Source organism: Scyliorhinus torazame, chromosome 21 (genome assembly GCF_047496885.1).
Source record: "Scyliorhinus torazame isolate Kashiwa2021f chromosome 21, sScyTor2.1, whole genome shotgun sequence".
Taxonomy (NCBI): domain Eukaryota; kingdom Metazoa; phylum Chordata; class Chondrichthyes; order Carcharhiniformes; family Scyliorhinidae; genus Scyliorhinus; species Scyliorhinus torazame.
Window position 1 is genome coordinate 104817413 of NC_092727.1, and position 72089 is coordinate 104889501.

Consider the following 72089-nt stretch of genomic DNA (forward strand, 5'->3'; position numbering starts at 1 on the left):
AGCTAGACACTAGAGGGAGCACCAGAGACATGACACACAGACATTCAACCAATAGGTCAGTAAGATAGGACACGACCAATGGGCATTCACGATACACACAGAGATGACACTACCACAGGAGGGCATTACACCAACCCATATAAAAATACACAGCACACATGATCTTCCTCTTTCCAGTGGAGACACTCAGTGAGTACAGACACAGGGTTGATTGAACATCACACCCACCACGTGGATTGTAGCAGACTGGTTCGTCAGTCTGAGTAGCTATAGCAGGATTAACAGGAGAGTTGAATCCAAGTAAGAGAATTGTTAATAGTTTAATAAACGTGTTAAAGCTATCTCCAAGTCTGAACCTTCCTTTGTCAGAGTGTACATCAAGGAAGCAGGTTATGCTACGTCGAGAGCATAACAAAACATGGTAACCAGGAGTGACTATTAGATCCATATAGTTACAACTCAGCAAACAGTGACAACCAGCAACAGCAGCCAGGAAAGATGATAGCATAACGTCGAGAGCATAACAAAACACGGAGAATCCCGCCCAATGTCTTTGTTCATCCTTTTCACACATTTGTGTTCCACTGCTAATAAGTAAAGACAGCAGTCTCTTCAATCTCTAACCTGCTGGCGTATAGAACGTGGTGGTGATTTGCTGAGGAACAGTTCCTCTGCTCATTTCTCCACACCTTGCAGTCTTGCGCTTTCCTCTTCGGATGCTCCTGAGAGCCTTGGAATTTCTCAACGTCAGGCAGCAATATGACCAAGAAAAAGAATAAATGAAGTGGTTCACTGTTGCCTTCCTCTTCATGAATGATCCCTAACCTATAAGCAGTCATTGTACCTTGGAGGTTTAAGAACTTCCTCCAACACCTGATAACCTGTTAGTTCTGCCGTTGGCCTTGGCCATGGTGAGCATGGGAGCCAATCCAGGGCCTGGGGTGACGCGCAAAATGGAAGAGAACAGCACTCCCTGTGGCCACAAATAACTCTGCCACTGTCATGGTGTATGAGGTACTGGCCAGAATTCTCCGGCCGTTGGGATTCTCTTTGCCCGCTGGCAGCGCACCCCGCCTGCGGGTTTCCCAGCGACGTGGGATGGTTTCAATAGGGGAATTCCATTGACAAGTGGCAGGAAGAGAGACATCCACCATCAGCGAATGGCAAGCTGCTGAGGGACAGGACAATCCAGGCCACTCTCCATCAATTGAAAGTGAGTTGTGTTGGAAAGTGTCAAACGTCTTAAGCCTGGTAAACAGGGGAAGATGGTGGCATAGTGGTAATGGAATTGGCCTAGTAATCCAAAGGCCCAGGTGAATTCTCTGGAGCCATCGGTTCAAATCACCGCACGGCAGCTGAAGAAATTTGAATTCAATTGATAAATCTGGAATTGAAAGCTAATCTCAGTCATGGTGACCATAAAACCGTCATTGGTTGTCTCGAAAATCCATCTAGTTCACAAATGCCCATTAGGGAAGGAAATTTGCCATCCTTACCTAGTCTGGCCTACACGTGACTCCAGACCCACAGAAATGTGATTGACTCTTATCCACGCCCTGAAATGGCCGAACGTGCCACCCAGTTCAAGGACAATTAGCGATGGGCAACAAATGCTGGCTTTGCCAGTGATGCCCATACCCCATGGACAAATTGAGAGAAAAAAACAGATTACTGGAACTGGAGTAACTTTTAGTCTGAGGTATGCACCTCTGTAACTCCGAGGTGTAGAGAAAAATCATGGGGGACAAGGGGTCATCTATGAACAGTTGCTATATTACGAACAGAGAGAAAAGGTGCCATGAATATCCTTAAACTGAGTCAGTAGGCTGTAATTGTAGGCTGTTCTATTTTTCTGTTCCATCTTATCATCAACAACAAGATCCTCTGTTATCATATACTGACCTGTCATATACTGACAGCTTGGGAGGAACTTTTGTCACGACCAGCCCCCGGTGAGGTTACCCAAAAGTTGTTGGTCCGGGTGAGACCCCTCGATTTGTCATCGTCCGCTGGGATGTCCTCAAACTGTTACACACCCGGGTGAGAAAGGGTGACTAACTTCATGCCTTTATTCAACCCACCCCCTGCTGGTAATAACAAGGTTTAACCTAACAAGGTTCCCTTTCCCCTGGGTATCTTTTCCAGACCCAAAAGTTTGAAGAGGAACCATTTTAATCAGGCTCTCTTCAGTTAAGATACAGTAAGTTTATTAAAGGGGAGGAGAAATGGTAAAACACAAGGATCTACATTCATACATATTAGAAGTAAAAATTGAGTCCAATAGCAAGTAAATATGAATAGAAAGATATACAGAATAGTCCTTGATTTGCGAGGAGTAGAGTTGAAGCATTGTGCCTGTTACAAATTGATTCTGGTATAGTTGACTTCAGCAGTTGAATAGCTGATTCTTAAGTTCAGGTTTTGTGGTTTGGTGAAGATATTTTGGTTTATTTTTCCAGCTGTGATCTTTTTTGCTGGCTGGTTGACTCCCACAGTCAGAGAGGGAGATTTTTTAAAGCAAAGTTTTCTTTCAGCAAAGGATGGTCATTCCCTTTTACCAGGGACAAAGAACAAAGAAAATTACAGCACAGGAACAGGCCCTTTGGCCCTCCAACCTGCGCTGATCCAGATCCTTTATCTAAGCCTGTCTGCTATTTTCCAAGGATCTACAACCCTCTGTTCCCTGCCCGTTCATATATCTGTCTAGATGCATCTTAAATGATGCTATCGTTCCTGCCTCTACCACCTCCGCTGGCAAAGCTTTCCAGGCACCCACCACCCTCTGCGTAAAAAACTTTCCACGCACATCTCCCTTAAACTTTCCCCCTCTCACCTTGAAATCGTGACCCCTTGTAATTGACATCCCCACTCTTGGAAAAAGCTTGTTGCTATCCACCCTGTCTATACCTCTCATAATTTTGTAGACCTCAATCAGGTCCCCCCTCAACCTCCATCTTTCCAACGAAAACAATCCTAATCTATTCAATCTTTCTTCATAACTAGCACCCTCCATACCAGGCAACATCCTGGTGAACCTCCTCTGCACCCTCTCTAAAGCATCCACATCCTTCTGGTAATGTGGCAACCAGAACTGCACGCAGTATTCCAAATGTGGCCTAACCAAAGTCCTATACAACTGTAACATAACCTGCCAACTCTTGTACTCAATACCCCGTCCGATGAAGGCAAGCATGCTGTATGCCTTCTTGACCACTCTATCGACCTGCATTGCCACCTTCAGGGTACAATGGACCTGAAGTCCCAGATCTCTCTATGCATCAATTTTCCCCATGACTCTTCCATTGACCGTATAGTCCTCTCTTGAATTAGATCTTCCAAAATGCATCACCTCGCATTTGCCTGGATTGAAGTCCATCTGCCATTTCTCTGCCCAACTCTCCAATCTATCTATATTTTGCTGTATTCTCTGACAGTCCTCCTCGCTATCTGCAATTCCACCAATCTTAGTATCATCTGCAAACTTGCTAATCAGACCACCTATACCTTCGTCCAGATCATTTATGTATATCACAAACAACAGTGGTCCGAGCACAGATCCCTGTGGAACACCACTAGTCACCTTTCTCCATTTTGAGACACTCCCTTCCACCACTACTCTCTGTCTCCTGTTGCCCAGCCATTTCTTTATCCATCTAGCTAGTACACCCTGAACCCCATACAACTTCACTTTTTCCATCAACCTGCCATGGGGAACTTTATCAAATGCCTTACTGAAGTCCATGTATATGACATCTACAGCCCTTCCCTCATCAATTAACTTTGTCACTTCCTCAAAGAATTCTATTAGGTTTGTAAGACATGACCTTCCCTGCACAAAACCATGCTGCCTATCACTGATAAGTGTATTCTCTTCCAAATGTGAATAGATCCTATCCCTCAGTATCTTCTCCAACCCTTTGCCTACCACTGACGTCAAGTTCACAGGTCTATAATTCCCTGGATTATCCCGGCTACCCTTCTTAAACAAAGGGACAACATTAGCAATTCTCCAGTCCACCGGGACCTCACCCGTGCTCAAGGATGCTGCAAAGATATCTGTCAAGGCCCCAACTATTTTGTCCCTCGCTTCCCTCAGTAACCTGGGATAGATCCCATCCGGACCTGGGGACTTGTCCACCTTAATGCCTTTGAGAATACACAAAACTTCCCCCTTCCTTATGCCGACTTGACCTAGAGTATTTAAACATCCATCCCTAGCCTCAACATCCGTCATGTCCCTCTCCTTGGTGAATACCGATGCAAAGTACTCATTAAGAATCTCACCCATTTCCTCTGACTCCACGCATAAATTCCCTCTTTTGTCTTTGAGTGGGCCAATCCTTTCTCTAGTTACCCTCTTGCTCCTTATATACGAATAAAAGGCTTTGGGATTTTCCTTAACCCCGTTCGCCAATGATATTTCATGACCCCTTTTAGCCCTCTTTATTGCGCGTTTGAGATTTGTCCTACTTTCCCGATATTCCTCCAAAGCTTCATCAGTTTTAAGTCGCCTAGATCTTACGTATGCTTCCTTTTTCATCTTAGCAAGTCTCACAATTCCACCCGTCATCCATGGTTCCCTAATCTTGCCATTTCTATCCCTCATTTTCACAGGGACATGTCTGTCCTGCACTCTAATCAACCTTTCCTTAAAAGACTCCCACATTTAAAATGTGGATTTACCCTTAAACAGCTGCTCCCAATCCACATTCCCTAGCTCCTGCCGAATTTTGTTATACTTGGCCTTTCCCCAATTTAGCACTCTTCCTTTAGGACCACTCTCGTCTTTGTCCATGAGTGTTCTAAAACTTACGGAATTGTGATCGCTATTCCCAAAGTAATCACCGACTGAAACTTCAACCACCTGGCCGGGATCATTCCCCAATACCAGGTCCAGTATGGCCCCTTCTCCAGTTGGACTGCTTACATACTGCTCTAAAAAACTCTGCTGGATGCTCCTTACAACTTGCATTTGGTTTTGTGTCACAAACCTTCAGTGTGGAAAACTTTCAGCTGCTCTTCCTCAAATGCCAGGACCAGGGCAGACACATGCAGGCAGCAGGCAGGCAGAGAGGACCTGTGCAGCTCTCTCTGCTAGCTTTATAACCCCCCTTATTTGTATATTCCAACTGGATCTGCAATCCATGAGTTGGTCCGGAGAGGCAGTTACACCCAGGGTCCTTTGGATGAGATGGCTATTATGTTCATTATGGAGAGCTTCCAGCCTTTATCGGTCATCTGCTCTCAGGAGTGATATTTCCACCCTGCTGGAGGGAGTCTTGGAATTAAATGACCCCATGGATTCGGGAACTCTACGACTGGATTTCCACTGCTGCGTTGGGACTTCCTTGGGTCTCCTGGAGATCAGGTTGACAGGAATGTCGCCAGTTTTAGTGGCTAGCTTGGGGATCATCATTAAATTCCACCTTTTGCCCAATTCACTTTCAGGCATTGGGAATTCTATTGGGCAGACTAAGAACTGGTGAAAAGTAACCAATGAAAACGGGTAAGCTGGGAGGTCTCTCAAAGCTGGGAAGCAAAGTGAAAATATTTTGATTGGCAATCAAATGTTGGAATAACATTGAATTCCTAAGTGCTCCATTACAGTCCGTTTTCAGATTCCTTTGACTTCCTCTTTACTTCTGCACAATTCTGGTGTTTGAAGGGGTTCCGAACTGAAAGTGACATTTTAAATGTTGTACAACACTATCAGCAAATTTGACACCAGCTCAGGAATGTATTTTGCATGTTTTCTGTCTTCTAGCTGCAAGGGAATATTTTATGGCAACTGTGGTCTTTTTCAGATTCACAGAGGCCGTTGAGAACATACTTCAATGTACCCATGCTAAGTAAATATACATTTATTGAAAAACCGTACTTAGGAAATAATAGTAGCAGTAACAGAGTGCTTGTTAACCAGGCACGCATTAAAATTGAAACAATTTAAAACTAGATTACAATCGGCGATGTCCAATACTGTGCTGTCAAATCGAGAAGGCAAACAGAGAAAACTCCATTCTGAAAGACAGTGAGGAAGCAGAGTAAAGTGTTATTAATAAGAATATGTATCATCTGGATTCACATAAGGCATCTGGGAATTTCTGTCCCGTCACCGCCATGAGCTGTAACCCAAATTCCCAGCGACTGGCTTCCCAAGTTCCCAAACTCTCTCCCACAAGACCCTTTTCCATGATTTACTAGGCTGCCAATGGGCTTTCCAATGGTGCCAACTGATAGTTTCTTGTTGCCTGAAATTCTGTATTCAGCTGGCAGCCAGCGTCTGCTTCCTAGCCATTTTGCTGACCAGAGGCGTATAAACAATGCTGGTTGGAGCAAGTTGGAGCATCCATCCCTCCTTACCTCAAGTATTCCTATCCCTGATAAAAATTGGAGTCACTGGTTGGAGTTTTCCGTCCGTCCGTGCCGGCAAGATTTTCTTAGCGGCGAGGAGTGCATTTAAGGAGAAATCCCGTTGACAACGGTGTCGGCAGTGGCAGGCCGCTCCTGCGGGTTGCGCGGAAAATCCCGCCCACTGGTTCTAAAGGTTTTTTAAAAATTAATTCATGGGATGTGGGCATCGCTGGCGAAGCCCATTCCCTAATTACCCATGAGAAATTGGTGATGAGCCACCTTCTTGAACCGCAGCAGTTCATGTGGTGTAGGTACACCCACAGTGCTGTGAGGAAGGGAATTCCAGGATTTTGACCCAGCGACAGTTGAGGAACGGCGATATAGTTGATTATAAAGTTGCCAATGTACGTTTGCCATCATTACTCCACAGAAGCCCAAAGCAACCTCAGGAGGTCAGACATGTTCAGAATAACGTCAAAATCCAGAAATTGCTAACAGTGAACCTCTGCTTCCCCATAAGGTCCACTGTAGCGATTCTGTTAGAATGCAAGCTCCCTTACACTTACGAATTGACGAGAACTTCCAGTCGAACACAATTTGTTTAGCTGTAAAAGCACTGGGAAAAATGTATGCTTTGTTCAAAGTGTTGTAACTGGTTTTTAAATGCATACTAGTTTCATAATTACTTCTAAACACCCTTACTGGCCCTGAAAATTTAATTTTGTATTTATGGAACCGTGTAAAAATAAATGTTTTAAAATTGCATATATTTTAAATTTCCTCGAAGCCTGTTAATCTTTACTTTACTGTAAAGCCTCAGACAAGCGACCACTTGGAAGCAATGTCTGTAGAAAAATCTGGTTTTATTCAGGTCACTATACATTCCTCCTACTCCCCAAAGGATCTCCTGCACGCGGCCCACACCTGGGCTGGGGTATTTATATCCCAGCAGTCCTTAGGAACAACGGGGTTAACCCCGCCCCCTCATCTGGGTCGATCGTATTCAGGTGAGGCCACAGGGATTCTGATGTTGCAGATCCTTGGGCCTCCTACAGGGTTATAACATTTACCTTTTATCTTAAAACAGCTAAATTCACTGTCTGAAATTGTAAATTGAAAGTGAAGGGTTTTACGTGCTTTTCATTTCTGGTTTGCTTTGTGTGAACCCTTCAATTCGATTGGTTGCCTACCTGCTCCCTGACACCACTGCTACTGCCTGCCAAGACACCCCCCTCCCCCCCCCCAGATTTTGGAGCCAGACTTCAACTACTGTTGGGAAAGACAAAAACGTTGCCTCAGGGATCACTAGGTCTTTGTGAGCAGCTTCCTTCAAGGTATGTATGATGCGGACTGCAAAATCCAGGTAAATTGCTGCCTTACATGAAAGGAGTGCTTTGGGACTTGGACAATGGTGCAGGAGGTAATAGGTGAAAGGTCACTGCATTGCAGAGAAAGGGCAGCTGGAAGCTGATCGATGGGAGAATGAAGTAGTGTTACGGCTAGAAAGATCCCGCCAGAAAGCAGAGCGGGATAGGGTGAGACGTGCTTGGTGATGAATTAATGTTGCAGTTGACAGGACATGATCTGTTGAATGCTAGGGTCAACGGAGTGGATCCTTTAAAACAGAGATGAGAAGGAATTTCTTCAGCCAGAGGGTGGTGAATCTGTGGAACTCTTTGCCGCAGAAGGCTGTGGAGGCCAAATCACTGAATGTTTTTAAGTCAGAGATAGATAGGTTCTTAATTAATAAGGGGATCAGGGTTATGGGGAGAAAGCAGGAGAATGGGGATGAGAAAAATATCAGCCATGATTGAATGGAGGAATAGACTTGATGGGCCAAGTGGCCTAATTCTGCTCCTATGTCTTATGGTCTTATGATTTAAGTTAATGTAGCTTTCCTGAAGAAATGCTGAGGCAGCAAATCTGAACCTTTGTCTACCCAATCACACTACTGCAAACTTCGCAGAGTCGCTCCATTTACACAATTATTGACCACCAGACATTGAAGGTATTTGTCTGTCAGCTTGGCATGCGACAATACTTCGATAACCAGTGCCTAGTATAACATTCAGTCAAACTAGAGACGCCCAGCGACTTTGCTCCACAGTCAGGTCGAATCCTAACCTGGAGATTAACTCGGCCACCTCTTAGCGATATGGCAGAGCAAATAGTGTCTTTAAGGCAGAGATAGATAGGTTCTTGATTAATAAGGGGATCAGGGGTTATGGGGAGAAGGCAGGAGAATGGGGATGAGAAAATTATCAGCCATGATTGAATGGTAGACAAGATGGGCCGAGTGGCCTAATTCTGCTCCTATGTCTTGTGGCCCAAGGGAAACTTTGCCACAGTCATGAGTGGAAGGGGAGACGGTCAGGACATATCAGGCATGGGAAATGGAACCGGTCCAGTCAAAGGCCCTGTCAGCCAATGCTGGAGGAACCTCAAACTGAGGAAAGCAGAGGACATTTCAGAAGATCCGTTGCGGAAGGTAAAGTTGGCAGATCTCAGCAAAACGGAGAAATGGGGAAAATGATCTGGAATCTTTACTGTAAATTGGGTGGGAAAAATATACTTCAAGTAGCTATGGAAGTCGGTGGGCACTTAATCACTTTAAAAAAAATACCCAATGCTAAAGAGAGTGAGAATTAAGAGCCACTAGAAATGGACGGCATCAAAGTAATTAAGGAATTCAAGATGAACACATAAAGGTGAGGGATAAGTGAAAATTGGAAGCATGGTTGATGTCACACTCAAAATTACAATGAGAGCAGGAAGCAGCACCATATAGGGGCTGGTTTAGCACAGTGGGCTAAACAGCATGGCAACTGGGGGCTTTTCACAGTAACTTCATTGAAGCCTACTTGTGACAATAAGCGATTATTATTATATCTCCTGCATCAATTGTGCTGGATGTTAGAGAAATACCCCCAAGTAATAGTGGCTGTGTTCAAATAATCAAGACAATAATACATTGTCGAAGCCAGATATCTTCACACTGATCCTTTATCTCGGTAAAACTACACACTGCGGATGCCTGTGAGCAACTGGATATTAATTTTGATAAGGGATATAATGGAAAATTAAATGGTTCCAGTCGGCATTTAAAATGGATTGAGGTACCTTTCGGTGGGCATCTGTTTTCAGGTGCCTGGGACTTTAAGCTGTTGCAAGCTTCGAAATCCCTACAAAGGCAGATATTTGCCATCCCACCCCATCATTGGAGAGGATTCAGCCTGAAGGATTCATTGGTCAGAACATTGAATACAGGAGTTGGGACATCTTGTTGAAGTTGCACAAGACATTGGTACGGCCACATTTGGAATACTGTGTGCAGTTCTGGTCACCCTATTATAGAAAGGATATTATTAAACTGGAAAGAGTGCAGAAAAGATTTACTAGGATGTTGCCGGGACTTGATGGTTTGAGTTATAAGGAGAGGCTGGATAGACTGGGACTTTTTTCCTTGGAGCGTAGGAAGCTTAGGGGTGATCTTATAGAGGTCTATAAAATAATGAGGGGCATAGATAAGGTAGATAGTCAACATCTTTTCCCAAAGGTAGGGGAGTCTAAAACTAGAGGGCATAGGTTTAAAGTGAGAGGGGAGAGATTCAGAAGGGCCCAGAGGGGCAATTTCTTCACTCAGAGGGTAGTGAGTGTCTGGGATGGGCTGCCAGAGGTAGTAGTAGAGGCAGGTACAATTGTGTCTTTTAAAAAACATTTAGATAGTTACATGGGTAAGATGGGTATAGAGGGTTATGGGCCAAGTGTGGGCAACTGGGACTAGCTTAATGGTAAAAACTGGGCGGCATGGACTGGTTGGGCCGAAGGGCCTGTTTCTATGCTGTAAACTTCTATGATTCTAGGTAGCAGTGCCTCTGGGGGTCTGCCTACTCTGCTTAAATGAAGTTGAGCTTGGACTACTTGCCACGTCACTCGCTCAAGCAGAAATCCTACTCTGGCTCATTTCCACACATTGCAGGGGAATAAACAGTTCGCAGAGTTTCCCTTTTCAAGTGCTGTGGGAAAAGATTAAAATCGCATTTTAGCTGAAAGTATCTGCCGGTACACCTTGAAAACGCTGTCCTTTACAGGGCATCTCAGCGAAGCCCGTCATTCTAAACTCTGACTGCTCAACTTCAAATTCCTTCTGTTCAAACAAGCCATCCAACTCAGCTGTGCTGAGCTGAAAAGATAATGGGAGGTACAGCAGGCTCTTCAGGGAGCTGAAGACGCCAAGGCCTGGGGGCGGGGGAGGGGAAACAGCCACGACTTATCTACAATTCGCAGAAGAAATTCCCCTGAGCATCTCCTAGTTGCTTGCACGACTGACTGGCAGCCCCTTCTGGTACAGAGACGAAGCGAGTTGCTCTGTATTTTGCCGTGGAAGTAAGCAGGATCTGCTGCTGTCTCAGATCCTCAGGCGTTCCTGGCCGGCTTAGCTTTTTTAAAATAAAAAAACCGCTGTTGCTGAAGGATGCTGAAAACATTTGGACATTTTCTTGTGCCTTTTTTGTCAATCGTTATGCAGGATTTGTAGGAAATTAGAATAGAAATGTCCCACGTGGTTAAGGTGCACAGCAACTTTGCTCACACCTGTGGAATGCGACTGTCGATGAGAGTCGGGGTGGGGGGGGGTCATTTTAATTCCGACGGGGACATAAAACTCGCAGGCATTCGATTTGTTAATGTGACGGGCAGGGAAATTGGGTGGGGTGTACGACAGACCACTGAAGCTGAAAATCCCGTCGCCCAACCCCCAGCCCCACCCCCATTCCCCAGTCTTCTGGAAAGGCAAAGATAGAAGTTTGAAATATTTTTGTTTCTAAATGTTGCTGTGGTCAGTACGTCATCCAAGCAGGGGAAAAAAACTGCTTGGGAGGGATGTCTTTTATATTTATATAGTTCTAAAATGGTACGTTTAATCAGATTCAGTTTCCATGTGCCCTTACACAAGGTTTGATTCTGACATTCCCTTCGCAAAACAGTTTGTTAACTTCAGGCGTAGAGATGTACAAGAATTATTAACAGATTAATGTTCTGCAGCAAAAAGCCTGAAGTGCAGCCAGCTAAAATCAAGCACTTTCAGGCAGCAATGCTGCCCTGTGCACCAAGCAGTTAAATCTCCTTTGCTGTGGCAAAAAAACATCACCCTCTGCTCAGTGTCAGTAACAATCCAGACAAGCAAGCTGAAATCAGGAAACCAGGAACGTTCGGCTCGCGCACATCCATCTTCACATCTGAGGTGCAGTGAACTGACCTTAACCTTATATTTGTGTCTACATTCTCTTTCCTCAGGCTCACAGTGCCTACCATTACTCAACTGTAAGGGTAAACGGGCAACTTTTTTTTTTCCAGACCTTAGTCGATAGTAAATAGATAAGAAGGGTCCAGTTTGATTTGGTGTCTGGAAAAGACACGTCAACTCGCTATGATGGCCAGGCTGACGTGCAAAAAATTGCCTGTGAAATAATTAATTCAAAAAGAAAATGGTGTATTTAACCGATGATTAGCGTACATCGATGTACTTGACACTATGGTTGTCTCACATACCAGCTCAGATCCCACTAATTCCTGGCGTTTATGATCTTAATGTTGTTCTTTTTAGCAGACATGAGGGCAGCAGTCAATCCTTCATTAATCATCATTGGAGCTTAGCTGCAATTTTAACCAGAGGCTGCAAGGGGAAGCTGCTGTGGCCAGTCTGCAAGGCCGAGGAAGATTGGCGTTGATCTTAAGTTGTCCTGACATGCCTACCCCTAACCATAACCACCCCTCCCCACCCCTTCCTGCACCGCCCCTCTTTTAGAAGGAACACTGGCATTCCTGACACATCCCAGCCCCCGACCAGCTTACCTCATCACCAAGGAGGCAGTAATTTACTCTGAAATGCCATTTCAACTAAAAAAAATAGCTTGGGATGTCTGCAAAATGCCAAACATGACGGTATGATCTGCCAGCTATCAGTGGATTGCCCACAGAAAGGCAAGGTAAACAGGAATACTGCCCATGACCCCCAGTGGGACCTTGGAGCTCCCTAGTACTATCCTTTCTTCACCTGCCCAGTGCCATCATTTGCTATTCGGTGCCTTCCCCGCACTCATCACTGACCATATTTTGGGAACCGTTCCTTCAGATCTCAGGATTCTTTGGGCTTCCTTTATTCTTGCCACTGTCTCTGACGTCACTCCTGTCAGTTTTAGTTGATGAAACCCTGGGAATTAAAATTGGCCCAATGGCCCAGTGTCATGTGCGAATACCTTTAAGAAATGGGTGTTTATAAATGGGTGTGTATATAAATATCTTTAGTGAGAGTACCTTTAAGAAATGGGTGTTTACTACTGCAGTGATGTCAGAGAGTGGGTGGCGCTGGGCTGCCTGTCAGCTTTTTACTTTCATTTAAGACTGTTTGCTGCAGGGTGTGTTTTAATTTCGTTTTCAGAGCTGGATAGCTGCAGTCACAGCCAGAAGGTGTATTAGAGTCTCTCTCTGTAATCTAAAGACTGTAAATCGATCCTGGTGATTTAAAAGCAATAACAGTAGTGACTTTAACCTGATGTGCTGCTGGTAAAAGGTGTTTTCAGTATTATGGATGTTAAAAGGAAAGCTTAAAGGATTACTTAGTGTTGTATTCTTTGGGGGTTGTATTTGAATTAATGGTTGCTAAGATGTTCACTGTGTGTTTTAAAAAGGTTAATTTGAGCTCATAGAATAAGCATTGTTTTGCTTTAAAAAATACTTTTCCATTTCTGCTGTACCACACCTGTAGAGTGGGCCGTGTGCTCCCCATACCACAATCTATTAAAAGTTGTGGATCAGGTAAACTCCATGATACTCTTTGGGGTTCTCTATACCCTGGCCCATAACAAATTGGGGGCTCGAGGGGGATAAAAGTCTATCTATTGGATTGGCTTAGTGAACTTAAAGATAGTGAGGGGTGAGCATATTGTGGTTGCTTTTCAGGTGTGGTATTTTAGTTTAAGTAGGGAGTGTGTTGTGGACAATGGCTCTTTCAGAGGCTCTGAGGTTTTTGGGGGTGGAGGCGGTCACACGCAATACCTTACGGACAGAGACTAAAAGCTGACTGTTAGATGTGGCAAAAACATTGCAGTTAACATTACCTGACAAAATGCGAAAAGACGAGATAATTATGGTGGTGGCTAAGCATTTAAATTTGCCTGAGATGCAGTTTGACTTATTGGAAATGGCAAAAATTCAGTTACAAATTAAACAAATGGAACATGAGAAAGAATTAAAGCAGCTTGAATACGAAAGAGAGGAAAAAGAAAGAGAGCGGCAAAAGAAAAAGAAAGAGAGAGAGCGGAAAAAGAAAGAGAAAGAGATAGAGAGGAAAAGGAAAGCGAGAGAGAGGAAAAAGAAAAGGAGTGATAAGAAAGGAGAAAAGAAAGAATGGCCCTAGCAGAACAAAAAAAAGAGAAAGGGAGATACAGATCAGGGAAAAAGATAAAGAGAGAGAGTTTGAACTTCAGAAAATGGCCATGAAACATGACAGTCAGTTAAAATTGGCAGACGTAAAGGGAAATGTACAGTTTGAAGATAGTGATGAGGATAGTGAGAAAGAGCGTCAAAGTCAAAGGCTTGGTGGGAATCTATTTAAATATGTCCAAGCATTGCCAAGGTTTGACGAAAAGGAGGTAGAAGCCTTTTTCATTTCATTTGAGAAGGTAGCTAAACAAATGAAATGGCCACGGGAAATGTGGGTATGACTGATTCAAACAAAGCTGATAGGTAGGGCTAGTGAAGTATTTGCATCACTACCGGAGGAGGTATCTGGGACACATGAGGAGGTGAAAAAATCCATCTTAGGTGCATATGAACTAGTGCCTGAAGCCTACAGACAAAAGTTTAGAAATGTAAGGAAAGAATTTGGTCAAACATACATGGAGTTTGAAAGGATCAAACACAGTAATTTTGATAGGTGGATAAGGGCTTTGAAAATAAACCAAACGTATGAAGCTCTCAGAGAAAGTATACTTTTGGAGGAGTTTAAAAATTCAATTCCTGGTGTAGTGAGAACTCATGTGGAAGAGCAGAGGGTTAAAACTGCGAGGTTAGCAGTAGAAATGGCAGATGATTATGAATTAGTTCATAAATCAAAGCTTGGTTTCCGACATCAGTTTCAGCTTGCGAGGGATAGAAACTGGGGACATGAGAAATACTCAAGTGGTAAAGGTAAAGGTGATCTGATGGGAGATAATAAGGAGAGTGTACCTCAGATTAAAAAAGAAATCCAGGAGGGTGGAAAAGAAATGAAAAGTTTCAAATATTTTCACTGTAATAAACGAGGCCATGTAGAGTCACAGTGTTGGTGGTTGAAGAAAAGCACTGGGAAGGCTGATGTGGTAAAACAGGATAAGACAGTGGGGTTTGTTAAAGTGGTAAAGGAAAGCCCAAGTGAAGCGAAGGAGGTGCAAAAGATTGTACAGCCTGATCAAGAGGTGATTGATAAGAAGGTGCCAGATCTCTTTAAATAATTTACTTGTGTGGGTAAAGTTTACTCATGTGTATCAGGAGGAGCAGGTAAATAAGTCACAATTTTAAGAGATACGGGAGCTAGTCAATCTTTAATGGTATGCGATGAGGAATTATGTAGTTTGGGAAGAATGTTGCCAGAAAAGGTGGTAATATGTGTGTGGTAGTATGTAGTAGGGGTCATGTGGGACTGGAAGCCCTAATGTCATTGGCTGACAGATCCCGGGTCCTAGTTGGCCGTTGACCTCTAGCTCCGCCCTGAAGGCGGAGTATAAGAAGCCGGAGTCCTCCCCCGCAGGCCATTCTACTATCGAGCTGCGGGGGAACAGACACGCTTAATAAAGCCTCATCGACTTCACTCTATTTGTCTCACGGAGACTTTGTGCGCTACAATTTATTAAGTGTGTCTAAAAAGGACTATGGAGCTCAGGATCATCCCGGAATGCCTGAGGATCAGCCCCCACGCAGTGAACGCGGCAGCAGCCTTCAAGCACTGGCAGACTTGTTTTGAGGCCTACCTCAGAACGGCCACCGGCCGGGTCACAGAAGACCAAAAACTACAGGTCCTGCACTCGAGGTTAAGCACGGAGATTTTCTCCCTCATCGAAGACGCAGAGGATTTCCAGATGGCGTTCTCAGCACTGAAAAGTCTCTACGTCCGCCCAGTTAACCAAATCTACGCTCGCTACCAGCTCGCGACGAGACGGCAAAGTCCCGGAGAATCGATGGACGAATTCTACGCCGCGCTGCTGATTTTGGGACGAGCCTGCAGCTGCCCTTCGGTGAACGCAAATGAACACACGGACATGTTAATGCGCGATGCTTTTGTGGCAGGTATTAATTCCTCCCAAATCCGCCAAAGACTTCTAGAAAAAGAGTCGCTGGGACTCTCAGAGGCACGGGCCCTTGCAGCCTCTCTAGACGTGGCCGCGCGTAATACCCGCGCCTATGGCCCCGACCGCGCGGCAGCCCATTGGGCTCCGTACGTACCCGTCGCGACAAACCCACCCCCCCCCCCGGACACCCCACAGGCTTGCGCGGTCCAAACGCCAAGTCGCACCGGGGGCGCCCGCTGCTATTTCTGCGGCCAGGCGAAACACCCCCGGCAGCGCTGCCCGGCCCGCGCAGCAATCTGCAAGAGCTGCGGGAAAAAGGGCCATTTCGCGGTTGTGTGCCGGTCCCACGAGGTCGCCGCTGTCCCGGGAGAACAGGGAGCCCTGCAAGCCACTTACGCTCCCCAACACCCCCCAGCGCCCCATGTACGACTCGCAGGCGCAGCCGCTCTGGGTCCCGACCACCGCGGTCCCGGGAGAACAGGGAGCCCTGCACGCCGTTTACGCTCCCCAACCTCCCCCCCCCCGTCCCCACGGACGACCCGCCGGCGCTACCAATTTGGGTCCCGACCACCGCTGTCCCCAGAGATGAGGGAGCCCCGCGCGGTCCTAACGCTCCCCAACCCCCCCAGCGCCCCATGTGCGACCCGCAGACGCCGCCATTTTGGGTCCCGGCCACCACGAGGGGAGGAAGGGCGCCGCCATCTTGGACCACCCCAGACCTGTACGACGCGTGGGGGCGGCCATTTTGTCCATCCCCGCTGCCATCTTGTGACCCCCCAGCCATGTGCGATGTATGGGGGCAGCCATTTTGTTCATCCCCGACGCCATCTTGGACGGCAACAACGGACCCCAGGGTCGACGGCTCCACGGGGTTCGAGGAAGACGCTCCACTACTACAACCACGTCTCGCTTCAATTACGCTCGATCAAGCTCGGCCCCGGACACTCCAGACGACGACGACAACGGTGCTAATAAACGGGCACGAGACACCATGCCTAGTCGACTCCGGGAGCACGGAGAGCTTTATCCACCCCGACACGGTAAGACGCTGTTCCTTGACCACCTATCCCAGCGCACAAAAGATTTCCCTAGCTGCAGGATCCCACTCCGTGCAGATCCAAGTTTTCTGCATAGTTACCCTAACGGTGCAGGGGAGGGAGTTCAAAAACTACAAACTACACGTCCTTCCCCAACTCTGCGCCCCCACATTACTGGGATTAGATTTCCAGTGCAATCTACAGAGCCTTACGTTCAAATTCAGCGGCCCAATACCCCCACTCACTATCTGCGGCCTCGCAACCCTCAAGGTGCAACCCCCGTCCTTGTTTGCGAACCTCACCCCGGATTGCAAACCCGTCGCCACTAGGAGCAGACGGTACAGCGCCCAGGACCGGACCTTCATTCGGTCCGAAGTCCAGCGGCTACTAAAGGAAGGCATAATCCAGGCCAGCAATAGTCCCTGGAGAGCACAGGTGGTAGTAGTGAAGACAGGGGAGAAACAAAGGATGGTCATAGACTATAGCCAGACCATCAACAGGTACACACAACTAGACGCGTACTCTCTCCCCCGCATATCCGACATGGTCAATCGGATTGCCCAATATAAAGTCTTCTCCATCGTGGACCTCAAGTCCGCCTACCATCAGCTCCCCATCCGCCCAAGTGACAGCAAGTACACAGCCTTCAAGGCAGACGGGCGATTATACCATTTCCTAAGGGTCCCATTTGGCGTCACAAACGGGGTCTCGGTCTTCCAATGGGAGATGGACCGAATGGTTGATCAACATGGGTTGCGGGCCACGTTCCCGTATCTCGACAATGTAACCATCTGCGGCCACGACCAGCAGGACCACGACGCCAACCTCCAAAAATTCCTCCAGACCGCCAAAGCCTTGAACCTCACGTACAACGAGGACAAGTGCGTTTTTAGCACAAACCGGCTAGCCATTCTGGGCTACGTAGTGCGCAATGGGATAATAGGCCCTGACCCCGAACGTATGCGCGCCCTCATGGAATTTCCCCTCCCGCACTGCTCAAAAGCCCTGAAACGCTGCCTGGGTTTTTTTTCAAACTACGCCCAGTGGGTCCCCCAGTACGCAGACAAGGCCCGCCCCCTAATACAGACCACGACCTTCCCTCTGTCGACAGAGGCTTGCCAGGCCTTCAGCCGCATCAAAGCGGATATCGCAAAGGCCACGATGCGCGCCATCGACGAGTCCCTCCCCTTCCAGGTCGAGAGCGACGCCTCCGACGTAGCTCTAGCGGCCACCCTTAACCAAGCGGGCAGACCTGTGGCCTTTTTCTCCCGAACCCTCCACGCTTCAGAAATCCGCCACTCCTCAGTGGAAAAGGAAGCCCAAGCCATAGTGGAAGCTGTGCGACATTGGAGGCATTACCTGGCCGGCAGGAGATTCACTCTCCTCACCGACCAACGGTTGGTAGCCTTCATGTTCGCTAATGCACTGCGGGGCAAAATCAAAAACGACAAGATCTTAAGGTGGAGGATGGAGCTCTCCACCTTCAACTACGAGATCTTGTATCGTCCCGGGAAGCTGAACGAGCCGTCCGATGCCCTATCTCGCGGCACATGTGCCAACGCACAAATTAACCGCCTCCAAACCTTCCACGAGGACCTCTGCCACCCGGGGGTCACTCGGTTTTTCCACTTTATCAAGTCCCGCAACCTCCCATACTCTTTAGAGGAGGTCCGTACAGTCACAAGGGACTGCCACATCTGCGCGGAATGCAAACCGCATTTTTTCAGGCCGGATGGTGCGCACCTGATGAAGGCTTCCCGCCCCTTTGAACGCCTTAGTCTGGATTTCAAAGGGCCCCTCCCCTCCACCGACCGCAACACATACTTCCTTAATGTGGTGGACGAATACTCCCGCTTCCCATTCGCCATTCCCTGCTCTGGCATGACCGCGGCCACAGTCATTAAAGCCCTGAACACCATCTTCACACTGTTCGGTTGCCCCGCATACGTCCACAGCGACAGGGGGTCCTCTTTCATGAGTGACGAGCTGCGCCAGTTCCTGCTCAGCAAGGGCATAGCCTCAAGCAGGGCGACCAGCTACAACCCCCGGGGGAACGGGCAAGTAGAGAGGGAGAACGGCACGGTCTGGAAGACCGTCCTACTGGCCCTACGGTCCAGGGACCACCCAGTTTCACGGTGGCAGGAGGTCCTCCCGGACGCTCTCCACTCCATCTGGTCGCTATTATATACGAGCACTAATCAAACGCCTCATGAGCGTCTCCTTGTCTTCCCTAGGAGGTCCTCCTCTGGAACGTCGCTGCCGACCTGGCTGGCGGCCCCAGGACCCATCTTGCTCCGAAAGCATGTGCGGGCACACAAGGCGGACCCGTTGGTCGAAAGGGTTCACCTCCACGCGAACCCGCAGTACGCTTACGTGGAGTACCCCGACGGCCGACAGGACACGGTCTCCCTGCGGGATCTGGCGCCCGCCGGCAACACACACACCCCCCCGACACCATTCACCCAACCCCCTCCCCCTTCCTGCCACCGCCGCACCCCGCGACCGCCCCCTTCCCAGGAGGATCGGTTCCCCTCCCCTCAGGCCCGACCAAGAATAAAACCCAAACTGAAACCGTAAGGCTCCCGGAGACGTCAACACCGGTACAAGCACCACCACCACCACCGGGGCCGAAGCGATCGACACGGACGACCAGACCGCCCGACCGACTCGTGGCGTCGATCTAAATCAAAATATGGACTTTTCACAAGAACATTTTGCTTTTCTCCCGATACCTTCTGTAAATAGTTGAAACAGGACAAAATTGTACATACTGTATTTCCATATGAATGTTTTCCTCCCAGGACCAGCCCTGTAAACCCTTACCACCATGCGAAGCATCACCCCGCCGGGTTCATTTTTGACAAGGGGTGAATGTGGTAGTATGTATTAGGGGTCATGTGGGACTGGAAGCCCTAATGTCATTGGCTGACAGATCCCGGGTCCTGGTTGGCCGTTGACCTCTAGCTCCGCCCTGAAGGCGGAGTATAAGAAGCCGGAGTCCTCCCCCGCAGGCCATTCTACTATTGAGCTGCGGGGGAACAGACACGCTTAATAAAGCCTCATCGACTTCACTCTATTCGTCTCACGGAGTCTTTGTGCGCTACAATGTGGAATTCAGGGTGAGAGGAGTAGTGTTCAATTATATAAGGTAAGGTTGGAAAGTCCAGTGAAGAGTGGTGAAGTGGTAGTAGGAGTAATAGAGAAACTATCTTGTCCAGGAATACAGTTTATCTTGGGTAATGATATAGCTGGATCTCAGGTGGGAGTGATGCCTACTGTGGTTGATAAGCCAGTGCAAAATCAGACAACTGAAGTGTTGAAGGACGAATATCCTGGGATTTTTCCGGATTGTGTAGTAACAAGGTCGCAAAGTCACAGGTTAAGACAAGAGGAGAAATCAAAGAGTGAAGATGACGTTGAAGTGCAATTATCAGAAACGATTTTTGATCAGATGGTTGAAAAAGAACAAGAACAGGTGGAGGATGAGGCGGATATCTTTAGTTCAGGAAAATTGGCAGAGTTACAACAGAAAGATGTAGAAATAAACCAGATGTATCAGAAAGCATACACGGAAGAGGAATCTGCGTGTATACCAGAGTGTTATTATCGTAAAAGTGATGTCTTGATGAGAAAATGGAGACCTTTACATATGCAGGCGGATGAAAAGTGGGCAGAGGTTCATCAAGTAGTATTGCCGGTAGGGTATAGAATGGAGGTGTTGCGAGTTGCACATGAGGTACCAGTGGGAGGTCATTTGGGAATAAGGAAAACTCAAGCTAAAATCCAGAAACATTTCTATTGGTCTGGACTACATAAAGATGTAGTTAAATTTTGTCAATCATGTTACACATGTCAAGTGATAGGGAAATCTCAAGCAGTGATAAAACCAGCGCCCTTAATACCCATTCCAGCATTTGAGGAACCTTTTACAAAGGTCCTAATTGATTGCTTAGGACCACTTCCTAAAACAAAAAGTGGGAATCAATATCTTTTGACGATAATGGATGTGTCTACTAGGTTTCCAGTACGTAATATTGCAGCTCAAAAGATTGTGGCGGAATTACTCAAATTCTTTACTAGATATGGACTACCCACAGAAATCAATCGGATCAAGGATCAAATTTTACCTCAAGGTTATTCAAAGAAGTTATGGGTAGCTTAGGAATAAAACAATTTAAATCAATTGCGTACCATCCAGAATCGCAGGGATTGTTAGAAAGGTGGCATCAGACATTAAAGACAATGTTGAGGGCTTATTGTAAAGATTATCCAGAGGATTGGGATAAAGGAATTCCATTCGTACTGTTTACAATTAGGGATGCACTTAATGAATCAACCAAATTTAGTCCTTATGAACTAATTTTTGGTCATGAGGTAAGAGGACCACTTAAATTGATTAAGGAAAAATTGGTGGGTGAGAAATCGGCAATTACACTATTGGATTACGTGTCAAATTTTAGGGAACGATTAAATAGAGCAGGTGAATTGCTAGACAACATTTAAAAGTTTCACAAAATGTGATGAAACGGGTAGCGGACAAGAAATCCAAAGTTCGTAGTTTTGCCAGTGGAGATAAAGTTTCAGTATTGTTACCAGTGGTAGGTGAACCTTTAAAAGCAAGGTTTTGTGGACCTTATCAGATTGAAAGGAAAGGAAAAACACCAGATAGAAGGAAGACTCACCGAGTGTGGCATGTGAATATGCTTAAAAGGTACTTTGAAAGGGAAGGAGAGAAAAAGGACGAGGTTTTAATGATTCTAACTCAAATTGACAAACCAAATCCAGATGACTGTGAATTTGACATACCTCAAATTAAATTGGAAAACGAGGATGTTCTTAAAAATTGGGATAAATTGTTGAGTTACCTTCCAGAGGAAAAACAAACTGACCTGAAAGGGTTATTGATATCACATGGGCAAGTTTGTGGAGATAAATTGGGAAGTACTAAAATGGCTATACATGATGTAGATGTGGGAAATGCTGTTCCAATCAAACAACATCCATACAGATTTAACCTTTTAAAATTGGCACAGGTTAACAAAGAGATTGAGAATATGCTTAAAAATGGCATAATTGAAGTGGGTTGCAGCCAACAAAGCTCACCCATAGTGATGGTACCAAATCCAGACGGTACCCAATGGTTGTCTGTGGACTATAGAAAGGTTAATGCAGTTACAAGAATGGACTTTTATCCTATCCCACGTTTGGAGGATTGCATTGAGAAAGTGGGACAATCAGCTTTTATTTCCAAATTGGATTTACTTAAAGGATACTGGCAGGTACCTTTATCCGAAAGGATGAAGGAGATTTCAGCTTTTGTGACTCCAGATGGTATATACCAATTCAAAGTTATGCCATTTGGCATGAAAAACACCCCAGCCACATTTCAGCGGTTAACTAATAAAGTCATTTCAGGATTACCCAATTGTGCGGTATACATCGGCGATCTTATAAATTTCAGCCCGACATGGAAAGAACATTGAAAACATCTGATGGAGTTATTCGATCGACTTCAGGAGGCGGGTCTGGTGATAAACCTAGCCAAAAGCGAATTTGGGAAAGCCCAAGTCACTTTCCTTGGCCATACAATCGGACAAGGTCGAATGGTCACACGGGATGTGAAACCAACAGTTATTGAGGAGTTTTCAATACCCTCAAGACAAAGGGAAATAATTCGATTTCATGGCATGAGTGGATTTGATCGAACATTTGTGCAAAAGTTTTGTAGCGTGATTCCTCCACTGACGGACTTGCTGAAGAAACGTCAAAAATTTCAGCGTACTTTCAACAGGCATTTGACGGCCTGAAAGCTGTGATAACCAAAGCTCCTGTGTTGGAGAATTACAAGGGACTCTGTGATCAGATTGAACTAAAGTATCTGACTTTAAAGAGAAATGCCGAGGCGTAGAGAAATGGATGGATCGTGCAAGGACCTTCTTGTACAAAGAGACTGTCAATCAGTTGGAGGAAGAAGAACAAAAATGGACTATATTATTATACCTGTTTGCGTGTGTTGATTTTTGAAATGAAAAAGTATATTTACTGTGTGCATTTTTTAAAGGATAGTGAAAAGCTGAAAAATGAAACCATCTTGAAGTTGATGAGGTTTTTTTCTTGGGGGAAGGTGTAATGTGAGAGTACCTTTAAGAAATGGGTGTTTATAAATGGGTGTGTATATAAATATCTGTAGTGAGAGTACCTTTAAGAAATGGGTGTTTACTCCTGCAGTCATGTCAGAGAGTCGGTGGAGCTGGGCTATCGGCTTTTTACTTTCGTTTTAGGCTGTTTGCTGCAGGGTGTGTTTTAGTTTTGTTTTCAGAGCTGGATAGCTGCAGTCACAGCCAGAAGGTGTATTAGAGTCTCTCTCTGTAATCTAAAGACTGTAAATCGATCCTGGTGATTTAAAACTAATAACAGTAGTGACTTTAACCAGATGTGCTTCTGGTAAAAGATGTTTTAAGTCTTATGGATGTTAAAAGGAAAGCTTAAAGGATTACTTAGTGTTGTATTCTTTGGGGGTTGTATTTGAATTAATGGTTGCCAAGATGTTCACTGTATCTTTTTAAAAAGGTTAACTTGAGTTCATAGAATAAACATTGTTTTGCTTTAAAAAATACTTTTCCATTTCTGCTGTACCACACCTGTAGAGTGGGCCGTGTGCTCCCCATACCACAATCTATCAAAAGTTGTGGGTCAGGTGAACTCCATGATACACTTTGGAGTTCTCTAAACCCTGGCCCATGACACCAGCTAGGTATACATTGAAAAGCGATTTATCTCTTTGTGAGCTGAGTTACAATCAGACAAAGTTTGTTTTTCTTCATTCACGTGTGGACCAGAGGAGCAGAATTACTTGACCCCCTCTACCCTCTCTACCAAGCTTCTCCTCAACCACTTTTATGTGCTAAATTTCAATGCGTCCCAATGGCCTACTGCCAGATTTGGGTGGCAGCTTCTTGGGCCGAGGCAGGTGAGGACTTGGGATTGAAGTTCGCCCCCCACCCCCCATGCGGTGCTGCAGTGGGCTGCATAGTTTGCTGACTGCCTCAGCCTCTGGCCTGAGGAATAATTAGGGGATTGCACCATGACATGATGAAAATTACCACACATAGGTCAGAAAATGTATGGGATTCTTCCTTGAGTTTTCCCTTCTTGCACTGTTGGCTTTCCCAAGACTAGCAAACTGGCCCTATACATGAAACCTATGTGTAAACATTCACATGAGAATGGAATCTGAATTAAATTTTCCTTCTTTAAAGTCCAACATGTTGGTAACATGTTTTAACAGCTATGGCTTAAGCTAAAAATTATTTTGGCCAGGAAATTCTATCATGTTTTACCTCAAAGAGAAACCAAGAGCTGACAGAAACTTTAAAATATTCTAAACTTCTGCTAACAAGTATGATGGCTTAAATCACTATTTGCATTTGTTATGTTTGTGGAGGTTTACTTTTACTTACAGTATAGACAACCAATAACCAGTAGGTTACTTAACAAGTTGTCAGAGTTTGTGGCAGACGTTGCTTGCTTAGACTCTGAGATGGAAGAGAGGAAAATCTCCCAAGTGCCTCTGATGATGTCACCATCCCATCATGTGACATACAATACAGAAGGATATTGGTTGCAGTACATAACATCCTCCCCCTTTACATCAGCAGTTCGACAACAAATGTTCATAGAATCATAGAATTTACAGTACAGAAGGAGGGCATTCAGTCCATCAGGTCTGCACCGGCCCTTGGAAAGAGCACCCTACTTAAGCCCACAACTCCACCGTATCCCCGTAACCTAGTAACCCCACCTAATCTTTTTGGATACTACGAGGCAATTTAGAATGGACAATCCACCTAACCTGCACATCTTTGGATTGTGGGAGGGAACCGGAGCACCCGGAAGAAACCCACGCAGACACGAGGAGAACATGCAGACCCCACACAGACAGTCACCCGAGGCCGGAATTGAACCTGGGACTCTGGAGCAGTGAGGCAGCAGTGGTAACCACTGTGCCACCATGCCACCCCCTGTGCCACCGCTCTGCCGTTCCGAATATTAACAAGTATTAACTTAACTTTTTACTCATGGTAAACAGTGATTACTTATCCAAGCATTATTATATAATTATATATATAAATACATCAGTACGAGAGTCTTTTAGGTGGAGGTCGGTTCCGCTGAGGTAGAATCCATCATTTAGGAGTCTTTGTTTTCACACTCTCGGTAGTCTGTTCCACACTGGTCTCCGGCATCTCATCTAATAAATGTGGTTCTTTTTCTACAGATGCTGTTGGTTCATCTATTATAGAAACTGAAATCGACTCAGTTGTAATCATAGGTCCAGGGATCTCCCAACCTTGAGTGTCCGATGTTGGCCTTACAGGTACCGACTCTGCAAATCTTTATTTGGAAGCGAGGATTCGATCAGAGTGTCTCCTCCAAAATCTGTTGTCATCAGTTTGCACCTCATAAGAAATAAGCCCTGCCTTGGTGAGTGATATGGCAGGTACCCACTTCTCACCTGAGGAGTAGTTTCTTGTTAAAACACTTTCTCCTTGCTCAAAACGTCTTGGTTTCCAATGTCTGTTCACGGTGAGTTGCTTGGCTTTGTTGCTGTTGCTCTACAATGGTAGCAGGGTCAGGCAGTAAGAGCAAATCAAAAAGAGGCAGCACGGTAGCACAGTGGTTCACAGCGCCAGGGACCCGGGTTCGATTCCCGGCTTGGGCCACTGTCTGTGCGGAGTCTGCACGTTCTCCCCGCGTCTGTGTGGGTTTCCTCCGGGTGCTCCGGTTTCCTCCCACAAGTCCCGAAAGACGTGCTTGTTAGGTGAATTGGACATTTTGAATTCTCCCTAATGGTCGCCAAACAGGCGCCGGAGTGTGGCGACTAGGGGATTTTCACAGTAACTTCATTACAGTGTTAATGAAAGCCTACTTGTGACAATAATAAAGATTATTATTCACTTTGCTCTCAACTCCCATTTTAGAAACAATGGGCACGATTTAATGGAAAAAAGTCCCGTTGTGGGTGGGTTTAGCAGGTGCTTCCCAATGCTTGTAGTACCGGGATCGATCCTGCTGAACGGGATTCCATTATACTTTTCTGGTCTCGGCAGGGAAAGCCCTGCCAAGGCCGCACTTACCTTAATTTCCTACACTGTGGAGACATTCCGATCTCTTGATCCCTCAATACGACTTCCCAATGTCCTAATGTACTGATTAGGGGATCCTCAGGCCCCCCTCGCCCCACCTCACTCGGGCAGGGCACCCCCAGGCTCGATCCCCAGCATGCGATAAATGTCACCTTGGCACTGCAGCCTGGCATGCGGGCACCAAGGTGGAACTACCAAAATGCCCAGGTGGCACTGCCATGGTGCCAGTACCAAGGTTCCCAGGTGGCATCAGTTGTGCCAGGGTACCACCCTGCCAAGAGGTTGACCACCCGGTGCCTCCAATCACCTGAGAGAAGCCCCCCCCCCAAGTGCTGTTCAGCCTCTTCCCCATTTGTAAAGACCAGTGCTAAATGACACTGTGATAGGCTATACTAGGGGTAATCGCGGTCCTAGGTGGGATGTACCTTATACTGTAGTATGAGTGGTGGAACCTGCCTGCTGGTTCCGCCCAGCAGGCGGAGCATAAGAGTCTGTGTTTCACCCACAGCAGTCATTCTGTACCGGAGCTTCTGGGGTAACTACTTGTTCATTAAAGCCTTCAATTGGACTACAATCTCGCTTCATTAGTGATTGATCGTGCATCAATTTAATGAACAAAATTGAAGAATGGCTGCTCTCCCCATCAAGCCAGAGTGTCTACAAATCAACCCCCACACGGCAAATGCAGCAGCAACTTTTAAACATTGGCTGGCATATTTCAACGGGTACATCGGGACAGCCCCGACTACCCCCACGGAGGAACAGAAAATGCAAGTCCTCCACTCAAGGGTGAGCCCAGAAATCTACACGCTTATGGAAGACGCGGACGGTTTCAAGGACGCAATGACTTTGTTAAAAGAGCACCACGTCCGCACTGTGAATCAGGTATACGCTTGGCATCTTTTAGCTACGAGACAGAAGATCCCAGGGGAATCACTGGACGATTTTTATCGCACATTGTTAGTGTTAGGTAGAAACTGTAACTGTCCACAAGCCTCAGCCAATGACCACACCGAACTTTTAATACGGGATGCTTTTGTTGCGGGCATGCTTGTGGTGAATGTAAACACAGTTAATTCACCAGTTGTGTTCTATGTTTGTAAATACAGTTAATTCACCAGTTATGTTCTATGTTATTAACCCTTTGGGTTTTATCGGTGTGCCATTGTATGGCTCACCCACAGAGGGAGATGTTGGAGGATGTTGGAGCATGTATGGGCTCCGCCCATGGCTCCGCCCCTTTGAAGGAGTATAAGAGTAGCTGGCCTGTGGGACTGTCCTCAGTGTGTACCAGTCGCAGGCAGGCAAAGTTGATAGTTAATTAAAACCACTGTTTTACTCCGACATGAGTCCTTGAGTGAATTGATGGTCGTATCAATTTAATTAACTATCTGAACAAAAACGATTATGGAGTCAGCCCTCAAACCTGAAGACTGGAGCTCGATCCACAGGCCACGGAGGCGAAGGAAATTTTTTCACACTGGCTGCGGTGTTTCAAGGCCTACCTTGCCACGGCGTCGACGCCATCCATCACGGCGAACAAAAATTGAGTCTCCTCCATGCACGGGTGAGTCACCGCATTTCTGTGCAACTCGAAGAGACCACCTCATATACCGCCGCTCTCGCAATCCTCGAGCGCATCTACGTGCGGCCTGTGAACGAGGTCTATGCGCGACATATTCTCACTACTCAACGCCAGCACCCCGGGGAGCCTGCCGACTCCGACTCCGCACAGCACGTGCGACTCACGGGGGCCGCCATTTTGGCCATCCTCCCCCACGCCGCCGGCCACGTGCGATCCATGGGGGGGGCGCCATCTTGGACGGCATCTTCCTCGACGCCCGCCATGCTTGATCAACGGGGGCCACCATCTTGGACGCCATCTGCTACACTGCTCGACGCGTACGACCTGCTCAGACAGTCACCGGGGGGCCGCCCCAGCACAGCCGACCATGCCGCCAGTTACCCTCAACTCAGCGCAGTCACCTTGGACCAGTCGCGACCTAAGCACCTCAAGAGCTCAATGATGGCTGTCCGGGTTAACGGGTACGAAACACCTTGCCTGTTCGACTCCGGGAGCACCGAGAGTTTCATCCACCCGGATCTGGTAAGCCGCTGCTCACTCACGATATTCCCGGCGCAACAAACAATTTCCCTCGCCTCCGAGTCGCACTCGGTACAAATCCGAGGGTGCACTACGGTAACCTTAGCGGTACAGGGCGCTGAGTACACTAATTTCCAGCTGTACGTGCTCCCAGACCTCTGCTCCCCCCTCCTTTTAGGGCTCGATTTTCAATGTAATCTCAAGAGCCTGACGCTTAGCTTTGGCGGACCCCTGCCCCCCCTCACTGTGTGCAGTCTAGCCACTCTGAAAGTCGACCGTCCTTCCCTCTTCGCTAATCTCACCGCTGATTGCAAGCCAGTAGCCACTCGCAGCAGGCGATATGGCATGCAGGACAGAATATTTATTAGGTCTGAGGTCCTGTGTCTCTTGTGGGAAGGAGTCATGGAGGCCAGCAATAGCCCCTGGAGAGCTCAGGTGGTGGTCGTCAAGACCGGGGAGAAGCTCCGGATGGTGGTTGATTACAGCCAGACCATTAACCGATTTACGCAACTTGATGCGTACCCCCTTCCCCGGATTGCATACATGGTCAATCAGATCACTCACTACCGCGTGTTCTCCACGGTGGATCTGAAGTCTGCATACCACCAGCTCCCAATCCGCCCGGAGGATCGCCACTACACGGTATTTGAGGCAGACGGCCGCCTTTTTCATTTCCTCCGGGTCCCTTTTGGTGTCACGAACGGGGTTTCGGTGTTCCAACGAGCAATGGACCGAATGGTGGACCAGTACGGGCTGCGGGCCATGTTTTGTACTTGGACAACATCACCATCTGCGGCCATGATCAGCAGGACCACGACGCCAACCTCCACCGATTTCTCCAAACCGCCCAAAAAATTAATCACACCTATAATAAGGAGAAATGCGTTTTCCGCATCACCAGGCTAGCCATCCTCGGCTACGTCGTGGAAAACGGAGTCCTGGGGCCCAACCCTGACCGTCTGCGCCCTCTCCTGCAACTCCCTCTCCCTCACTGTCCCAATGCCTTCAAGAGGTGCCTTGGATTTTTTTCCTACTACGTCCAGTGGGTCCCCCAGTATGCGGACAAAGCCCGTCCACTATTTAAGGCCAACCTTTTCCCTCTGGCAGCCGAGGCCCGCCAGGCCTTCAACTGCATCAAGGCGGACATCGCCAAAGCCGCGATGCGCGCAGTGGACGAGTCCGTCCCCTTTCAGGTGGAGAGCGACGCATTAGAGGTCGCTCTCGCCGCCACTCTCAATCAAGCAGGCAGTCCGGTAGCGTTTTTTTCACGCACCCTCACCGCCTCTGAACTTTGACACTCCTCGGTCGAAAAAGAGGCTCAAGCCATCGTGGAAGCCGTGCGGCACTGGAGGCACTACCTCGCTGGTAGGAGGTTTATCCTCATCACTGACCAACGATCGGTAGCCTTCATGTTCGACAATACGCAGCGGGGCAAAATCAAGAACGATAAGATCTTGAGGTGGAGAATCGAACTCTCCACCTATAATTACGATATAGTATATCGTTCTGGGAAGCTCAACGAGTCCCCAGATGCCCTGTCCCGCGGCACATGCGCCAGTGCGCAAGAGGACCGACGACGGGCTATCCACGATGACCTCTGCCACCCGGGGTCACCCAGCTCACCCATTATATCAAGGCCCGCAACCTGCCCTACTCCACCGAGGAGGTCACAGCTGTAACCAGGGACTGCCAAATCTGTGCGGAGTGTAAACCGTACTTCTATCGACCAGATAAGGCCCACCTGGTGAAGGCGTCCCGGCCCTTTGAACGCCTCAGTATCGATTTCAAAGGGCCCCTCCCAAGGAATAATCGCAATACCTACTTTCTCAATATTATTGAGGAGTTCTCCCATTTCCCGTTTGCCATCCCGTGCCCCGATATGACAACCCCACTGTTATCAGAGCCCTGCACAGCGTCTTCACCTTGTTTGGTTTCCCCAACTACATCCACAGCGACAGGGGCTCGTCGTTCATGAGCGACGAACTGTGTCAGTAGCTGCTCAGTAAAGGCATCGCCTCGAGCAGGACTATCAGTCACAGCCCCCGGGGAAACGGACAGGGGGAGAGGGAGAACGCGACGGTCTGGAAGACCGGCCTACTGACCCTACGATCCAGGAATCACCCGGTTTCCCAATGGCAGGAAGTCCTCCCCGATGCGCTCCATGCTATTAGGTCCCTCCTTTGCACGGCCACAAACCAGATTCCTCATGACCGTTTGTTTATTTTCCCGAGGGGAACTACCTCAGGGGCCTCGCTCCCACCCTGGCTGATGACACCGGGTCCGGTTCTCCTCCGGAAATACGTTCGGACCCATAAGACCTATCCCCTGGTAGAGAGGGTCCAGCTCCTGCACTCAAACCTGCACTACGCATATGTTGAGCACCCCGATGGTTGACAGGATACCGTCTCCCTCCGAGACCTTACGCCCGCAGGCTCCGCCACCACTAGTTCATAGAACATTACATTACAGCGCAGTACAGGCCCTTTGGCCCCCGATGTGGCGCCGACCTGTGAAAGCACTCTAAAGCCCATCTGCACTATTCCCTTATCATCCATATGTCTATCCAATGATCATTTGAATGCCCTTAATGTTGGCAAGTCCACTACTGTTGCAGGCAGGGCATTCCACGCCCTTACTACTTTCTGAGGAAAGAACCAACCTCTGACATCTGTCCGATATCTATCTCCCCTCAATTTAAAGCTATGTCCCCTCGTGCTAGACATCACCATCCGAGGAAAAAGGCTCTCACTGTCCACCTTATCCAATCCTCTGATCATCTTGTATGCCTCAATTAAGTCACCTCTTAACGTTCTTCTCTCTAACAAAAACAGCCTCAAGTCCCTCAGCCTTTCCTCATAAAATCTTCCCTCCATATCGGGCAACATTCTGGTAAATCTCCTCTGCACCCTTTCCAATGCTTTCACATCCTTCCTATAATGCGGCGACCAGAATTGCACGCAATACTCCAAATGCGGCTGCACCAAAGTTTTGTACAGCTGCAACATGACCTCATGGCTCCGAAACTCAATCCCTCTACCAATAAAAGCTAACACACCGTACGCCTTCTTAACAACCCTCTCAACCTGGGTGGCAACTTTCAGGGATCTATGTACATGGACACCGAGATCTCTCTGCTCATCCACACTGCCAAGAATCTTACCATTAGCCCAGTACACAGTCTTCCTGTTATTCCTTCTAAAATGAATCACCTCACACCTTTTTGCATTAAACTCCATTGCCACCTCTCAGCCCAGCGCTGCAGCTTATCTATGTCCCTCTGTAACTTGTAACATCCGTCCGCACTGTCCACAACTCCACCGACTTTAGTGTCATCTCTAAATTTACTCACCCATCCTTCTACGCCTTCCTCCAGGTCATTTATAAAAATGACAAACAGCAGTGGCCCCAAAACAGATCCTTGTAGTACACCTCTAGTAACTGGACTCCAGTCTGAACATTTCCCATCAACCACCACCCTTTGTCTTCTTCCAGCTAGCCAATTTCTGACCCAAACTGCTAAATCACCCTGAATCCTATGCCTCCGTATTTTCTGCAGTAGCCTACCGTGGGGAACCTTATCAAACGCTTTACTGAAATCCATATACACCACATCAACTGCTTTACCCTCATCCACCTGTTTGGTCACCTTCTCAAAGAACTCAATGAGGTTTGTGAGGCATGACCTACCCTTCACAAAACCGTGTTGACTATCTCTAACCAAATTATTCCTTTCCAGATGATTATACATCCTATCTCTTATAAACCTTTCCAAGATTTTGCCCACAACAGAAGTAAGGCTCACTGGTCTATAGTTACCGGGGTTGTCTCTACTCCCCTTCTTGAACAAGGGGACAACATTTGCTATCCTCCAGTCTTCTGGCACTATTCCTGTAGACAAAGATGACTTAAAGATCAAAGCCAAAGGCTCAGCAATCTCCTCCCCGGCTTCCCAGGGAATCCTAAGATAAATCCCATCTGGCCCAGGGGACTTATCTATTTTCACACTTTCCAGAATTGCTAACACCTCCTCCTTATGAACCTCAAGCCCTTCTAGTCTAGTAGCCTGAATCTCAGTATTCTCCTCGCCAACATTGTCATTTCCCTGTGTGAATACTACGTCCACAGTACCCCCTGCGCTGTACCCCACTCTTTCTCCCATGCCCAGCGCCCCCGCGCCCATTTGGCTCCCGCGCTCCCTTCCACCCGGCACACCAGTCCGCAGGAATGAAGCTCAAGAAGAGCCGTTCCCGGAGTCCACCCCTGATGCACGATCAATTGCACAAAGACTAAAGTTGGTACAAGTGTGGTTTTATTACATTCAGATGCGTGGCCTCCTGCTGCAGCTGACGAAATGGCAGGGCACTGGAGGTCATGCATATTTATACAGTTCTCCATGGGCGGAGCCAGCCGGCAGGCGCTACCGGCGAACCTGTAGTGCAGGTCCTACCTTACATCTCCTAACACAGTGGTTCACCACATTCACCCCCTGTTAAAAATGAGTCCGGCGGAGGTGACGTGAAACTATGTACAATTAGTGCAATTATGTACAGTGGTAGGAAAAGAAAAGTCCATGTTGACAGACCAGAGTCCTTCAAAGGTTCAGCCGGTCCGGTGCTTTGGTGCTTCATTGGGAGCGGCGTAACAGTGGCAGCGAAGTTGGTGCTGGCGGTGGTGGAGGTGGCACCGATGGCAGTGCTGCAGTCATCGGGGAACACCGGGAGGGTGCTGAAGTCCTCTTCGTCCTCTTGTGTGGAAAAGGGGAGGTGGGGAGGTGGTCTGGTGGGGTCAATATTGGCAGCGTGGTGGGATGGGGAGGTGGCGCATGTGTGGGGGTGTGTGTTGGGGTGGAACCTGACGGTGCCAGGTCACTGAGTGAGACAGTATCTTGGCGGCCATCGGGGAACTCAACGTAGGCATATTGAGGAGTGGCGTGGAGCAGGTGAACCCTGTCCACCAAGGGGTCTCAATTGTGGAGTTGGACGTGCCTACGGAGGCTGGGAGGTTCCTGGACCGTAGGACGGCCCTCCAAACTGTCCCATTCTCCCGTTCTCCTTGCCCGTTTCCCCGGGGGTTGTAGCTGGTCGTCCTGCTGGAGGCTATACCCCTGCTGAGCAGGAACTGACGCAGCTCATCGCTCATGAATGAGGATCCCCTGTCACTGTGGATGGAAACCGGACAGAGCGAAGATGGTGCTGAGGGCCTTGATGACGGTGGCAGATGTCATATTGGGGCATGGGATGGCAAAGGGGAATCTGGAGTACTCGTCGACCACACTGAGAATGTACGTGTTACGGTTGGTGGAGGGGAGGGGCCCTTTGAAATCCACGCTGAGGTGTTCAAAGGGGCGGGAAGCCTTCACCAGGCGCGCACGGTCTGGCCGGTAGAAGTGCGGCTTGCACTCAGCACAGAACTGACAGTCCCTGGTGACTGTCCTTACTTCCTCGACGGAGTAGGGCAGATTGCGAGCTTTGACCAGATGGTACAATCGAGTGACCCCCGGATGACAAAGGCTGTCATGTAGGGCCCGGAGTTGGTCCACTTGTGCGCTGGCACATATACCTCGGGAGAGGGCGTCTGGGGGCTCGTTGAGTTTACCGGGACAATACAAGATCTCGTAATTATAGGTGGAGAGCTCGATTCTCCACCGCAAGATTTTATCATTTTTGATCTTGCCCCACTGTGTAAGGAGAGTGAATCTCTACCGGCCAGGTAATGCCTCCAATGTCGCACAGCTTCAACGATAGCTTGGGCCTCCGTTTCGACGAATGAGTGTCGAATTTCAGAGGCATGAAGGGTGCGGGAAAAGAATGCCACGGGCATGCCTGCCTGGTTTAAAGTGGCGGCAAGGGCAACGTCTGAAGCGTCGCTTTCTACTTGGACAGGCAGTGACTCGTCCACTGCGCGCATCCCGGCCTTGGCGATGTCTGCTCTGATGCGGGCGAAAGCGTGTTGTGCCTCGGCCAAGAGGGGGAATTGGGTGGACTGGATGAGTGGGCGGGCCTTGTCCGCATAGTTTGGGACCCACTGAACGTAGTAGGAAAAGAACCCCAGGCAGCGTTTGAGGGCCTTGGGGCAGTGGGGGAGGGGAAGTTTCATGGGGGGCGCATGCGGTCGGGGTCGGGCCCAAGAAGTCAGTTTTGGACGAGATAGCCGAGAATGGCTAACCGGGTTGTGCTGAACACACACTTCTCTTTGTTAAAGGTCCGGTTGAGAAGAGTGGCAGTGCGGGGGAATTTATCGAGGTTGGCATCGTGGTCCTGCTGGACATGGCCGCAGATGGTGACATTATCTAAGTACGGAAAGGTAGCCCGCAAACCGTACTGGTGGACCATTCGGTCCATCTCTCTTTGGAAGACCGAGACCCCATTTGTGACACCGACCTATAGTGCAAGTCCTACCTTACATCTCCTAATACAGTGGTTCACCACAACCCCTGGGGCTGCACCGGACCCACTTCCCCAGCCACCTGAAGTTGCTGCAACGTTGTCCTCTAAAATCCGCCAGCGACTGCTGGAAAACGACATGCTAGGGCTTAAAGAGGCATGGAAACTTGCGCACTCCCTAGATGTAGCCTCCCGCAATGCCCAAGCCTACGTTCCCGACTGCGTGGTACCCGCATGGACAGGGTGGACCTCACCTGCGGCTGATTCCAAAGCACCCCAAGATTCTCCACAAGCTTGTGCAGTGCGGCAGCCAGGAAACTCCGGGTTGGCGGGGGGGGGGGGGGGGGCAGATGCTATTTTTGTGGGCAAAACAAACACCCCCAGCAACACTGCCCGGCCCGATCTGCTACCTGCAAGGGCTGCGGGAAGAAGGGGCACCTCATGGCAGTATGCCAGGTCTGGTCGGCCGCCGCTGTCTCCACAGGCGAACCGGGCCGCTGCCATTCCTCTCCCCACAGGCCATGTGCGATTCATGGGGGCAGCCACCTTGGATGACGTCTCAGGACCCTGACTCGGGTGGCCATGTATCGCCCAATGAGATCTCTCAGCTTCTGCCATAACTTGCCTCAGTGACACTGGACCAGTCTCGGCCCCGAACGCTTTCAACCGCTACGACGTCGGTACTCATCAACGGGCACAAGACATCCTGCTTGATCGACTCTGGGAGCAAGGAGAGCTTCATCCATCCCAATACGGTAAGACACTGCTCCCTCGTTGTACACCCGATTAAACAAAATATCTCCCTGGCCTCTGGGTCCCACTCTGTGGAGATCCGGGGGTACTGCATAGCCAACCTCATGGTCCAGAGCGTGGAGTTCAATAATTTCTGACTCTACGTCCTCCCCCATCTCTGCGCTGCCACACTCCTGGGACTGGACTTCCAGTGTAACCTGCAACGTTTAACGTTCAAATTCGACGGCCCCATACCCCCCCTCACTGTCTTCGGCCTCGTGACCCTCAAGGTCAACCCGCCTTCCCTGTTTGCAAACTTTACACTCGATTGCAAACCCGTCGCAACCAGGAGCAGACGGTACAGTGCCCAGGACCGGACCTTCATTAGGTCGGAAGTCCGACGGTTACTAAAGGAAGGCATTATCGAGGCCATCAACAGCCCCTGGAGAGCTCAAGTGGTGGTTGTAAAGACCGGGGAGAAACATAGGATGGTCATAGACTACAGTCAAACCATCAACAGGTATACGCAGCTCGACGCATACCCTCTCCCCCACATTTGATTTTTATGTCATCATTGGCTACAGGAATAGTGCCAGAGGACTGGAGGATAGCAAATGTGGTCCCTTTGTTCAAAAAGGGGAGCAGAGACAACCCCGGCAACTATAGACCGGTGAGCCTCACGTCTGTAGTGGGTAAAGTCTTGGAGGGGATTATAAGAGACAAGATTTATAATCATCTAGATAGGAATAATATGATCAGGGATAGTCAGCATGGCTTTGTGAAGGGTAGGTCATGCCTCACAAACCTTATCGAGTTCTTTGAGAAGGTGACTGAACAGGTAGACGAGGGTAGAGCAGTTGATGTGGTGTATATGGATTTCAGCAAAGCGTTTGATAAGGTTCCCCACGGTAGGCTATTGCAGAAAATACGGAGGCTGGGGATTGAGGGTGATTTAGAGATGTGGATCAGAAATTGGCTAGCTGAAAGAAGACAGAGGGTGGTGGTTGATGGGAAATGTTCAGAATGGAGTTCAGTCACAAGTGGAGTACCACAAGGATCTGTTCTGGGGCCGTTGCTGTTTGTCATTTTTATCAATGACCTAGAGGAAGGCGCAGAAGGGTGGGTGAGTAAATTTGCAGACGATACTAAAGTCGGTGGTGTTGTCGATAGTGTGGAAGGAAGTAGCAGGTTACAGAGGGATATAGGTAAGCTGCAGAGCTGGGCTGAGAGGTGGCAAATGGAGTTTAATGTAGAGAAGTGTGAGGTGATTCACTTTGGAAGGAATAACAGGAATGCGGAATATTTGGCTAATGGGAAAGTTCTTGGAAGTGTGGATGAGCAGAGGGATCTAGGTGTCCATGTACATAGATCCCTGAAAGTTGCCACCCAGATTGATAGGATGGTGAAGAAGGCCTATGGAGTGTTGGCCTTTATTGGTAGAGGGATTGAGTTCCGGAGTCAGGAGGTCATGTTGCAGCTGTACAGAACTCTGGTACGGCCGCATTTGGAGTATTGCGTACAGTTCTGGTCACCGCATTATAGGAAGGACGTGGAGGCTTTGGAGTGGGTGCAGAGGAGATTTACCAGGATGTTGCCTGGTATGGAGGGAAAATCTTATGAGGAAAGGCTGATGGACTTGAGGTTGTTTTCGTTGGAGAGAAGAAGGTTAAGAGGAGACTTAATAGAGGCATACAAAATGATCAGGGGGTTGGATAGGGTGGACAGTGAGAGCCTTCTCCCGCGGATGGAAATGGCTGGCACGAGGGGACATAACTTTAAACTGAGGGGTAATAGATACAGGACAGAGGTCAGAGGTAGGTTCTTTACGCAAAGAGTAGTGAGGCCGTGGAATGCCCTACCTGCTACAGTAGTGAACTCGCCAACATTTAGGGCATTTAAAAGTTTATTGGATAAACATATGGATGATAATGGTATAGTGTAGGTTAGATGGCTTTTGTTTCGGTGCAACATCGTGGGCCGAAGGGCCTGTACTGCGCTGTATTGTTCTATGTTCTATGTTCTATATCTGAAATGGTCAACCAGATAGCGCAGTACAAGGTTTTCTCCACAGTAGACCTACCACCAGCTCCCCATTCGCCCGGACGACCGCAAGTAGACTGCATTCGAAGCAGATGGGCGGCTCTACCACTTTCTAAGGGTTCCCTTTGGTGTCACAAATACGGTCTCGGTCTTCCAACGGGAGATGGACCGAATGGTTGACCGGTACGGTGTGCGGGCTACGTTCCCGTACCTCGACAATGTCACCATCTGCGGCCACGACTAGCAGGACCACGACACCAACCTCCGCAAATTCCTCCATACCGCAAAAATCCTTAACTTAACCTATAACAAGGACAAATGCGTGTTTAGCACCGATCGCCTAGCCATCCTCAGCTACGTAGTGCATGATGGAGTCATGGGCCCAGATCCTGAACGCATGTGCCCCCTCATGGAGTTTCTCCTCCCCCACTGCCCAAGGGCCTGAAACGTTGCCTGGGCTTCTTTTCTTATTACGCCCAGTGGGTCCCCAATTATGCGGACAAGGCCCGCCCACTAATCCAGTCCACGGTTTTTCCCCTATCGGCAGAGGCCCGTCAGGCTTTCAGTCACATCAAAGCAGACATCGCCAGGGCGACGATGCACTCAATCGATGAGTCCCTCCCCTTCCAGGTCAAGAGCGACGCATCAGATGTAGCTCTGGCTGCCACCCTCAATCAGGCAGGCAGACCCGTGGCCTTCTTTTCACGCACCCTCCATGCCTCAGAAATCCACCATATCTCCGTCGAGAAGGAGGCCCAAACCATCGTCGAAGCTGTGCGGTATTGGAGGCATTACCTGGCCGGCAGGAGATTCACTCTCTTCACTGACCAACGGTCGATAGCCTTCATGTTTGACAATGCACAGCGGGGCAAAATTAAGAATGATAATATCTTACGGTGGAGGATCGAGCTCTCCACCTATAATTACGAGATCTTGTATCGTCCCAGGAAGCTCAACGAGTCTCCTGATGCCCTGTCCCGCGGCACTTGTGCCAGTGTACAGTAGAGCGACTCCGGACCCTCCACGACAACCTCTGCCACCCGGGGTCAACCGTTTCTTCCACTTTGTTAAAACCCACAATCTGCCCTACTCCATCGAGGAGGTCAGGGCCGTAACCAGAAACTGCCAAATCTGCGCGGAGTGCAAGCCGCACTTCTACGGGCCAGAGAATGTGCACCTGGTGAAGGCTTCCCGCCCCTTTGAACGCCTCAGCGTGGATTTCAAAGGGCCCCTTCCCTCCACCGACTGCAACACGTGTTTCTTAAATGTGATTGATGAGTACTCCCGGTTCCCTTTCGCCATCCCCTGTCCCGACATGACGGCTGCCACCATCATTAAAGCCCTCCACAGCATCTTTACCCTGTTCGGTTTCCCCGCCTACATCCATAGCGATAGGGGGTCCTCCTTCATGAGTGACGAGCTGCGTCAATTCCTGCTCAGCAAGGGCATTGCCTCCAGGAGGACGACCAGTTACAACCCCTGGGGAAACGGGCAGGTAGAGAGGGAGAACGGGATGGTCTGGAAGGCCGTCCTACTGGCCCTTCGGTCCAAGAATCTCCCAGTGTCCTGATGGCAGGAGGTCCTCCCCAATGCACTTCACTCCATCCGATCACTACTGTGCACTACTACCAACGAAACACCTCATGAACGTCTCCTTGCCTTCCCTAGGAAGTCCGGGGACCTTGCTCCCAACATGGCTGGCAGCCCTTGGACCCGTCCTACTCTGCAAACACGTACGGGCCCACAAGTCGGACCCACTGGTCGAGAGGGTACATCTCCTCCATGCTAACCCCCAGTACGCCTATGTGGCACACCCCGACGGCCGACAAGACACGGTGTCCCTCCGGGATCTGGCCCCCGCTGTAAAAGCAAGGCCACCCCCCCCGCCGTCTCTTTTTTGTACAGGGGTGAATATGGTAGGCTATATTAGGGGTATCGTGGTACCTAGGTGGGATGTACCTTATACTGTAGTATGAGTGGTGGAACCTGCCTGCTGGTTCCGCCCAGCAGGCGGAGCATAAGAGTCTGTGTTTCACCCACAGCAGTCATTCTGTCCCGGAGCTGCTGGGGTAACTACTTCTCCATTAAAGCCTTCAATTGGACTACAATCTCGCTTCAGTAGTGACTGATCGTGCATCAAGCACCCAGCTGAGGTCTCCTCAGCAAAGGGATTCGGTTCTCGGCGCTGGTTAGATCCGGCGAGTGCGTATTCTGGTGGGCCTAACTGCACAGTTAAATATGAAAATTTTGGTCCCGCCTATTGCGAGGCATGACGAGCCAGGTAAATCACATGAGAGGCTTCTCGCGAGATTTACCGGCCGCATCGTGTCCGGTGTCAGCCGTGACTCAGCCGTTACATCACACCCAATATTGATGGTGAGTTTTGGGTTGTCGCATGGGCAGCATTTTTATAGGAGAGGAGAAACTGGTTTGCTCACTTCGACGACAGCCTTTCTCCTTTAAAGCTTTGATGGTTCTCTCCACCAATACATTTGTGGAACAATGACAAGACACAGTTTTTATGTGCCGTATGCCATTTTTCGAAGATAGTTGACGAATTCCTTTGACGTGAACTGAGTTCCGTTATCGCTAACTCGTTGTTCCAGTTTCAAGCCACATAAATGTTTTGTTCAGACGTTCGATTGTCCTTTCCATAATTGTTGGCTTCAGTACCATGGTTTCGGGCCATTTGAATCCACCAGGCCAAGAAACATGTATCCTTCGATTGATCCAGTGAAATCGATATGTTTTCTTTGCCATGGCTGCTCTGGCCAATCCCAAGTATGAAATGGTTCAAGAGGTGGAGCATTTCGTAACCTCGCAGAAGACTGACATTGACCTACTCTTTCTGCCATCTGTGCGTCTAGTCCTGGCCACCAGAAATAACTCCTTGTGAGCTCTTTCATACGTACAACTCCAGGATATCCTTTGTGGAGTTGACCCAGTACACGACTCTGCATGTAGGAATGATCCCCCATATAAATACTCAATTTTTTACTGTTAATTCAAGTTTCCTTGTTCAGTACAACCCCGCGCCACCTGTGCCAGATGTTGGTATATCTAGCACCGCAAGGGTATGGAAGAGGACACCCACTTCCGGTAGCCTTCAGGTAGATGGTCACCCTGAACAATTATGCCTCTGGCTCATTCTAGGGTTCAGGAGGGGCCCTATGGAGGATCACGCAAACAGGTTCCTCCGCGCTGTCACGGGTGCCTTATGCACTCGGACATCCAACTACATCACCTTCAAACTGGTCCAGACCCAACAAGTTGCCTAGGCAGCAGGATTTTCTGCCATCGCAGGTGTGCCCCAGATCCAGGGTATGATCGATGGCATGCATCTCACTCTCCAAGCACCACTTTGACATGGGGAGCGCTTCATCAATAGGAAGGGCTTCCATTCCATGAATGTGCAGTTGGTGTGTAACGACCAGCAGCACATCATGCACGCAATATCATGGAAGCAAGCATGATGCTTACATCCTGGCCCACTCGTTGATTCATGGCAACGTCTAGGCGCTACCTCGGTGAGGGGTTGGCTAGTGGGTGACAATGGTTACCCTCTGAGAACATAGCTAATGACACCTGTGCGGAGATCACAGACTGTTGCTCTCGCAGTAACCAGGAGGTCATCGACCAGTGCATTGTCATGCTCATGATGCGTGCCCAATGCCTGGACACTCTGGTGCGGTGCTCCAATATATCCCCCAGAGGGATTTGAGCACCATGGTGGCTTGCTGGTCCTTCATAACATGGTGCAGCAGTGGGGCGATCTGCCAGAGGAGGAGGAAGGATGGCACGCCCAGCATGGCAGGCCACCCAATATGTGATCCAGGGCCTCTGCGCACAGGACACCTCATCACCTCCCAATTTACCAACTAGGAGGCCTGGCCACTGGCAGCTCCACCGCCCTGTCCTACCTCATTTCCAGCCCCCCCCCCCCCCACTCTCGCACTCTCCGCTTCAAGGCCCTCCTCCACCACCCCACACAGATTCCAGCTTCCCCGAAATCTCTCACCTCTTCCCTCTCTCTTTGTCCTTCATTCCACCTTCCCCCTTCTCACCGCCACAGCTCCCCTCCCCGCTCCTCCCTCCAAGGTCATACCAGCGTCACCACTGGGTTGACAGTGGGCCCTGTTCATGGGAAAGTTGATGATGAAGACTCGCTGTGAGATGAGCTCTGCTGCTCCTCATGGTCTGACTTCTTTCTTTAAGAAGGCATACCTCTGCCCACCCGAATGGTGCTGCATGCGTGCTGGCAAATCCTTCTCACAGGCCCAAATCTGTTGCGGGGGTGGGGGGTGGCGGTTTGGGATGATGAATGGTTATGGCTCACTTAGTGGGGATGCTGTCGTACGAGGCAGGCTCACACTGCTGCCCCCATGTCCTGCCATTTCTCGGTGAGGACGTAACCATGTGGGACATTCATGTGTCATTGGCGCCCTGCCCCTCCCACCCATCCGCTGCACATCACTCAGCCCCAGCCCATCCTTCACACCCGTGAGCCGGAGGTTAGAGGCATATTGGACTGGTGGTGCAAAAGTGTTGAGTATTTACAATATGTCTGACCATTCCCCTTAGTATCTACTCTTTACTAGACCCATACCAACTTAATTGTCATCTATCTTTCTACTCCTTGGTGGTCGACCGCTTCTTCTAGGTGTTACTCAACACAACACATCAGAAGTGGAGGCAATGTGTAGCGTGTCTCGCTCTCTGCCCTGTGATTCCCTTGGCGGTCATCCTCTGGAGGACCTGGGCCTGGATGATTTTCGGGTGTCACAGGTGACAACGTGCCTACCTGTTCTGCCCGCTGCAGCAGTGTCAGGTGGAAGGGATTCGGGAGTGAAGAGGTGACCAGTGCCTCCCCTGTGGGAGACAGGCATGGGCCCCATCACTTCCTCCTCCCCTCAGGGTGCTCACTGGACAACAGGCTTCTCCATTGGATGAAGGGGAGGCTGGAGTGAGCTCCGGAGGTGCCACTATCACTTGGACTGTCAATCCTGGAGGCCCGCCCTTGACTGAGACATGGTCTTGATGCCCTCAGCCATGGCACAGTGAGCCTGAGTCATGTCCCTCAACGAGTGAGCCATGTCCCTTACTGCCTCGGGTCTGTCCCTCTGTGCCTGTGGCATGTCCCTCTGTGACTTGCTCCGGTCAATCAAGCCTTGACAATGCTCTCAATGCCTTCAACCATGACCTTTGTGAATGGGCGAAGCTCTGGAGCGCTGCAGCAAAGTCCATGAGCATCCGGGATATGTCGCCTGTGACTGAGCTCTCCTGTTCTGTGCCTCAGTCATGGACAACACAGTGTGCCCCAAGCCATGGACATCCTGACACATGTCTCTGATGTCTTACCCCAGGCCTTCCATCACGGATGCCACTCTTTCAGTTGGTCTGGATGCCACACATTGTCAGCACCATCTCTAGAAGGTGCTGAATTCCACCAGCTGAACTTGCAGGCGCTGGAACGTTGCTGACAGCGCCCCCCCCCCCCCCCCCTCCCACCCCATCTTCCCTGTAGGTCATGGTGCTGCTTCTGCATCTAACCAGTGATGGGATCATCTTTTCCAGAAGCGCAACATCTGTCTGGATGGCAGCTGTTCCCTGGGTTGGGCAGCCCTCCGACCGTCCGCTCCCTGGGGAATCCCTCTCCACCTGATGAGCTGCAGCATGTGTGTGGTGCTCACCAGAGGGTGACCCAGGAGCCTGATCAGTAACATTACCCACCCAGGTGACCCTCTCTGCCACGGTGCAGGTGAAAGCAGTGGCAGAAACGATGTCTTCCCCAGAGTGGTGCTCCGGGGCGTTCTGAGGGTCTGAATGGAGGGCAGCAATCCTGGATGGCCCGACCTCGTCTAATGATGATCCTGCAAGACAAAAAAACATAGGGTGTGATCTTGAGGAGGACTGGTCTGTGGGAAAGGGGTGATTCACTTGCTATAGGAACATCTGTGTTGCATTGGGCTCTCACTTGTTCAGTAATCTTCATCATTGAATGGGACAAAGATATTGTGTTCCTCCAGTAGCGAGGCAAAGCTTTTGCTGATCTGGGTGCCCATGTACAGAAACGGGATGACCATAACAAAGACTTTCATAAGGCTGAAGGAAGTCTTGACAGGCGTGGGTAAAATGGCTCCTGATCGCAGTCACTAATAATAATAATACTATAATAATTGCTTATTGTCACAAGTAGGCTTCAATGAAGTTACTGTGAAAAGTCCCTAGTCGCCACATTCCGGCGCCTGTTCGGGGAGGCTGGAACGGGAATTGAACCCCCGCTGCTGGTCTTGTTCTGCATTACAAGCCAACTGTTTAGCCCATAATGAAAATGTGAATCTCAGTAATTTAAAATACGCAGCCGCCACGCCGAGTTCCCGACGGATGAGACCACACGTGTGCCACGCCGTCGGGAACTTGGCTGGTCGGGTGCGGAGCATCAGGGGGCGGGCCTCAGGCGATGTCCTGAGGCCATCGATGATGTCCTGAGGCGCGCGGCCGCTTTGTAGGGGGTGGAGCACCGCGAACGTGGTGCCTCCCCGTTCCGTCGGAAACTTGGATTCTCCGGCCAGTCGCCGTACGCGATTTCGGCGTTGCCGACCGGAGAATCCAAGTCTTAGTCTCCAGAATTGAGAATCCAACCCTATATAAATGCAGTCGGGAGGTGGCGCAGTGGTAGTGTCACTGGATTGGTAATCCAGACACCAAGGTTATTGCTCTGGGGCCCAGGGTTTGAGTCCCACCATGGCAGACGGTGAAATTTGAATTAAAAGTCTAATCATGACCATGAAATCATGTTGTCGAAACCCACCTGATTGACTAATGCTCTTCGGAGAAGAAAATCTGCCATCCTCGTCTGCCTACATGTGACTCGAGGTCCACAGGGATGTGGTTGACTCTGAAATGGCCTAGTAAGCCGCTCAGTTGAAGGGAAATTAGGGATGGTCTATGACAGCAACTCCTAAATGCTGCGAATGAATTAAAAATATATATTTTTCTTTATCTGGTTTTGCCTGGAGTTGTGATTGCTAAATATTAACATGGCCTATACTTCAATTTTTTAACTCAATATTATGTTGGGTTTTCCTATATAAGAATTAAAGTCTCTTTACCTTGAGGGCTGCAGGATTATCGGGATATTGGTTGAATCGATTCTTTTAGTTTTAGGCACATTGTAAACATTTTTTTTTTTTTTAATTTTTATTCTCCTCCTTTTTCACATTTTCTCCCAAATTTACACCCAACAATAAACATTAATCAGTAACGAATGTAATGTCAATCCCCAGATCTATAACAACGATCCCATCCTCCCACCAAACCCCCAAACATTAGCCCGCATGTTCACATAAACAAATGACAAAGAGGAATCAGGAGTCACCCATAGTCACCATTAACACATACAGTCCTTCTCCCCCAACCCTCCCAGCCCCCAGCCCCCTAATGTTCGATGTGATCCAATTCTCGAAAGTGCATAAAGAATAACGCCCATGAATTGTAGAATCCCTCCATCCTTCCCCTCAGTTCAAATTTGACCTGTTCAAGAGTCAAGAATTCCTGCAGGTCCCCCCGCCACGCTAGGGCACAGCGTGGAGAGGTTGACCTCCACCCTAACAGGATCCACCTTCAGGCGATCAACGAGGCAAAGGCTACATCATCTGCCTCCGCACCCGTTTTCAACCCCAGCTGGTCTGACACCCCGAATATGGCCTCCCGAGGGCCCGGGTCCAGTTTCACTGGCACATTGTAAAATTTAATATGGAAACACTGCCATCCATTTGCTTTCATTAAAAGGAACCTTCTGTAGAATTCTGTATCAAGCAAAGCTCATTACCTTTGTGATCTTAATTATACCATAGTTGGCTTTGAGGTCCATACAGCAATAAAAATAGCAGCGTGCTCAATATTCTTTTAAGTCTGTTTTTCTAATGGCATCTATTAAAATATGATGTTTTATTATGATTTTTTTTGATGTTTTTCAGCCTAAATAACTCCAGGGAGCTGTACACTGGAACATTTGTTCTGAATAAAGGGCAAATTAATTCTTTCAGGCCCTTATTTGTGATCTTGTCAAGAAATAGGGCCTAACTTGAAGCTTCTGATGATCAGAACGCGAGTGGACCGGACTTTTAATACCGAGGGCTGATTTCAAATTTTTGTCACAACCAACACTTGCACTCATCTGTCAAAATTTGCAGGAAAGGATAGGAAAATGGGCTGAGATGGGATTGTTTCCCTCATCGCTCTGCTGTGTCTTTTAGATGGTTATAGAAAATGACATTAATGGCAACATGTTCAAAGCTGGATTCCCATCCCATCTCGGAATTACTTCTCTTGGATCCTGTCTGCTCTGGCTTGCGCTAACTTCAACGGAAATAAAAGTAGGAAAATATGTAAAAAACCTGTTGACGAGCTTTCCAACATTTTATAATATCGCATAAAGTCTATCCCAGGAATGGTCTAGTCAATAAGGAATAGAAAATACATTGCCTCGCTTAATACTGTCTTCTCGTGGCCAGTTACATTTTTTTTTGTACCTGTCTTGTAATGTTGTGAACCATATACTTCTGTTTCTGTGATAGTGCTGCTCCTGACCAACCCGAAAGGTTCCAGTGACATTGCTGTGTTCAATCTATATACATTCACTGTCCTCAATTAGTTACCTGCAGCTGCTTGTTACACTGCTAGCCTGGTTTCGCCGACCCAGTCATACAGGACATGGGGGACGTGACTGCTGTTGTGTCTCAACGAAAGGAACTAAAGGTGAGACTTAACTGTGGCAGTGATGTCCTTAAATCAGAGGCGAGACTTCTGTACAAACATCCCAAAATATGCCTGACCTTAGAGGAATATGGGAGCAGCCCTGGTGGGTCCGTGTTTATATTGGGACTGCAAGATACGCTGTATGTTGAGGATGAGGGATTTGAGTAGAGGATTTTGTTTCATCGTCAGAACATGGGCGTGATTCTCTCAGCCCGCGGCTGGGCCGGAGAATCCCGCGACCGGCGCGAATCGTGACATGCCGCCCTGATGCCGGCACACGATTCTCCGCACAGCAGAGAATCACCGGCTTTGGCGCCGGCGTGGATGGCGCGGCACCGGTCGGGGGCGGCTCTACGCGGCCGGCCCGCGGATTCTCGGCCCGGGATGGGACGGGCAGCCGTCGTAAAAACGGCGAGTCCGGCCGGCGCCGTCCACACCTGCTCTCAGCCGGCGGGAACCCGGCGCGGAAGGGTTGGGGGCAGCCTGTGGGGGGAGGAGCGGGGGTCCGACCCCGGGGGGCCTCCGATGTGGCCTAGCCCGCGATCGGGGCCCACCGATCGGCGGGCCGGCCTCTCTGGCTGGGGGCCTCGTTTCTTCCGTGCCGGCCTCTGTAGTCCTGCGCTATGTTGCGTTGGGGCCAGCGCATTGAAGGCAGCCACTGAGCATGCACGCGTTGGCACCGGTGCCACTGCGCATGCACGGATCCCGCGGCGCCCAGTTGCCGCCGGGTTCAGCAGCTGGAGCGGCGTGAACCGTTCCATTGTTGTGCTGGCCCCCTATAGGGGCCAGAATTTCCTGATCCTGAGGCCGTGTTGACGCCGTTGAGAAACGCGACGGTGTTTCCGACGGAGTCAACACTTAGCCTCAGGATCACAGAACCCTGCCCATGTTTGTAACAATGGGCGGGATTCTCTGCGATCCGGCGGGCGGCCACTCCGGCGCGAGGAGTGGCGTGAACCACTCCGGTGTCGGGCCGCCCCGAAGGTGCAGAATCCTCCGCACCTTCAGGGGCTAGGCCGGTGGTGGCGTGTTTGGTGCTGTGCCAGCCGGCGCGGGAGGTCTTGGCGCCATGCCAACCACGCCAACGGGCTTCCGCCGGCCGGCGTGAGTTCCCGCATGCGCAGGAGCGCCAGCATGTGCTGGCGTCAACCCAGCGCATGCGCAGGGGGTTTCTTCTCCGCACCGGCCATGGCGGAGGTTGACAGTGGCTGGTGCGGAGGGAAAGAGTGCCCCCACGGCACAGGACTGCCCGCGGATCGGTGGGTCCCGATCGCGGGCCAGGTCACTGTGGGGGCACCCCCCAGGGCCAGATCCCTCCGCGCCCCCCCCCCCCCGAGGAAAATCTTTAATTTAGTAGTGTAAAATAAATCAGCTTTGATCAATAACGCAGCTTGATGTTCTTTGTTAACACGCCATTCTCGGAGCATCCTGATAAACCCAACAGAAAACATCACAATATTCTTCCGGCTTTTACTGAAAGTGTGTGCAAATAAGTTCCACATAACCATGTCTCATCGCTCTCCCAGTTTAGCAGTGAGCTGTGTTTTGAACTCCCCGATGCAATGGGTTTTTTCAAACATTTCCACACTCTGCAAAAAGAATCTGTAAAAGGTCATTAACTTTAAACTAATTTACATTTATGTGAATCTGATCCTGTTGAGCGTGAAGGCAAATTTTGGATTTATCCGATCCTGACCATTAAATTAGATGACAGGGCAGCACGGTGGCGCAGTGGTCGCACTGCAGCCTCACGGCGCCGCGGTCCCAAGTTCGATCCCGGCTCTGGGTCACTGTCCGTGTGGAGTTTGCACATTCGCCCCGTGTTTGCGTGGGTTTCGCCCCCACAACGCAAAGATGTGCAGAGTAGGTGGATTGGCCACGCTCAATTGCCCCTTAATTGGAAAAAATGAATTGGGTACTCTAAAAAAAATGTTTTAATTAAATTAGGTGACATTAAGGTCCTTCCCTTGTTGAACTTCTCTAATCTTTCCTCTGAGGTTCATCTTTCGACACCTGGGGATCATTTTTGATGCTCATCCCACTTGCCATTTGCTTCTCTTTTGTCAAGCGATGACTAAAACCGATGGTCCAACTGCAGATGTGACCTGACTTGTGCATTATAAACCTTACTACACCATCTGTAAGCTTGAATCTTGCTGCTCTAGTTGTGCAACACAACATTCTATTAACCCTAATTGCTTTCATAATGGAAGAGACAATACTAATATTACTGTCAAATACTTCAAAAACTTTCCATGGACTAAATACATTCTATTTATTGTGGAATTTATTATCCACATTCTGCAGATTGTGCAATAACTTGCATGTGACCGTGTTAAATAGCACTGAACAACTGCATGTCCATTTGATCTGAATCACCTAATCACTAATTAACTGTATGCTATAACTCCAATTTTCTCCTTATTTTGTTGTTTTCTGTCAATTTTACAGGACCCTCCATACACACAGAAAACAACAATGTTCCAATCCCTCTCCACCAAGTCTCACGCTACTAAATTCACAAATACATTTCCTGCCAATGGACTGGCCAATCCTACTATATTATCCTGGATTCTGTCCAAGGTCGGAGAGGGAGATGCCTCACAAAGATTTACTTCCATTATCTCGTACAAAAAGTAACTCCAGAGTTTGTGTAATGAGTCGATGAAGTTCTTTTTGCACATGGAATAGATAGAACATCTGGACACCTTTTTCTTTTATCGCTAATTGTTTTAATTGCCACAGTTCCACCTCATTGATTGCTGTGGGCTATCATTATTTTTATAACCCTGTTGACCTCACAAGCGACTTGCTCCTCCTGAAGCTTGTTTAATTCTTTGAGTGATTTTCCCCCTGGTATTTCAGTACCCAGACGTTCTCAGTGAGTAGCTTCTCCAGCCACAAAAGCCTTTATCTTTTAAAGGATGTTTCCATTAATATAAAATCCAGGCTTCCTAAGATGTCTCATTGGGCTTGAATAAAACTTTTTTTTAAACTGTAGTAAACCTTTTTTCCACCAGTACGAAATAATCTCTTGAGGTATTTATGGGTTATTTCTGTTTGCAAAAGTATTCAATTTTGTACCTTGCATTGTGCTTTGCTCAAAAGCAGGACCGTGGCTCAGTGCAGAAATTTCAGCCGAAGCTGTTTTCTTGGCTGTGGAGGCCATTGTCTTCCATTTCCAGCGGCAGGGTGAAGAGAGAAGTCTCAAGTATACCTCAGCTGGGATGGCAATCAAACTCCCACTATTGACGTTATTTTGAACCACATGCTGGCTATCTAGCCAACGGTGCTGATTATATGGATTGGTTAATTGACACATAAATAGCAGAAAGTGACACTCTGAGAGCTGCGGGTCATCAGCAGCAGCAGAATTGTACTCAATCACAATCTGTAACCTTATGGCCTCATCCCCCACTCTAACATTGCAATCAAGCCAGGCGATCAACCATGATTCACTGAAGAGTGCAGGAGGGCGTGCCACGAGCAGCACCAGTCATAACTAAAAATGAGGGGCCGGATTCTCCCCTACCCGGCTGGTGGGGGGGGGGGGGGGGGGGGCTCCCGGCGGGATGGAGTGGCGTGAATCTCTCCGGCATCGGGCCGCCCCAAAGGTGCCGGCTGACGTGGAAGGCCTTTGGCGCCATGCCAGCCAGCGGAAGTCCGCACATGCGCAGGAGCGTCAGCGGCTGCTGACATCACCTCCACATGCGCAGGAGGGAGGGGTCACCTCCGCGTCAGCCATCGCGGAGACCTACGCGGCTGACGTGTAGTAAAAGAGTGCCCCCCCACGGCACAGGCCTGCCTGCGGATCAGTGGGCCCCAATCGCGGGCCAGGCCACCGTGGGGGAATCCCCCCGGGGCCAGATCGCCCCGCGCCCCCCCCCCCCCCCAGGACCCCTGAGCCCGCTCACGCCGCCTGGTCCCGCCAGTAAGGGAGGTGGTTTATTTCACGCCGGCGGGACCGTCATTACAGCAGCGGGACTCGCCCCCAGCCGAATCTCAGGTGCAGGAGAATTCAGCGGCCGGCGGGGGCGGGATTCACGCCCCCCCCCCACCCCCGGCAATACTTACAGGGTCAGAATAATTATCTTCCTCATGGTCCTCGCGGAGTACGAGCTCTCCTGTTGACGGGTGGGGAACTCCATTTAGCATTCAATAAAAATGCCAGCAAGGCACCAACCAGATAGAGACTCAGTAGGGATCTACCGGGAAGTGTATATAACGTTATTGTAAATAAATCAAAGTTCATTATTTTATTCGATGTGGACTCACCGTGTCCTTGTTAAAGTGTGAACCTGGTGAATATACAACACAACATAAGCAGCAAATGATAGACAGAGCTAAACAGGTGAGCAGCAAGTGATAGACAGAGCATGAGGACCCCACAACCAACTTTTCAGATATAAGCTCTGCAGTCCTGCAACATTCAGTTGTGATTAGTGGTGGACAATTAAACAACTCACTGGAGGAGGAGTCTCCACAAATATCCCCATCCTCAATGACGGTGGAGCCCTACGCTTCTGTGCAGAAGACAAGACTGAAGCATTCGCAACAATTTTCAGCCAGGAGTGCCGAGTGGATGGTCCATCTCAGTCTCCTCCAAAGGTCCCCAGCATCACAGATGTCAGTCTTCTGCCAATTCAATTCAAGCCAAGTGATTCCAAGAAACGGCTGAAGGCACAGGATACTGCAAAATGAAAAATGAAATGAAAATCACTTATTGTCACAAGTAGGCTTCAAATGAAGTTACTGTGAAAAGCCCCTAGTCGCCACATTCCGGCGCCTGTTCGGGGAGGCTGGTATGGGAATTGAACCCGCGCTGCTGGCCTGCCTTGGTCTGCTTTAAAAGTCAGCTATTTAGCCCTGTGCTAAACCAGCCCCGACAATCTATGGGGTCTGATAATATTGTGGAAATAGTCCTGAAGACTTGTGCTCCAGTATTGGCTACGCCCCTGGCCAAGCTGTTCCAGTACAGCTACAACACAAGCATCTACCCGACAATGTGGAAAATTGACTATATATATCCTGTACACAAAAAATAGAACAAGCCCAACCCGGCCAACTACCGCCCCATCAGTCTACTCTCGATCATCAGCAAAGTGATGAAAGGGGTCATTATCGGTGCTATCAAATGACATTAAACACAGCAATAACCTGCTCACGGATGCTCAGTTTGGGTTCCGCCAGGGTTAGTCAGCTCCTGACCTCATGAAAGCCTTGATTCAAACATGGTCAAAAGAGCTGAATGCCAGAGGAGAGGTGGGAGTAACTGCCCTTGACACCAAGGCAGCATTTGACCGGATATGGCATCAAGGAAACCAAGCAAAACTGGAGTCAATGGGAATCAGGGAGAAAACTCTCCATTGGTTGGAGTCATACCTGGAACAAAGGAAGATGGTTGTGGTGGTTGGAGGTCAATCATCTTAGTTCCAGGACATCACTGCAGGAGCTCCTCAGGGTAATGTCCCAGGCCCAGCCATCTTCAGCTGCTTCATCAATGACCTTTCTTCCATCATAAAGTTAGAAGTGGGGGCGTTTGTAGATGCCTGCACAATGTTCAGCACCATTCGCAACTTCTCCCCACTATTAACTTCGGGGGGGGAGGGTTTACCACTGACCAGAAACAGAACTGGATTAGTCATCTACCAAAGCCGATCAAAAGCTAGGAATCCTATGGTGAGTAATTCACCTCCTGACCACCCAAAGCCTGTCCATCATCTACAAGGCACAAACCAGGAGTGTAATGGAATACTCTCCACTTGCCTGGATGAGTGCAGCTCCAACAACTCTCAAGAAGGTCGACACCATCCAGGACAAAGCAGCCTGCTTGATGCTCCCTTCCACAAACATTCAATCCCTTTACCACCGACAAACAGTGACAGCCGTGTGTACCATCAACAGGAACTTGCCAAGATTCCTTTGTCAGCACCTGCCAAATGCATGACCATTACCATTTTAAGGACAAAAGTAGCAGATACCTGGGATCCCCACCACCCGGAGGCTCCCCTCGAAGTCACTCACCAGCCTAACTTGGAAATATATCTCCGTTCCTTCATTGTTACTGGCTCAAAGTCCTGAAATTCCCTCCCTAAAAGCAGTAATAATAATAATCTTTATTATTGTCACAAGTAGGCTGACATTAACACTGCAATGAAGTCACTGTGAAAATCCCCCACATTCCAGCGCCTGTTCGGATACACTGAGGGGGAATTCAGAATGTCTCCAACACGTCTTTCGGGACGAGTGGGAGGAAACCAGAGGACCCGGAGGAAACCCACGCAGGCACAGGGAGAGCATGCAGACAGCAGGAATCGCACCTGGGACCCTGGCACTGTGAAGCAACAGTGCTAACCACTGTGCCACCGTGCCATATTTTTGCCCGTTCTTGTCGGTTGCTCGGGCTGTGGAGAAACGGCTTGAGACCCGCCCTGCCTGGGGACCCTCCCGCTGGTCAATCATGCTCGGGTAGGGGAGATACGGCATTGGTAGCCGTCCTACCCGGGGACTCCATCCAAATCTTACCCGTCACGGCCCATACGCACCTCATTTGGCATTTTTCATTTCAAAAAGTTTTGTTTGTTTAGGGAACCTTTAGGTTGCCCGCCATCTGCTAGTTACATCCTGGAACATTTGGATGGTAAATCAGCACTGGTTCATGATTGGGAACTGTGCCGTGTCCTAAAGTTTGTTTTTTTGAAAAAAAATGAGGGAGTCACACATAGTGGCCAATTATAAAGGGAATAATTGGCACCAAAGGACAGACACACTAGCATACCAGATATTAAACAAAGATAGTTACAGATACTATGCTTGTTTCTACAGAACTCCAGAAGCTCCAGGACCGGAGAAAATAAAGAGAAGAGAAGAAAGAGAAGGAAAGAGAACAGCCATGAGGACTTCCTTCATCGTGATCAACATACTGTTTGTGGACATTTGGTTGCGCGTGACCGCGAACCCCATGACTTCAAACCCCCCCTCCCAGCCGTTAATGTTTCACTACCCCGCAGTACCCAGAGCCCAGTCACCAGCGACACTGCATCATCATGGTGTGCCAGGTTCATAACCTGGTACTCCCTGTCCTATGTGATCGAAACACTGTGGCGATACTCTGCTGTGTAGTGCAGACTATGCGCCTAGGTAAGTGGAGAAGGAGAGCCTACCGCTTGAACCACGGTATACAGGATCAGATCCCCTATGTTCAGTTACGACCAGACCCCCGACCCCCGCGATCTATAATAAAATAATAAAGTGCATTCACTTGCGTTTATTGTTGTAAATAAAGAGATGTAAAAAACTTTTTCATGAGCAAAAAAATTGTATGATCCTGAGCTTGACTGCCAAGCCAGGAAAGACTGTATGAAATGCTGTGATTTTGTTGGATGATTGAGGAAGGTAGGATAATGGAATGTTTAGCGAGTGTAGTATATTAAGGATAAGTTAGAGGTTCCACGTTTATTGTTTTGTAATGCATGTCCCTGTCTGACATAGCACCCTTAGAATTGTTAGTTAAAATTTTTTGTGCATAGCTATGGTCAGTGCAGAGGCCATGTAGGAGGTGTGTTCCCCGGTCAGGGAATGGAAAGTAACAATCATGATGTGATCCTTCACGCTTCGCGTTAGGATCACAAGGAGGATGTGTAGCCATGTAAAATGGCTAACTCCCGATTAGAATGGCCAAACCCCGATTTAAAATGGTGAACGGAAGAGGCTGATGGGAAAATCAGCCAACAGGACTCAAACAGACAGCTGCAGGCAAAACTGTGTATTCGCCTCTGGGGAGGCCAGACAGAATCAATACCTGCAGCCATCAACACAACAACACACCAGCCATCTGCATAATAAGTAGCAATCCCGGGAACAATATGCTACAAATTTGTAACACAAAGCCGACCCAGACTTTTCGGCGCCAGCAGGAGCTTACACAAAGAGAGGTAAATGACCACCCCTCGATCAAGGAATCGCTCCAGCATTGGAGAATATCGAACCAAGTGATTGGGACCAAGTCCAATCACTTGGAACCAGGTACAAGGTCCGCCCCGAGAGGCGGGAAGCCCCTGGGGACTATAAGAATAGGGGCCAAGTTCAAATTGACCCTTCTTCCCCCGGCTGCACCCTTCTTCTCCTCTCCGCACCCTTCTTCTCCTCTCCGCACCCTTCGAGACCTTTCTGCTGACCCTCTACAACAGCCGCAAGAGACTGTAAGTCTCACTCCAACGCTCGCTACAAGATAGACACTCCTGACTATCGACCTGTATCAGCTTTGAATCCTGCAGGCTCAGAACCCATATGAAAGGCCATTCGTTTCCCTGACCTGGTGGGCCATTTCCAAAGTTAAGTATTGGCCTGTTAGTTGTAGGAAGTAGCTTAGAAGTAGAATATATGTATAAATATTGATTACTGTATATAATAAACGTGCTTTGATTTAACTCTTACTAAGCGGTGTGTTGGATTATTGATCATTACTCGGACTTGAACCATGTGGCGGTATCAGAAAGATACCCGGCGACTCAAGAGCAAAGGTGACAGAACAAAAGCAATTAAACTAAGGCTAAAATGAGCGACATTTTGGCGACATCCTGACGGGACCTGATCTAGAAGTGGAAAACCACTCCGGGAGAATCCAAGAAATTTGAATTAGAAACCCAATTGGAAACAGAAAACCACAAGTTTTCAAGCAGTTCTGATCAATAGTCATAATTCGGAAGTGTGTGTTTGCATGCGTAACTAACAGGGCTATAAGGTAAAACTGATAGATTTTTGTTGCGTCAAAACTGTCGGATGTCTGTATTTTCGGAAAGTAGCGAAAGCCGTACCCGCATCTACAACACCGCCTTAGCCCCCTGTTCCAAATTTAAAAGCAGTCGGATAGGAAAGATGGCTATGCAGGCAATGCAGCGCCTCATGAACCCTGAGGAATTTGCTGTTGCAGCGACCAGCAGCAGTAGAGTGGGACAGTGTCCCATTTGGGAGGAGGAAATCTGGAAATATCTCAAGGGCAAAGGATGGCCCCTGTGGAATGATTTCTACGATAATGAGGAATCAGGTCCCGGGAGTATAGGGCATACTTGGTGGGAGAACCTGAGCGAGATACACAAAAAGAGCTTGGGAAAAGCTCGCAAGCCGATGGCAATCGTGTCCTGTTTGGCACAATTGCGAGGCACAGAGGAGGTCGTCAAGACGCTCCGCAAAGAAGTTGAGGGAATAATCGGATGAGTAAAGTCGATGTGAGCAAAGTTGAAAAAGAGAATTTAGAATTAAGGAGGAAATTGGCAGCGAAAGATGGAGAGGTGGCTGACGCCAAATGGGGTCACCAGTCTTGTCTGGCACATTTAAGCAGTTTCCAGTCGCAATATGAAAAGGCCTATCAGGCCACGCAACGTGCAGTCCTGGTAAGAGAAGATACAGAAAAACAGGTAGAGACGCTACAGAAACAGTGTAGTGATCACAAGGCAGCCTTAAGAGCACTCCACGCTGCCACCACAGAACAAAGACAGAGCACCATAGATCACGCAAAATGCCGTAAGAGCTGCAATCACTGCTTTCTGTTCAGAAAGGTTTTCAGGAAACCTTTGGGGAAAAGTTAGACCAGGAAGACGGCCCTGATTGGGAAGAGTTACACAAAACAGCGCAGAGATATATTCAGGGAACATGTGCACAGGGAAAGCCCCAAAAGAGAAAAGCACCCCAACCCCCCACACAGCAGATAGTTCAGGCTCCAATGAACCCTGTAACCACCCACCGCACAGCCACATCGGACGATGTGGAATATCTATATTCCACCCCCTTAACAGTGACCCAATTACGGGACGCGTGCGAGAAGATCACACCGTTCCCCCCCCGCCGCAGACCCCCACCATTTCTTTGGCACAGTTAAACATCAGGCGACCATGTACGGCCTGGATGAGCGAGAGCAAGTAAAGCTCATGGTTTTAAGTTTAGATCCGTCGGTAGCAGCAGCCCTTCCCGACCCACAGAATGTAGGAGGAGGCACCCTTGCAGAAATGCATACCGCGACCCTGGATGCGATCAGGTATAACCGGGGTGACCCCGTAGATGGCCTCAATAAATGTAGGCAGAAGAAATCTGAGCACCCCAAAGCGTTCGCTGGACACCTGTGGATTCACTTCGCAGCAGTCTTCGGAGACGTAGACCGTGCCCATTTGTCCCCAGACAACATGGCCAAATGGACCCGCACCCTTATCTTCCACGCCACAGATGCAGGACAGAAAGCCTGAACTAGTTATGATCCCTCAGAAGAGGCCCATAACGAGAAGTGGGTGGTGAAAAGATTGTCCCGCGTTTGGGAGAAATCTGTTCCGAGTAAACCCACAGTTAAAAACACCAAAGAAAAGCAGGCCGGCGCAGACATGCAGGCAGTAAAAGCAACACATCACAATCCCGCCTGGGTAAATGAGGGAAAGAACAGCCCCCCACCCAAGTCACTAGAGTGTTACAACTGCGGACAGTTGGGACATTTCGCAAAAGAGTGCAATGCCCCTAAAAAGCCACAGAGAGCACAGCAGACGGGCACTCTGATTAAGAAAAAGACAGAGCCCATCCATAGCGTTAGCGCCCGTTCGGGTCAGACGGACTTGACCGGAATGGACTGACGGTGTACGGGCTCCCCCAGTTGGGTCTGCGACACCCTTTGGGATAGGTCAGGACGACCCGTAGTTGCAACGAAAATTCGGGGACAGCCCATCGAATTTCTCTGGGACACAGGAGGGTCCCGCACCACTATAAAGCAGCAGTGCTAACCACTGTGTCACCGTGCCACCAACAGTGTAAACATGAGGAGTCACAGACATCAATGTGCTAGAGCATGAACTTAAACTAGCACCAGTGTAAAAACAGTTTTAACATTAGAGCTGCCAACGTTATCTACTTTTGGAAAGACTGGCATTGACTTTAATTTTTACTGGGGAAAGTGAGATTGGGCCAGGCTAGGGGTGAGAGCATTAGGGGAACTCACATAAGGATCTGTCTGAGGCCATATATAAATATTCCAGAAGAGTTCCTTCCCAAACCTGATGTCAGAACCAGCAGGTGAAAACAGCTAATCAGGTGTGGAAACATAGGACAACAGGGCCCCAAGGAGAATCCAAGGCTTAACCCCTTGGCCAAATAAGTCTAGTTTCCCAATTAGAGGCATTTCCACTCATGGTTTCAATGATTCTAATTCTTGCTGGGGCTTCTCTACTTGCTCAATTGTTCCTTCCCCCCCCCCCCCCCCCCGCCTTTGATTCACAACAACTGTCAGCTGCAGTCAAAAACTTATACCTCGTCGCCAATGTGGTGGCGCGAGACATACACTGGAGGCCTCCAGCAGTAAACAAAGGGGCTTATTGATGAAAGGCGAAGGCAGTTACATAACAGGCACAGAACGCTTCTTTACACTTCAGCTCCCTGGTCCACACTACCCAGAATCCTTTTCCCAGTGCCCCAAGCAAACTCCTCATTGTCCGGGGCTCGTCCCAGGGCTTGGCCCAGAGCCGGTCACGTGGTCCAAGTTGCCCGACCACTTAAAGGGGCCTCGCTACCACACCCAGATTCTATGAATAAGTAATAAAGTGAATAATAGCGAAGATTCGGCACCAGGTGTTTTATAGAACACAAGGCGGTCCAGAGGAGCGGTTGACCGTGTTCCTATCTTCCCATGGGGTAGGTCATTAAAATCAGGCAAATTGAGGCCTTCATCAGTGTAACACACCCAGAAAAGCATTTTGTGATTATTCAGCACACAGAATGGATGGGATTGAGGTGCTTGATACAAAGACAAAATGGCCCCAAACCTCTACCATATATAGTTATTCTTACTGACTGAAATGTGGAACTGCATGTCTCTCAGCTTGTTACTTCGAACTCAGTTAAATAACATACCATTTATCTCATGAAAAGAAGCAAGGGCTGTTGATGTGGAAGTTTTCTTCAATAGAACTAAAAACTAAGCTGTTTTTGTCCCAGCATCAAATAAATAAACCTGTTCAACTAATCAGGTATCATTGGCACTCTGTCCTAGCACGCGACCAAACCTATATGGTGCCCTGTAGCAGCGAGTGGCGGGTTGTGAATTTAAGATCAAGATTGTTTAAAATTTGAGCTCCCAATCGCAGCCTGGGAAAGGCTACACAATCCCTCACAGGAAGGGAGGAAACTCAAATTGAAGCCAAGATATCATGGCCGATTCTTGCCTCCCTCCTAGTGGATAGTTACAGAGAAGAAACAGGGTGGATCGCGGGGCAGGTTTGCTGCGTACTTTGCAGCCTGTTGAGTTGAACAGGAATTCCAAAATGTAAAAAATAAACTAGTTGGTGGGATAAAAGAGGGGAGAGCTACAAAGAGTTAAAAAGGCATCACAAGGTGTGGCACAGTGGAAACTCGCAAAACAGGATGCAGGGAATCTCCAGGTTCTTAACCGTTTCTACCTTGTCGCAAAAAGGGAAACTCTGGAAGTAATTGTAAAATTTGTGTTCCTTCCTGTGGTTTAACCACCAAGTCTTCAGAGAAGTTCGACCCATTCCTCAGGCTCTTCCCCCAGTCAAAGCTCAATTACAGTGGAGCAGGCTGGCTACTTGGCCAGGCATCAGACTCTCACTGAAACATGAAGTTACAATTAAACCACAGGAGCTCCACTGCACCCCCTCAAATGTTTCTTGATGTTAAACAAGAACATTTCCCAGGCCAAGAACTAACACCTTTTTTTGTGTGGAAAGTAGGCAATACCTGTACACGCCATGGTGGGAGCTCTCTGCATGGCTAAAGGACACCACATTAACATGTCCATTATCATCAGCACAACTTTAAATAATTAAGTATCAAATGCTTTGATGTAAATAGTTGGTGAAAACAACAGCAATGTGCACCGTGGACTAAATCATAAACTTAATTACAGTCATATGTAGTTGGGTCAGTATTTCAAATCATAATTCTTCAAAAAGGAAATTAATTGTTAATTGTTATTGTTGTATATTCCAGAGCAGAATACCTTTGGTATTCTGAATCAAATCAGAGTGGTATGATTTTCCAGAGGATGCTTGAAAATGCATTTTCAGGAAGGTTTCGAACATAAGAACCGACAAGGAAAAGTTTGGCAGAATAAATCCTGTCTGTTAAATTTGCAGGCACAAGAAACATTGCAAAGTTGTCTGTTTTCTTTTCCAAATCAGGCAGCCTCTCAATGTTCATTTGAAATGGCCCAAATTTACTGTATTAACTATGAAAGTCATACCGCCTACGTAATTCAAATGACTTTCCTTCAACTCAGCATCGGCAGCCGAGGAAATGAAGTGATCAAAATGCAGACACAGATTAACCCAAGTTATCAAGTAGATCATGTTCGAATCAACCAAATTATATAATTTCAAAGGGTGAGCTTCTTAGAGAGACAAGGGACAATTAACATACATAGGAGGTTTGAGAGTTTTTTGTGTAAAATTAATGCCACATTAAAGCTGTCTTGGCATCTCAGGCAGGGCTGAAAATTCACTGGCAACCTTCCGTGTGGCACGTGACGAAATGATTGCAGACAACAAGGACAGCCAGCTATAATGTGGAAACAACTGTGAATGAGGACAGCAAATGGATCACAACATCCATGGGTATCTGATACCTCATCCAAGGAAGCTTCAAATATTTTGCAAAACATATTCGGCTTAATAGAAATTAGAATCATAGAATTTACAGTGCAGAACGAGGCCATTTGGCCCATCGTAGTCTGCACCGACCCTTGGAAAGAGCACCCTACCCAAGCCCACACCTCCACCCTATCCCGTAACTCCACCCAACCTTTTTGGACACTGAGGGCAATTTAGCATGGCCAATCCACCTAACCTGCACATCTTTGGACTGTGGGAGGAAACTGGAGCACCCGGAGGTAACCCATGCAGACACGGGGAGAAAGTGCAAACTCCACACAGACAGACACCCGAGGCCGGAATTGACCCCCGGTCCCTGGAGCTGTGAGGCTAACCAATGTACCACTGTGTCGCCCTGGCACTAGTGCCGTGGACTCTCATTCCGCAGCAGCCTCCACCATTTTTCTTTCAGACAGGACTCTCGAAGCTTCCAAATTCAATGCTAGTTCCTTATTTTTCTGCCAGCTGGTCCAGTATCTATTCACCGTTTCCTTGATGTGGGATACTTAACCCATCGATAAAAACAAACTTAAGCTTAAATTTCGTACAAAACATGGGTGAAAAGGGCTTCAATAAAGTTCTCTAGATGAACCCACCTCATGTGTGACGTCTCCGTCTCCCCTCCATGTCGCCACCAGAAGCCATGATGAATAATTTAACAGCAAAAAGAACCACAAGAACGGATATCAGTTCACGTAATTGCCAGAGTTCAGACAGTCCACATCCAGAGGGGGTTCCCTCACGGAGAAATTCCAGTTCTGGTGGGCTCCTAGTTCAAGGCAGAAGGGCAGGATTTCTTTAAAGCTGATGGTGGGGATGAGGTAGACATTCAGAGGCTTGGTCTGCTTGATAGGCGGCGGCCAGTGGCTTTCAGATAAACAGGCTTCAAGGAGGGCTCGTTGCAGGCCTCTCTGGTCAGTCTGGAGTCCCGATGTTGGATGTTTGAAGTTGGGGGTTAAATCAGCGGATGTCCTGCTTCTGAGTTCTTAACTGAATATAAAGATTTCAAAATTGTCTTTCGAGGCATGAATCATGGAAAGTTAGCATACAGGTACAGCAAATGATTAGGAAGGCAAATGGAATGTTAGCATTTATTGCAAGGGGAACTTTATTACATCTGTACAGGGTCTTAGTGAGTCCACATAAGGAATATTGTGTACAGTTTTAGCCTTCTTATTTGAAAAAATATAATAATTCATTCAAAGCCGTATAGAGGAGGTTCATGCAACTCCTAGGATGAGGGTCTTACTTATGAAGAAAAGTTGAACTCATTGGAGTTTTGAAGACTGAGAGGTGATGTTATGGAAATATATAAGGTCCGGAGGGGATTTGATAGGATAGATACAGGGAGGCTGTTTCCACTTGTGGGATAGACTAGAACCAGGGGGTACAGTTTAAGATTAAGAGGTCTATTGTTTAAGTAAATAATGAGATAAGGAGAAAAAAATTCTCTCAAAAGATTATTAGTATGTGGAATGCTCTTCCCTAGAAAGGAATGGAGACTGGGTCATTACATTTATTCTGGTAGAGTTAAACAGATTTTTGACAGACAGAAGAGTCGTAGCTTCGGCTGGGCAGACGTAAAAATGGAGTTGTCCACAACTAGATCAGCCATGAACTTATTGAATGGCGGAGCAGGCTCAAAGGGTCAATGGCCTATTCTTGCAATTAACTGCATGTTCCTCCACTGTCTGTATAATAATGACATATGGGAGTTTGCACATTCTCCCCGTGTTTGCGTGGGTTTCGCCCCCACAACCCAAAGATGTGCAGGGTAGGTGGACTGGCCATGCTAAACTGCTCCTTAATTGGAAAAAATGAATTGGGTATTCTAAATTTATTTTGAAAATATAATGACACATGAATAGAGAACGCAGCCCCTACTTGCATTGTGTAGGGGTAACGGGTGAAGTCTGAGGTGGGTGTGGCGGATTCTATCAGTGGTCTGATCGTGGCGGGAGCACCCAGAAGCAAGCCCATTCCAAGGTCTGTGGAAGAAAGATAATAAATGACTGCCTCTTCCTCAGCTGTAGAAATCATTAATGGCTCTCTCTCAATTCAGAAAATCTGCACTGACCCTCGTCGCTTATGGCTCTGGCACGAGCTCCAGTTATGATTTCCATTCTGAGTTACCCTCAGTGCACAGGGAGTGTAAAGCTTGGTGGCATTTCCCTTCATTATCATATATTTAAATTAGGGTTCTTGAGACTGGATGTATGGATTGTGGGAAGAACCAGGAATTTCAAGGGAACCGAAGGGAAGAGAGTTAATGATGGAAGATTGACAAAAAAGGCTCCTGCTCAATTTTCCAACCACAAAAATGTACTTGTTCTGATTATGCACGAAGAATATGCCAAAAGCAGCAAGGAAATTGACCTCCAACCACTCAAGTGATAAATGGCTCCACAGATAATTTTTCCTCGTGCAAATATTCAACGTGGTACTGACATGAATGCACATTTCCCATATATATTTTAAAACCTTTATAATAAGAAGAATCTTTATTTTTGTCACAAGTAGGCTTACATTAACACTGCAATGAAGTTACTGTGAAAAGCCCCTAGTCGCCTGTTTGGGTACACTGAGGGAGAATTCTCAATGTGCGATAGACAAAATGGCCATTCTGACTGTTGGATTAGTATGTTATTATGGGTACAGACATAGGCTGCTCCATAGTGTTCATGGTGCCTGTGCTATGGAAACCCTGAAGCAATAAAGTGGCATGGGCCACAGTGCCGACCAGCTCCGGTGAATCCTGGCAGCTTGAGAAGAGGTCTGATTGTGAGGTCAATTAGCCATTCCACTGATTTGACGCATGTTTTACGAACTTGGTCTGTGCATATGCACTGAATGCCTATGCTCGTCACTCTCAACTCAATATATATACAGAAGCATGAGGGAAGCCATCTAGTAATATTTAAAGTCTCAGACAACCAACTTACCTGTGAGGTGTTTCGGCTTACTTCTACTGTGCCAAAGTTAATGGAAGTGGCTGGTTTTGTGGTGAGCTACTGCTTACATTCAGAAAGATTAGAAGATCTGCTGACCGACTCTGCATGAGGTACAATGAGGTATAGTTGCAATGCATTTAGGTCTCCGACATGACCGAGAAATGAAGTAGTGGTTACTGAGAAGGGAAGCTCTGTGAAAAGGGAAGAGGACTCTGCAGTGCAGTCCCTACCCATCATTGATATTCTGAAGCAGATCTTCTACCACCCCACCCCCCCTAACCCAGGAGCAATGCCCCAGCTCACTTAGGTTGAACAAGGAAGTGGTAACAGATTGCCCAATGGCCTGGAACCTTGTAGCAGGATAAAGATGTCACAGTCAGTAACCATAAGGGTCACGGTAATATTGAACTTTATGCAACCAGAACTTCCCAAGGATCAGGTGACATATCCAACATCTGCCTGCACACCATCCAATCAAGGTAATGGGAAATGACTGACTGACACCATCTATTCCAGGAGAAGTGAATCCGTCATTTTCTCCATGTATCTGGGAATGCATTCTTGCTGGTTATGCATCACGTGATGTGTAGTCACACCAGCAGAGTGGGCAGATCATCATCTTGATTGTATTGAGCTACATCTCTAATAAACCTCTCATCGTGTTTTGCAAGAATCCAGAATGTGGGCACCTCCATACCTTTTCCCTTTGCAACAATAAAGAAGTATAACACTCCATCAGAAGGAAGAAGCAGGGTGAAAATTCGGATTTGCCAGCACAGTGAGGTGCACAGAGTCATCTACTGCAGGCTGTAATGGCTTTTGTGGCAATGGGGAGGGATGTAGGTTTACAACTAAATTATAAGCAGTTATAAGCAACCATGCATATGTTATGTCAGTGAACGCCTGATATTGGCAGCAGCCGCAATGCCTTTATTCTGAGGTCGTCTGCCGTCTTTGTGCCTCTGCAGAGAAACAGAGAGTGACTGCTTGCAGACTCATCCTTTTGATGATAGTGGGAAGATCTTCACTCCTGGCAAAATCTCTGGTGACACAAGAATTTGGCGGTGAAAAAAACCTGACCTGTTTGGCATGCACGGTGACCCAGTTAAAAGGACCATCTGACAAGACTGAAAAATCTACATGTGCGAGTCTCTATAGGTCCAACATGATGTTCTCACTCTCTTTCTCTCTCCATAAAGTTGTACCTCACTTCCCTGAATCTGGAAAGGTTTCTGAACAGATTGCCAAATGTCAGCATTTTAAGAGTAACCATGCTTGCCTTTCTGCCACCCAGTTATTATATATCCAGGTTTCTGACTGGGACATCAATCCCTTGTCTCCAGGTTATATATTGTTATGGCTGTTGTCCAAACCTCAAGGTTTCTTCATCAGCAATACAACTGACACATGCATTCAATTGTGGCAAAGAATCCACACAGCACAGTGAACAATGTGCTGGCTTTCTCAATGCCCAATCACATACCAGGCTTTCTTAAAGCCAGCCGTTTAATTCTGGTCCTCATGGGTTGCCGTAGAGATTTACTTGAAATACGATTGACATTTCCTGTAGAATGAATGTGGACTGATGCCCTCTCTCCATTCAATTGTTTCAGCGTTTTGCTGCAATTTCGCCTCACAGCGTAGTCCTGTATCTTGTTCATAGTGAGTAGGGCCTCAGAGATCCTCATAGCATCACTTGCAACATCAGTTCCATCATTATATCACAGCTAATTGATGGATAGAAACAAAGTACTTCACTAAAATTAAATTTTAACTTATTATTTGTAAAGCAACACCATAGGAATGCACAACCCAAGAGAATGAGGAGGTCGATATGGAACTCAGGGAGAGAGACTGTGAGGTTCTTGAGCAAATTGGCATCAAGAGTGACAAGGTATTGGAGGTGTTGGCAGGCTTAAACGTGAATAAATACCCAGGTCTGGATGAATTGTGTCCCAGGATGCAGTGGGAGGTGAGGGAGGAGATTGCAGGGGCTCTGACCAAAATTTTTAATTCCTCGATATCAAGGGGGGAGTTGCCAGAGGACTTGAGAATAGCTAATGTGGTCCCACTATTTCAGAAAGGTTGCAGAGATAAGCCAGGGAACCGATGAGGTAGGGAAACCTTTGGAGAAAATTCTGAAGGAGAGAATCTATCTCCACTTGGAGAGGCAACGCTTGATCAGGAATAGTCAGCCTGGCTTTGTCAGAGGGAGGTCATGCCTAACAAATTTGATTAAATGTTTGCAGCAGGTGACCAGATGAGTAGATGAGGGTAGTGCAGTTCATGTAGTTTACATGGATTTCAGCAAAGCCTTCGACAAGGTCCCACATGGGGGACCTATAAAGAAGGAAAATGCACATGGAATACAGGGTAACCTGGTAAGGTGAATACAAAATTGGCTTAGCTGTAGGAGACGGAGGGTGATGACAGACGGCTGCTTTAGCAACTGGAAGCTAGTGTCCAGTGGCATACCACAGGGATCTCTGATGGGTCCCCTATTTGTCATTTATATAAACAACAAAGATAACTATGTGGAGGTAGGATCAGTAAGTTTGTGAATGACACAAAGATTGGCCGGGTGGTTAACAGTGAGGTTGAGTGTCTTGGGTGACAGGAAGATATAGACGGGATAGTCAAATGGACAGAAAAGTGGCAGATGAAATTTTAACCCTGAAAAGTGTGAAGTGATACACTTTGGAAGGAGTAATGTGACAAGGAAATATTCAATGAATGGCCTGACACTGGGAAGTTTTGAGGAACAAAGGGACCTTGGAGTGTTTGTCCATTGATCTCTGAAGGCAAAAGGGCAGGTTAATAGGGTGCCTTTATCAATTAAGTCTTACAACACCAAGTTAAAGTCCAACAGGTTTGTTTCGAATCACTAGCTTTCAGAGCTCTGCACCTTCCTCAGGTGAATGAAGAGTTAGGTTCCAGAAACATAAATAAATAAACATAAATATAGACAAAGTCAAAGATGCAAGACGATACTTTGAATGCGAGTATTTGCAGGTAATTAAGTGTTTACAGGTCCAGAGGGAGCAACTGGAGAGAGGGATAATCACAGGTTAAAGAGGTGTGAATTGTGTCAAGCCAGGACAGTTGGTAGGATTTCGCAAGCCCAGGCCAGATGGTGGGGGATGACTGTAATGCGATAAGAATCCAAGGTCTCAGTTGAGGCCGCACTCATGCGTGCGGAACTTGGCTATACGTTTCTGCTCGGAGATTCTGCGTTGTCGCGCGTCCTGAAGGCTGCCTTGGAGTACGCTTTCCCGAAGGTAAGAGGTTGAATGCCCTTGACTGCTGAAGTGTTCCCCGACTGGAAGGGAACATTCCTGCCTGGCGATTGCCAAGGTCAACCGGGATCTTGGATTCATGTCGCATTACATTCACCCCCCACCATCTGTAAAAGTTGGTAAGAGTCAATGTGGACATGCCGAATTTCCTTAGTTTCCTGAGGAAGTATAGGCGCTGTTGTGCTTTCTTGGTGGTAGCGTCGACGTGGGTGGACAAGGTCAGATTTTTGGAGATGTGCACCCCTAGGAATTTGAAACTGCTAACCATCTCCATCTCGGCCCCGTTGGTGCTGACAGGGGTGTGTACAGTACTTTGCTTCCTGAAGTCAATTACCAGCTCTTTAGTTTTGCTGGCATTGAGGGAGAGACTGTTGTCGCTACACCACTCCACTAGGTTCTCTATCTCCCTCCTGTATTCGGACTCATCGTTAGTCAAGATCCGGCCCACAATGGTCATATCGTCAGCAAACTTGTAGATGGAGTTGGAATCAAGTTTTGCCGCGCAGTCATGTGTGTACAGGGAGTAGAGTAGGGGGCTAAGTACGCAGTCTTGCGGGGCGCCGGTGTTGAGGACTATTGTGGAGGAGGTGTTGTTGTTCATTCTTACTGATTGTGGTCTGTTTGTCAGAAAATCGAGGATCCAGTTGCAGAGTGGGGAGCCAAGTCCTAGGTTTTGGAGCTTTGATATGAGCTTGGCTGGGATTATGGTGTTGAAGGCGGAGCTGTAGTCAATAAATAGGAGTCTAATGTAGGAGTCCTTGTTTTCGAGATGCTCTAGGGATGAGTGTAGGGCGCTAGTGTCACTGGCAAAACCAGCATTTATTGTCTACCCCGAATTGCCCTTTAGAAGGTAGTGGCAAGCTGCCTTCTTGAACAATTGCAGTCTCCCAATGTACAGGAAATTACATCCGCGGTGCTGTTAGGTAGACATCTCGAGGATTCTGAACCAGCAGCAATGACAGAATTATGGTATATTTTCAAGTCAAGATGGCGTATTATTTGGATGTGATGGTGTTTCTATGCACCTGCTGTCCTTGTCCTTCCAGGTGGTGGAGACCATGGGTCTCGGAAATGCTGTTGAGATGCCTTGGTGAGTTGCTGCAGTTCATTTTGTGAATGGTACACATTACAGCCACATTCCACTCGTGTTGGAGCAAGTGAAGGTGGCAGTTGCATTATCGATCAAGCGGGCTACTTTATCCTGGATGATAGAACTGTAGAATCCTGTGTAGCAGGAAGCCATTTGGCCCATCGAGTCTGCACTGGCCCTTGCTCCGATAGAGTACAATAGCTATGCCCAATTCCCTGCTCTTATCCTCAAAACCCCACCTAACCTTTTTTGGGCAATATAGCATGGCCAATTCACCTAAATTGCACATCTTTGGACTGTGGGAGGAAACAGGAGCACCTGGAGACAAGGGGAGAAAGTGAAAACTCCACACTGAGGCCATCCGATGTCGGAATCGAATCCGGGTCCCTGGCACTGTGATGCAGCAATGCTAACCTCTGTGCTGTCCTTCTTCCATGTTGTTGGAGTTGCACCATTCCAGGCAAGTGGAGGGTATTCCATCACTCTCCTGACTAATGCTTTGTCGATGGTGGACAGGCTTTGAGGAGTCAGGAGGTGAGTTACTCACTGCAGAATATCTTGCTTCTGACCTGCCCGTGTGACTACAGTATTTGCATGACTGGTCCAGTTAAGTTTCTGGGTCAATGGTGATTTCAATATGTTAATGATGGTGGAATTTGATGATGGCACTGAATGACAAGGGGAGGTGCTTATGTTTTCTTTTGTTGGAGATGCTCATTGACTGACAGTTGAGTGATGCAAATATCATTTGTCACTTGCCCACCCTTGATTGTTGTCCATGCCTTGCTGCATATGGGAAAGGACTGGTTCAATCTTGGAGCAATTACAAATGGTACTGCACACTGAGCGGTCATCAATGAACATTCCCCCTTTCTGGCTTTATGTTGGAGTAAGTTAATGAAGTAATTGTAAATGATTGGACCATTGGAACTCTTGAAACAAAATCATAGAATTGAGATCAATGGCCTCCAACAACCACACCCATCTTTGTATATGTTGTTATCATTGTATCAATTTTACCAGAACTCCTTGGTTACAGGTTTCCCTGATGTCAGGGACAGTTACCTTCACTTCATCACAGGTATAGACCTTGTTTATCCATGCTTGAATCAAGTCTATAATGAATCTGGAGCTGATTGGCACTTGTGGAACTCAAGTTCACCATCAGTGAGCAAGTTATTGCTGAGAAAGCATTTCTTGCTCGCGTCATTGACAGCACCGTCTCTCATTCTGCTGATGATTGGAAATATAATAATAATCGTTATTATTGTCACAAGTAGGCTTACATTAACACTTCAATGAAGTTACTGGGAAAATCGCCCAGTTGGCACACTCCGGCACCTGTTCGGGTACACAGAGGGAGAATTCGGAATGTCCAAATTACCTAACAGCGTGTCTTTCGGGACTTGTGAGAGGAAACTGGAGCACCTGGAGGAATCCCACGCAGACTGATGGGGCAGTAATTATCCATATTGGATTGGACTTGGTTTTGGTGGATATGACATACATGGGCAAAATTTTCACTTTGTTGGAAATGTGCCAATGTTTTAGTTGTACTGAAACAACTTGCCTTGGGGTGTGGCTAGTTCTCAACCACAATGGCCGTGATGTTGTTGGAGTCCATATCATTGGCAGTATCAAGCAACCTCAACCATTTTTTGATCCCCGTGCGGAGTGAATCGAATTGGACGAAGACTGGCATCCACAATGATGAGTAGCTCAGGAGGAGGCCAAATCCACGTGGCACTTCCGGCTAAAGATGGTTGCCAACACTTCAGCCTTGTCTTTTGCAGTCATGTGCTGGGTTCCGGGTAGGGATGGTCAAGAGCCTCGTCCTCCCATTAGTTGTTTATTTGTCCACCAGAACTCACAACTTGGTGTGGAATGCAGAACTTTGATTTGATTTGTTGGTTGTGAGATCACTCAGCTCTATCTGTGGCATGATGCTTCCACTGTTTAGCCTGCTTAATCTTATGTCATTGTTTCACTTGGTACTAACAGATCAAACATAAAATGTGATAAGCTTGTGCAATGCCGTCCGCTTGTCAATTATTACTGGGATATCTAAAGCCAATTCAAAAATACATGAGAGCTTCACCAGCTGAGTCCTGAAGATTGTTATGAATATGAGGTTTTATAAGATGAGTTCATTACAGGACTGTCTCTTTAATTAAAGACAAAATGGGTAATGAAGAATGCCATGTGATCTGTTCCGAATTCTGTCGACATTAAGCCTAGATGGTCCAGTTACCAAGGGGACAGGGGGCCAAGGATGAGGATCACTGAGAGAAAGATGCAAAATGTACACACCTGAAACAATAGCAAGAGCAGCTGGGATAACTGACTTTCTGGGCTGGATTCTCCGCTGTTGGGATTTTCAATTGCGCCGGTAGCGCACCGCCAGCTGACGGGACGGAGAACCCCGCTGCCGGTGGGGCAGCGCTGCACCAGAAAACTGGACAAAGAATCCCACCCTTTCTGTCTGTGGGTTCTTTTGGACACAAAGAGAGAGAAAGAGACAGAGAGAGAGAGAGAGAGAGAGAAGTAGCTCTTCGAGAGATAAAAGGCTGCAGCTTGTGTGATCAGCGGAGAGTGCTGTATTTCTCGGTACTACCAGGCAGAAAGCCGGAGGAAAAACAGTCTCTGTTAGCAACAACACACCATGCAGCGATCTGAAGTCTCTGGAACATTCATTCCAGTACGGCTATTGTGGTCAATGAGGAGTCCCGAAAAGGAGAGTCAAAGATAGTTTATTTCCTACTCATGCTGGGAAATACAACAACAAACTGTCCAACTCCCAGCCGGGACCATCCTGAGATGTTAGCTCCTCCTTGGGCCAGTTTTTATCTCGGCAGATTAATGAGCCTGGTTTTGGGCCTCTGCCCCTCAGCGAGGGAGCTCGTTCTCCATGAGCCCCAGGGGGGGGAAAACAATCGGATTATCCCGTTGGGTCTCGTGGGGGTTAGATCATCCCTCCCCCACCAATGTCTTGAAGTCCATCTGTTGTAGGGAGTGGAGGAGGTTACCTTCTCCACTTTTCCTGCAGTGGGGCGGCACGGTAGCACGGTGGTTAGCACTGTTGCTTCACAGCGCCAGGGATCCCGCTTGGGTCACTGTCTGTGCACACTCTGCACGTACTCCCCGTGTCTGCGTGGGTTTCCTCCGCGTGCTCCACTTTCCTCCCACAAGTCCCAAAAGACGTGCTGTTAGGTAATTTGGACATTCTCCCTCTGTGTAGCCAAACAGGTGACGAGGGGATTTTCACAGTCACTTCATTGCAACTTTGCCAATACCGGGTCCTTCTGTGTCGAGTCGCATATCTGAGTGGTGGTATCCATAAAGTTTAGGGTCAATACCACCTCGTCAATCCTTGGTGGAGATGGAGGGGTGTCAGCAATGGGAGCCGGCTCAGAAAGTCCACATTTACAATCTGCGTGCCCGGGCGATGCTCAAACATGTTCTTGTACGCCACTAGCAATAGAGCCCATCGCTGTATCTGGGCAGATGCTATTGGCGAAATCACTTTGTCTTCTTTCAGCAGCCTGAGCAATGGCTTGTGTTCCGTCACAATGGTGAACTGACGCCCATACACATACTGGCGATATTTCCTCACCACAAAGACGACAACCAGCCCTTCTTTCTCAATCTGGACATAGTTGCACTCTGCAGGAACCAAAGTCTGTTAAGCATCAGTCTTTCCTGCCTGCCATCATGTCGTGGGATAATACTGTTCCGATTCTGAATGGTGAGGTGTCGAAAGAGACCAAAAGGAGCTTTACGGGTCTAATGAATCAAAGCCCTGACGATGACAACCGCCGCTACACCCTGGCGAACGCTGCTTCTTGTGGCGCTCTCCGTGCCCATTCTTGATGCTTCCTCAGTAGTGCGTGCAGTGGTGCGAGGACGGTCACCAAGTTAGAGATGAACTTCCAGTAATAATTCACGAGGCCTACGAATGACCGCAACTCGCTCGCATTCTCTGGCGTTGGGGCTTGTCTGATTGCTCACACCTTCTTGTCTACTGGGTGCAGGCTGTCTTAATCGACACAATACCCTAAGCACGTGACCTCTTTGGCACAGAAAAAAGCATTTTCCTCTCTTGGGGCAGGCTGTCTCGGAAAACTGGCGGAGGACTTCCTCCAAGTTGCTCAGATGTTCCGCTTTCAGTGGCTCCGGTGACCAGGATGCCTTCCAAGTATACCAGCACTTGCGGTAGTCCTTGAAGGATGTTGTCCATGACTCTCTGGAAAATAGCGCAAGCCGATGACACTGCGAATGGCAACCTTGTGTACTAATAGAGACCTCTATGGGTATTAATGGTCACAAATCTTCTGGAAACTGCATCTAGCTCCAATTGGAGATACCCATGACACGTATCGAGTTTTTAAAAAGTGTCCTTCAGCCTACTTTGCGTAGTGGTCCTCTATTCATGGCATCGGGTATCTGTCCATACGAGAGGCCTTATTACGGTTAGCCTATAATCCCCGCACAAGCAGAGGGTTTTGTCTGGTTTCAATGTTGGGACTATAGGCGCTGCCCAATCTGAAAACTGTACCAGCCAGATGATTCCTAGACTTTCATCCTCTTGAATCCTGATTGAGTTCAGCCTGTACCTTTGTCAGCAATGTGTAGGAACTGGGCGGGCCCTGAAATACTTTGTTTGGATCTCAGGGACTATGTGTATCTTGGCCATGGCACCTTTGGATTTTACCCAGGCTCTCCTGTCCGGGTTCTTCCCCAGGACTCTGTATAATCCCCCAGTGCCCAACCTGAAAATCCACTGCCAGTCCAAATGGAGCCTCTGTAGCCAATCGCAGTCCAGCAAACTCGGGCCGGAGCCACACACTATTATCAAGGGCAGCCTGACGATCCTCTGTGCATAGGCAACTGGAGTAATTTACTACCCACAATCGCCACGGGTTCCTCTGTGTAGGTTGCCAATCTCGCCTCGGTAATCGGAAAGTTCCACTGCTGGATTCCTGTCCTGATCTTTTTGAACGTCTGGAATCCTATGACTGAGACTGTAGCCCCCGTGTCCAGTTCCATTTCCAGTAGGTGACCATCCACCTAGACAGTGATTTTGATGGGGGCAACCTGCGGTGTGGCGACGCAATTCAATTGCATGCACTCGTCTTCATCGGGCTGCTCTATGTGGAGGGTCCTGGCTCTAGGCAGATGCCTGCCTCGACCAGGGCGACGTGCTTGCTGGCAGACCTGCCGTTGTCTGTCTCTGTGG

At 48.2% G+C, this 72089-nt stretch overlaps 1 long non-coding RNA gene across 1 annotated transcript; it reads left to right on the forward strand.

Annotated features, from left to right (window-relative positions):
- The first annotated feature begins 11510 nt into the window (after positions 1–11510).
- LOC140398025 (uncharacterized) lies at positions 11511–54314 on the forward strand. Its single transcript, XR_011937388.1, has 3 exons — positions 11511–11593; positions 24993–25198; positions 52705–54314. It is a non-coding gene; the product is annotated as an uncharacterized lncRNA (long non-coding RNA).
- Positions 54315–72089: the final 17775 nt, after the last annotated feature.